This window comes from Loxodonta africana, chromosome X, assembly GCF_030014295.1.
Source record: "Loxodonta africana isolate mLoxAfr1 chromosome X, mLoxAfr1.hap2, whole genome shotgun sequence".
Taxonomy (NCBI): domain Eukaryota; kingdom Metazoa; phylum Chordata; class Mammalia; order Proboscidea; family Elephantidae; genus Loxodonta; species Loxodonta africana.
This window is the reverse complement of record NC_087369.1, coordinates 122928261-122983496: the sequence shown is the minus strand read 5'-3', so window position 1 is coordinate 122983496 and position 55236 is coordinate 122928261. Positions and strand designations below refer to the sequence as shown.

Genomic DNA, 55236 nt, shown 5'->3' with positions numbered 1-55236 from the left:
CTGGGGGTGGGTTGGAACCGGGGTAGCAGCGAGCTGGTGTCTCTCTCACTGGGTGTGAGGGGCAAGGCCCATCAGGAAGGGCCAGAGGTGGTATAGGGGGTGAGGTGGGAGGGAGAAAGACAAAGAGAAAGAAATATAAGATTCTGGCCTGAGGGAGCTGGTCATTGGGGGCGGGGTGGACCTGGGGTGGCAGTGAGCTGGTGTGAGTGACCCTTTGGAAAGCAGCATACAGAGCAGTAGGGCGAGGGGTGGGAAAGCCTGTATCTCTGGTTACCAGGTGCTCTGTCTCCCTTTGGGAGCTTTTGAAATTGCCTTCCCACACTCTCTGTCCAAGTTGGGTGCTGGCTGTGCTCCAAGATGGCAAAGCCATGCAGTGTTAACTGTCAGGGCAACTCCACTCCATAGCTGTCCTCGTTATCTGTTCTCTGTAGGTTTCTCCTTCCATTCAGTGCTTGATGTACTTCTTTATCCCTTCATTTGATGCTCAGTGTTCCAGGGCTGACCTTTTTATCTGTTTTAGTCCTTCAGATCTTTGCTGCAGGGGGATGGCGTGGTGCTTCTGTCTAGACTGTCATGCTGGCCACGCCTCACATATTTTTTACAGATCAGTAAAAAACTATCCCCTGAAGTCTCCTTTGAACCAATCCATAGTTTAACTTAATTAGTAAAGTCTGTCTGCCTTGAGCATTGTGCTCTTTTAAAGAGTTACCTATGTGGTATCATATTGACAACAGCAACTGGAAAGGTTAGATGACAAGCTTAGGGGCCTGTGAATTGATATTAACGGTGGTGGAATAATATGAAAAAGGATAGTGAGAATGGTTACGCAGCGTGAAGAATTTTTTCAGTGTCACTGAACAGTACGTGTAGAAATTCTTGAAATGGTGTATCTCTTTATAAAGTTATTAGCTGAGTGTTAGACTAGGCAGACCTTTAATATATTTTTTTCCATCTCATGCACATGCATAGCTTTTCTTCTCCCACTCAGGTGTTCACTGTCACTTGAGGATACAGGTCAGCTTTACCCAAGGGAACACCCCAAAGTTGACCTAGGATGGCAGCTGGTGCCTCTTAAAGCAAGATCCTCTTGCTGGAGTTAAGGGACTGGATGACATAGTAGGTAAAAACCGGGGTCACAAATGCACGTGAAACAAGAAGAAATGGGGCTGTGATTTTGGTCCTGACCTCTTGCTCCCTTGGGTATAAAAGATAAACGAAAGCCTGATTGTGTCCTTACCTGCTATGGATTGAACTGTGTCCCCCCAAAATATGAGTTGCAAATCCGAACCCCTACACCTGTGGCTATAATCCCATTTGGAAATGGGTTTTCTTTGTTATAATTAGACAGTATTAGTGTAGGGCATGTCTTAAATCAGTCTCTTTTGAGATATAAAAGAGCAAATTAGACACAGAAAAGCAAGCACAACTGGGGGAAGATACATGCCATGTGACATGAGTACAAGTTGAGAAGAAACAAGGACCTTATCTTAGAGCAGACAGAGATAAAGCATTTTCCTGTCTCCCTACTAATTTTCTTATGTATCAAGGACATTAATGCTATGTCAGTCATATGTGTGGACACGTTTTTCTTCCCACCTTTTCATATGCTCTTTAATGCTGTTTTTCCCAAACAGTTGTTTTTGAATTTGAACAGCTTCGTATGGCTAAGAAAACAGTACTGTTCTCTGTACAAAAACAACTGATTAGTACACTAGGAACATAGAAGCCCTGCCCCCAGGTGTATCAGGGTTAGAGAGTGCCCCACCCCTGAAGCCACACAGTGGGCTTTACTGGGGGTCCAGGATTTCAGTCTCTTCTCTGCAGTTCCCCAGAAAGTCCCTTACCCTCTGGTACCTTCCCTTTCTGCTCTGCAGGACAGTGATGACAATGCCTGCCTCCAATGCATACCGCAGGGACTTGAAATAACATGCAACCTTACTCTTTATTTCTAAATGAAACAGAGAAACTCGGTGGGACAATTACACACAACAATGCCCCTTTTGTTGAATGAATGTCAGCCCCACTAGGTCACCCTTGGCTTCCTGGGCCACGCTGGGCCTCTCACAGAAGTCACAGGCCAGAGAAAAGAGGGAGAACAAGAAGGATGACAGAGATAATCAGAACCATGGCTCCTTCGGAGTTTTCGTTCTCAGAACCATGGAACACTTCATGAATGTGTCTTCTGGGATCTTGAGCACAGGCTGGAGGGAGCAAAGGGAGGAGGTCGGACATCATCAGAGGCAGGAGCCCTGAGTGTCATCCCCAGGCCACCTGGCCTCTGTTCACTGTCCTGAGTTCCCAGACCTCACAGTGGACAGAGTGAAAATTTGTGAGGCTCTGGTGTAGTCCCAGTTCTTGCTATGGAGGGTCATGGAGTGGAGAAGGGCTGGGTGACACTGACCACACAAACCCGCGTCCTAATCTATGCATCAGAAACATGGTTTCTGCAGCATAAGCAGCAGAATGAGCACTGTGGCATGGGGTGTAAGGGAGAGAACTCCTGGAAACCCCAGTGCCTGTCAGTAAAGGAACAGGGTCCACGGAATTCAGAAAGTGCTATGCACCTGTTCAAACAACTAGGTGGTGTAGTATGTACTGAGAGGAAAAGATGTTCCTTGTGACAGTGAATGAAGTAAAGAAGCAAAAAGCATTACCTGTGAGTTCCCATCATTCACTCCCCAGCTCCTACCAGCTCACCCCATCCCCACCCACTCCCAGCACTCACTTCTGAGGCCACTCAAGGTTCATCCCAGACTGGGCAGTGAATGCTGGCACCATTTCCTGCTGCTCCTGGGAGAGGGTGGGTAGGGAGCTGGAGGAGGTGTGGGCACTGCCGTGGAGAAGGCACCCTGGGTCTCTATGAGGCTGCTGTCCCTCACACACAGTTGGTCATTCACGATACATAAGCTGGAGGAAGAATGGGCCCTCAGACAGCTGGACAGACAGACAATCCCATATCCCCAACAAGGATTGTGCTCCCACTCAGCAACTACTTTTCTCCCATCCCTGCTCTGCCTGCCTCCTACATTCCTTGGCCTGTACCCTTTCCCCTCCCACAGAACCTGCCTTTGGAGAAGTAACTCCCAGCTGCACTAGATTCATAGGTTACTCCCAACCCAGGGAGTGTTTCACACTGGCCTTTACCCTTTACAACACCCTGAGGAAGTAGATACTCTAATCTCCATATTCAGAGGAGGACACTCAGTTACAGAGAAGTCATGTAACCTGACCAAGGTCACACAGCTGGTGAATGCTGGGGTCAGGGCGAGAACCCTCTATTCCAGCCTCAGAGCCTACGCTCTTAATCACTGGGCCCGACTGCTTCTGGGGTCTACCTTTTGGAATTCTGCAATACTGGGGAAAGCCAGAGGAATGCACAATCACCTTCTGACACCACTGGCCCAAGACTGGGATGGGTGTTCCCACATGGCACGCACAATACAGCAGTTACCTGAAGTTGCTGGAAGGAGTAGCGATGAAAATCCGGGTGAAGGCACGGACGTGAGCCGGAGACATTCCTTCCACTTCAAGGACAACAAACAAAAATTCCCCTCAGAGTTGCCCATACTTTACACGCTCACCAGCAGCTTTCCCCAGACATGGTCTTACCTGATATGCCTGTGGCTCCCTGAAGGGGGCCACACAGGGACAACTGTCTACTGGGAGTCAGGATGGGGTGTCAGCAATGGGGAGGGCAACCAAAGAACCAACCACAACCCAGTGATAGGGCCCTACTCTGTGTCAGGCCCTGTGACACACTCTTCACAAGTTCATTTGACTCGTTTTTCACAGCAGCCCAAGAGATGGGTATTACTAGCCCCATTTTACAAATGAGGAGACTGAGAGGTAAGCAAGTGTCCCAGGGTGTCAGGGTGAGGGACTGGGATGAGAGCCATCAAACTCTACAGCCTGTGTCCTAACACCTGGGATGTGGTGGGGCAGACAGGTATGGGCTTAGGTCAGACCAGGGTGGGTTGGGAGCAGGGTGGGAGCTGGGGAGCTTAGAAGGAATAGGAAGGGAAGGGATCAGGGAAGCCTGGAAGTTCTGAGAGGGAGCCCGTGAAGGGGAGGGAGAAGTAGGGCATGTGTGGAAGGGACTGTACAGACACTCACCCTCCTTGAACACCCCGCTGACAGAAAAGCAGAGCATCTTTTCCTGAAAGAGTAAAACAGCTCAGTCTCCCAGGATCCCCCTAAAACCCCCACCCACCTCCACCCTTTGGGCCAGTCTCAGGGAGAAAGAAAGTGCTCACCGTGTGGACACACATGTCCACCACCAAGGAGCTGACGTCATGGTGGGTTCTGGGCAACACACTGAGAAAGTCAATAACGTCACGTTTTGTGTGTTTCAGCAACTGAACCCGCAGGACTGTGGGGGGAGGATAGAAGGTCAGGCGTTGCCTCACTCACCTGGCCCTATGGCTCACCCTTTAACTCTTCCTGTCCCACCCATCTTCCCCCTCACACACTCACTGGGGTCCTTGAGCTTCCTCATATTCCTGCTCCCCTTGGAATGTTTGTCTAAGCTGTTTCTAGGAGAACAAGAGGAACACGAGGTGGGTGACTGCCAGTACCTCCTGGGGAGTCACAGGGCCCAGGGCTGTCACTGGGTCTGTGAAACTCACGGAAATAGGTCCTCAGAGTCGAAGGGAATGGCCAGCAAGAAGCAGGCCTCATTGTGGTAAGCATCCAGGAGACCCCGCCGGTCCCCATAGTCATAGATGCAGTAATACCTGTGGGGAAGTAAAGGGCACAGGATCTCCGTGGTCTGAGACCCTAAGTAAACTTGAAAGCCTCCCATGAGCAGAACTGAGCCTGGATAATCTGGCTTATCCCAGCCCTCCCTGCCGTGGTGTCCCAGGGATACTTACTGGTGCAGGAATAGTAAGATTAGATTCTTCAGAGTCTCAGATCCGAAGATGCTCTCCTGGAATCAAAAGGGTTCTCAGGACCATGGCTGTTATCCTCTCCTCACCCACCTACCCCCAGCCCTGTTTGAACCCACCTCCTCACCTTGCAGACTGGTAACTTCTTGGAGGCTTCAGTGCCAAAGACAATGGGTGGGTGTACCTCGTGGTTATCCTGGGGAAGGGAAGAGGAAGTCAGCAGTGCAGACCAGGGAGGTGGTACTGAACGGTCAGGGAAAAGGATGGGCCCAGGAGAGAGGGAGGGTCAAAGGTCAGGGTGAAATGGCCTTGGAAATTCCATGGGCCAGACTATTGTGATGTCTTCACCAGGGGCTCCCAGTAGCCGGTAAAGAACTACAAATAAGATCCATAGACTTTATCAGGTTCCCTTATTTGTCTGTCCCCCATGAGGATTAGGGGTCAGATCCAAAAATCTAACCAGGTCAAGAGCTAAGGAACTCACGGCAGGTTGTGAGTGTTGTCTGTACCAGCAGGGTAGTCAAGGATAAAGGAAGACACTTACCAGACGTAATAACTTGGGGAACAATTCCAGAATTGAGCTGTCAAATATAAGACAATACAGAAAAGCAAGTAAACGCACAGCTGGCCTGGTTCATGGAGGCAAGCAAGCCTACACAGGAACACTTCCAGGTGTGTCCGACCTATACTCCATTGCTACCACCCCTCCTGGACCCTGGGCACCTCCCCCACGGACTCACCCAGAAGGAGCTAGTGGGTGCTGTCTCCATATTCCTCTCGCACTCTCCTTCCTCCTGGGAAGCTCCCATAGGAGGGCCCTGACCCCCTTCTCCAGTGACACAGAAGCGCATGCGGAGCCCAGGATCCAGGGATTCCTTCCCCTCCCTGCCTCACTTAGCTCCCTCCAAGTCCCCAGGGAAGACTCTGGAGGGAGGAGGGAATGGGGTGGGGCCCAGGGCTCAGCTCCCTCAGCAGGTGTCCAGTACTCTGCCAGGCCTGGCCCTGGACAACACCAAGACATCCCCAAGGATGCTTCCAGATTCCGGAAAGGGAGATGGATGAGGCAGGCTCAGGAGACAGGGAGGGGGTGAGGACAGAAAGGGAGTGCAGGTAGGGAGGGGAGACACAGGCAACTGGAGACTAAAGAGAAAGCGAAAGCCAAGGAAAGGCAAGGGGGAGATGTCTACTGTGAGTGGTGGGGATTAGGGAGAAAGGTGGGAAGAAAGGGGAAATGGCTCCCCTGCTGCCACCCTGTCCTTCATCTGCTACCTCACCTGGTGTCCAGTGCTCTGTCTGTCCTCGTTTGTCCCTTGTCTGAGGAATCAGACGATATTGGTCTACCCAGTGCTCCCCTGAAGGATCAGGCAGAATCCCATGATGTGGTGAAGGGAGGGGGCAGTGCCCCTGAGAGAAGAGTCCCCCTGTCTCCTCATCTACCTTTGTCCCCTGTCTTCCACACTGAGGACCTTCCTCAGGCTGCCCTCTGCTCACTGGAGATAAGCTGTTTCTGACCCTTGACTCAGGAAACTCAGATTTGTCCGCCAGGAGGGCCCAGTTCCTTCATTGGGCCATAGGAACCGATGTCATTATAAGGCATCCAACTGGGGCAGGTTGGGCGACCCTTTTGGAGTAAGGGAGAGAGGGCCCATCATAGCACAGGGAGGGAAGCCCCATCTGAGCTCAGAGGCAGGAAGGCCTGTCTCAGAGGTGGCCCTGGTCTCCAGGAGCCTTCACAATCCAGGGCACCAGGATCTGGCTCCAGGCATCCCCAGTGAGGGAGTAGGGCACAGTCTGGACACCCCTGATCCTGGACAGGAAGGGTAGCCCTACTTCCTGGAGCACATTCAGGGGAAGCCATGCCAGAGAAGGCTGGGTACAGAGAGGCAGGAAACAGGCCCCAGGCCAGGGGAGCGGTGAGCAGGCAAGAGGAAAGCAGGGAGACCTCTAAGCACAGGTGAGAGAGAGAGAGAGAAGAGGGCAGGGCACGTGGTCCTCCCAGAGGTTTAGGGCCTAGCCTCCTGCAGATGGGCAGTGCCAAGAGCACCTCAGGCTGTCAGGGGCCAACAGAGGGCACAACTGACCTTATGTTGGTGGACTTATCTCGGAACGTGGTGCACAGAGTGTTCCTGTCTGCAAACACCTCTCCTGGCTCCAGCCCTTTCGCCTTGTCCAACTCCTCTTCAGACTTCACCTGTAATTATGACAAGGAAACATGGATCAGGGAGAGAGCCAGAGGGCCCTGCAGCCCAGATCCACACTCTCCCACAAATCGCCGTGCCTGAGTCTTGTCATCACCCTAATGAGCCCTACCACCTTCCCTTTAAACAGTGCTCTGGCTATTGCTTCTCACCTCATTTTTGGAGAGGTTCAGGCTCTTGAGGTTGGGGGCCTTCTGTATGGTGTCAGGCAGGCCAACCACCTGGTAGGGTGTGTTGTTGTTCGAGTTGAAGGACAAAAGCTGTAATGAGGGAAGAGCTAGAGTGAAGGTCCAAGAGGTGATATCTGGGACAAATGTGCCCTCCAGCCCATCTGTCCCACCCTCCCCCTCAGCACTGGGTCTAAGCATTCACCTTGGGCCTGTTCTCTTCGAGGATCTGCAGGGAGGCAGCCATGCAGTTTCTAAGATTGCGCCCCATGTCAATATTATGAGTCATCACATCTTCAGGAAGCCAAGAGGAGGGAATCAGAAGCATAAGAGGGGCACAGCTGGACCAGCCCTCGCACCAAAACCTCCCTAAGTTGCCCTCTAACCCTCCCTCTGCCTGCACCTGACCTAAAATTACTGCAGTCAGTCATACTTGGGTCTGAGCGGACTTTCCGAAGGTCAAGAGCTTGCTGGGGGACTTCATATCCGTTGTTCTTGGTCACCTGCACAGACAGAATCAGGGGTCAGTGACTCTGAGGCTGAGGCGGAAGCCAGGTAATCAGTGAGGGAGCACGCAGTGGATCTGGGTGTGGGTGCACATCATGTCTTGAGTCTGCATTACCTTTGGCAGTTTCACCGTTTCTGACTTCAGCTCCTTCTGCACAGAGGGGGGTACGGCACAGGGGCTGACAAAGATGGATATCTGCAGAGAAGACAAGAGAGGCTGAGTAACTACCAGGAACACTGAAACCCAAGATCAAGCAAGACCCACCACCCAGCCGGCCCTCCTGCCCCTAGCTAGCCCTGGCCATGCTCTGACACGCACAGTTTCGTTTTCTTCATCCCGAATCTTGCCACTGACTTTCTTCAACTCGAAGGCAATGCTGGCATTCTCCACAAAGAACTGGGCCTGCATGTTCTCATAGTGAAACTTCAAGGAGAGAGAGGGGCAAGAGAAATACAGTAGGAGGCCAGACTCCCTGCTCAGCCTGGCCCCTCCACCTGCCCTGTGCCCACCCAGCCGCCTCCTTGTCCTCTCTTACCTCAATCAGGTTGAAGGGGACACCGCATTGGCTCTGGATCAAATCCAGCAGCCGCTTCTCATCATATTTTATGCCAAATGGAATCTAGGATTGAAAGAAAGGATGGGAGCAGAGACTGACATGATGGAAAGAAATAAAGCTTAAATAGAGACTCAACCATGTGTTCCTTTCCCATCTTTTACCAAGCTGTAAAATAATTTCGAAACATAGGCCAGTGACCATTATGGGTAACTTTTGTTCCAGATACGGGTTTGCTAAACACCTTTTTTTTTACATTCAAATGTTTTCCTGCAAATATTCAACTTAGGATCCTTAGCATGATCTTCCTTTTGTAAGGTTCCAGGAGATTTTACCTAATGCAGATCCTGCCTGCCCCTCCGACAAGGACTCCAGAGACTTGACCCCATCCCTGTCCCCTACTCCAACCCCTATGTTTGAGTCAAACTGAGCCATGTGGTGGGATTTTCTCCATCTCCTTGTGAGCAGTTTCCACCTTTGCCTTTAGACAAACTTCCCATTCTCCCTGCCTTCAGCCTGTTCCCTTTTTATTACTTCTCCCAACCTACCTTTGGACCAATCGAGGATGTTAACACCTAGTAAGAAAAAGGAGAAGTTACCAACTCTCTGTGCCCCAGCAAAGTACCTTATGTCTCCAGGAGCTCAGCACAGCTCCACCCAACCTGTGTCTCCTGCACATTATGTGCATTTTGCCAGGACACTCACTGTGACCTTGAACCAGCTCTTAGAGGTTCCATCCTGCCTGTTCCCCTGCATTCCTTCCTGTGGAGGTTTTCTGTCTCTCTCCATATTCCCATGGGCTTGGACTCCTCTGTGACAACTCCCTCTCCGATAGTAGGTTGGAATGGCATAGGGTGTGCTGTGGGGATGTGGAGAGAAAGAAGGTGCCCATGAATGCCAGGAAAGTCTTCTCACACCTCGCCCTACTGATGTCAAGGCTGTAATAATGTTCGCTCAATCATTAATATGGTCCTACCATTGCCCACTCTACCAGGTTGGAGAAGAGGAATGACAGAGTTACATACACGATTATGTATTCCACTGGCTGGTACATGCCACCATGCTTAGTGGACACTTACTATCTTACTCCAGGGCCCACGTGGGCATCACTCATTGCCACGTCTCTATCTTGCTCCTGGTGTAATGACGGATGAATGCTGGGCCTGACTTGTTGAGACCAACTATCATATCTCCTTTGTAAATTACCCCAGTGTCTTGCTCTTCTTTGGAAATAATCAACTTGATGATTATCCCCTGAAATTGAGAACAAGATATCAATGGTCCAAATGCCAGAAAAAGTCCTGTGGAAAAATTGTGGCTAGGGAAGAAATTTCACTGACTTTTATAATGTAGAAAGATCTACAGCACAGTGCTACAAAGGTTGAAGACTTTCTCCTCTTCCTGGGATATGAGAGGTCGGGGGCATTCACGGCCCAGGAGAAAGCCAGCACAGCAGAAGGCCTTGGGCAAAAGGTCCATTCTGTGATGGTAGTCCCTGCTCTGCTCTTTTCAGTCTGAGTGACCCGGGACATGTTGCTAAACATCTCTAAACCTTATCTCCCTCTTCTGCTCTAGGGAAATAATAAAATCTACCCTGAATGTTTGGTGTTATAGTTCAAGGGTCAAAGGTAAATTCCCCACTTTCACTTAGAGAAATGAAAGCTAGGTCTAAAGAGAATACCCAAAATGAAGCCTGGTAAGATAAAATGATGGAGAATACCAAAGGAGGGGGCAGGGAGTTAAAGGGGATATAGTGATTAAATCTAACGCGAGTTTAATTGGAGCCTTGGAAAGAAAGAACAGGCATAGTGAAGAAGTAGCAATTGAAGAGATCATCACTGAGAAATTTCCAGAAGTAACAAAACATATCATGTTGGTAAAACCAGATTAATAAGACAAAAAGTATCCTTTAAGAGAAAAACATTTCTAAAAAAAGAAGGACCTTTCATACTGATAAAACATTCAGTTCCATAAGAAAATCATAATAAAACAACTCTGAATCTGTGTGCACCTCTTATCATAGAAGCCAAAATGTACACAGCAAAAACTGACAGAAGTAAGTAAAGAAACAGGCATGTCCGCAGTGACAGCGGGACATTTTAATTAAGTGACAGACAAAACAGGTAAACCCAAAATCGTTTAGATATAGAAGATTTAAGCAATGTGTGTAAAAACATTTACTTATTCGGATAGAACCATGCATATAGCAACTACACATGGAACATTCCAGAGTAGATCATATTCTGGGCCATAAAACAAGCCTCTAGAAACTTCTATGGGGGTGATGCAATCTACCCTGTATGGTTGGTGTGAGGATTCAAGGGTAAGAGTGGGTTTCCAGCCCCTCCCCCACCTCCAGTTTGAATCCCAAGAATGTTAATTTTCAACACACCCAGCCCAGGTGACCTTCTCCACTCCCCAAACTCTGAACCACTTGACTTAGTCCTTTCATCTCAACCAGGGGGAAGATTTCAACTCAGCTATGACCAAACCACAGGAAGAGAGGTTTTCCATGCAGAAACATGATAGGGGTCTCAGGGCCCACTCAACCGCATCCTCAGGAGAGTGGAAAAGTCACCCGGGTCCTTACAACCTCCCTTCTGAAGAGGTCTCCTGGTATTTGGGGGGGTGGGGGAGCGCCCAGAATCCCTCCTGCCTCCTTCCCTGACCAACTCACCCATGGTGTGGCCTTCAGCAAGTGTCCTGTCACCACTGTCCTCACAGGAATTTCCTGAGGAGAATCTGTTGAGTCTGGAGCTTGGGCTGTGGGGCAGATCGAGGAAGGTTGTTGAGGAAAGTGAGAGCACTCCCTAAACCACCTTGTCAGGACCACAAGAGCAAGATGGAGTCCTCACAGGAAGTCTCTTCCCCAAGGGCATAGAGAGGAGAGCCCTGTGGGCCAAAGGAGACTTAACTTCCTGTTCTTACTGCTCCCTGAATTTGCTACCAACCTCACACCAAGGGAGCCATTCCCAACTGAGCTATCCTCCTACCCTCTGCTGAGGTTGTTAACTGGGGTCAGGGGGCCTGAGAGCCAGATATCATTGCTACAAACTCAGGGAACTGAGGGTAGGCTGTGCACCAAGATCTGTGTCTGTTACATCATATCGTGTTCCTTCATTCTGCAAACTCAAGGAACTCTGAGAGCCTGCTGCGTGCCAAGCTCTGTACTTGCTTTGTTACATCTATTTTACTCATGTATTCCTCACAAGGGCACCGTGAATGCAGAATCACCAGTACTCTGAGGTTGCTGAGGCTTAGTGAAGTGCAGGAGCTTCTTTGCAGTTGTTCAGATGCTACCTGGGAAAATAGAGAGTGGAACTGAGCTCCATGGAATGGGGATGACCCCCTCCTACACAGCTTTAATAAAGTCTTGCTGCGCTATATAGGGTTTCTTCACATTAAGGCAAAGTAACAGAAAGACCTGAAAATAGCAGAAAATAACTGCAGCCATCCCAGAGACAACATATGAAAAAATGGACCTGGAATTTATAAAGGAAATAACAGACTTTGGTTTGTCTTTAGAATGAGATGGGTGGGGGGTGGATGGGCAGAAGGGATGCCTAAAAAAGTACTCAGTGTAGATAGAGTCCCCCTAGTGGTTGGAGTCAGAATTGTAGCTCTGCAATTCTGAGGCCCTGAGGCTTTGCAACAAGGAGGCACTGCCTAGGCACCTCCAACTCAGCCACTGCTGGTGGGAATGCAAAATGGTACAATCATTTTGGAAAATGGTATTCTGTGCTTCCTTAGAAAGCTAGAAATAGAAATACCATGACCCAGCAATCCCACTCTTAGGAATATATCCTAGAGAAATAAGAGACATCACAAGAATAGACATATGCACACCCATGTTCACTGCAGCATTGTTCACAATAGCAAAAAGATGGAAACAACCTAGACACCCATCAACAGATGAATGGATAAACAAATTATGGTACATACACACAATGGAACATTATGCAAGGATAAAGAACAATGATGAATCTGCGAAGCATCTCACAACATGGATGAATGTGAAGGGCATTATGCTGAGTGAAATAAGTCAATCACAAAAGGACAAATATTGTATGAGACCACTACTCTAAAAACTCATGAAAAGGTTTCCACACAAAAAGAAACAACCTTTGATGGCTATGAGGGAGGGGAGTGGTAGGTGCAGAAAAACACTAAATAGACAATAGATACTTGGTAACTCTGGTGAAGGGTAAGACAGTACACAATGCTGGGGAAGCCAGCACAACTTGTTCAGGGTAGGGCCATGGAAGCTCCATGGACAAATCCAAACTCCCTTAGAGACCCAATGACTGGGCTGAGGGCTGTGGGGACCATGGTCTCAGGGAACATCTAGCTCAACTGGTATAAAATAGTTTAAAGAAAATGTTCTACATTCAACTTTGGTGAGGAGCGTCTGGGTTCTTAAAAGCCTGTGAGCGGCCATCTAAGATACTCCACTGGTCCCACTCTTTCGGGAGCAAGAGACAATGAAGAAAACTAAAGACACAAAGGAAAGATTAGTCTAAAGGACTAACAGACTACAACTACCACAGGCTCCACCAGACTGAGTCCAGTACAACTAGATGGTGCCCGGCTACTACCACTGACTGCTCTGACAGGGATCACGAGAAAAATGCAGAACAAAATTCTAACTCAAAAAAAAGGCCAGACTTACTGGCCTGACAGAGACTGGAGAAACCCTGAAAGTGTGGCCCCTGGTCACCCTTCTAGCTCAGTAATGAAGTCAATCTGGAGGTTCACATTTTAGCCAAAGATTAGACAAACTCATAGCACAAAATGAGACTAAAGGGGCACACCAGCCCGGGGCAAGGACTACAAGGTAGAAGGGGAAAGGAAAGCTGGTAATAGAGAACCCAAGTTGGAGAAGGGAGACTGTTGACATGTCATGGGGTTGTCAACCAATGTCATAAAAGTGTTTAATGAGAAGCTGGTTTGCTCTGCAAACCTTCATCTAAAGTACAATTGTAAAAGTTTAAGTTAGATAAAAAAAAAAAAAGAATAACCCAGTTTTTAAAAATGGGCTAATGATACGAAGAGACATCTCTCCAAAGAAGAGGTACAAGTGGGCAATAAGCACGCAAACAGAGTCTCAACACCATTAGCCACCAGGGAAAAGAAATGATACTATTGCAGAAAAATGCCATGATAACAGTAATAAAAATCACAATGAGATACCACTTCACACTCATTGTTGTTGTTGTTAGGTGCTGACAATTCAATTTTCGACTCACAGCGACCCCGTGTAACAGGGTAGAATTGCCCATGGCTTTAATCAAAATGACAGATAACAGCAAATGTTGACAAGCACGTACAGAAATCAGAACCTGAATGCATGTAACATGCTGTAGCCTCTGTGGGCAACTGTCTGGCAGCTCCTCAAATGCTTAGATATAGAGCTGTTATATCATCCAGCAACTCTACTCTTAGATATTTATCTAGGAAAAATAAAAACACGTACACTATTATTTTTACAAGTATTATTCATGATAACAAAAATGTGGAAACAACCCAAATGTCCATCAACTGATGAATGGATAAACAAAATGTGGTACATACATACAATGGAATATTATCAGCCATAAAAAGGAATGAAGTACTACTGATCCATGCTACAGAAGAGGTGGACCTCAAAAACATTATGCTAAGTAAAAAAAAGCCAACATAGGCAAATTCATAAAGACAGAGTCCAGACCTGTGGTTGTCTGGGGCCAGGGGTAGGTGCAGGGAATTAACTAGCAAACCACATGTTTTTGGACTCTCTAATGGAAATGTCTAAAACTCAATTATGCTGACGGAAAAGCATCACATTGTAACCTTAAAATACATGCATTTTATAGTCTGTAAATTACATTTTCAATAAAGCTGTTAAAAATATAATGTTGGCCTGGTCTTCTGTTGTACCACAGTGACAACCAACCTTTTTAATACAAAGACCTTGATGCCTAAGTTTTATACAAGCATGAATTTACATAACACTGTAGCTGTATCCCAGGTCTTATGTTTTTTCAAGAAGTCACCCATCCTCCCTGACATGAGACTGTGCTTGTGTACAAAATTCAATTTACTTCTGATCATGCTGGTGTCTTCCAACTGTGTCAGTGGCTTGAGTGTGGGTCCAGGTCAGAGTCTAGGGCCTGTCCTTTGTGACAGGGTATCAGCATCATGACTTTCTTCTCTGCTCTGGGGCCTTTCTCACATGACTCCCCTTTGGGGACTCTAACTTGGAACTGCCTTTCTGGGTGTCTGTACGGCAATACTTATCCAAAGGCTACATAAGTGCCCACCCTTTGCTGCAACAACTCCCCTTTGAGAAATTCATCTTCTGGACACAGTGGAGGATGTTTGTGATGATTTGGTCATAAGGACTACCTCGACTTCTGGGCCTGACGAGAGACCTAATGGGAAGCAAAGCCACGAAGGGGCAGAAGGAAGCAGAGGGAAATGTCTTCAGCACACTCAAAAACTCACACTCATACATCCACACTCACACACTTACAAACTTACACATACACACACACACACTCCCACATTCCCACACACACTCACACACCCACATGCTTACACACACTCATACACACACATACACTCGCGCTTATGTACACACATAAACACACTCACATTCACACATACACACACTCACACACACTCATACACACACACTCCTCATATTCTGTTACCACAACACTAGCATTCTCCAGAGACAGTTCACTGGGGCCAAGAGGACACATGCAGCTCACAGGCGCTGAGAGACGGCCATGTGAAGTGCGCCCAGGACCGCACGCTTTAGCAGTCTACAGAGGGAAAGGATGCCATCCACACACTGTGTACAATAGGGAGTATCTGAAACACTGAATCCCAAACAACCTGGAGTTGAAAAATTGATGAGGCCACATCCATGGGATGGCATTGTGGTCAGGCATTAAAGGCACGTTGTCATGAAAACGATGATGAGAGAGGATTTGTTGCCTGCCAGATTAGCAACACTTCACATTCTTTCCCATGAGTGGAGAAAAGGCACTTTCATACGGCGTCGTGAGGAATGGGAATTAGTTATAGCATTTTTGAATGTAATGTATTAACTTAAAATTTTATAGGCTTTACAGTTGGGGAAAAACACTTTTAAGAACTTATAAAGAAAGGCTTACAAAGATATTTGCTTACATATGAGCAAGGGTGTTAAGTATACTATTGTTTGTAATAGAAAAAATGGTAAAGAAAGGGAATTTTCATCATGAGAGTACTGATGAAATAAATTTTGGGACACCTGTACAGTGTAACACAAGGTCTGTATAAAAAAAAAAAGCCTGAAATTTTGTTGTAAATTAAAATATTATCATAGAAATGTATTTACATGCAAAGACAGCAAATTCAAAAGCTGTCACTGGCATAAATTCCTGTTTGCTTATATAGGTTATCTATTTTCAAAGCACGATAATAAAAATGATCTTTATTTTACACTCACATAGAGCTTTCTCTTCAGCATAAAAAGAGAACGTACTTTCCATCTGAAGGCCATCAGTTTCCTTGAACCCTGGGTATGCCTCCTTTGCCATCCAGCCTTCCAGAAAGTTCTCTCTTGACTGGATATGCCAAAAAAGGGAACTAGGGTTTGCCCAAAAGAAACAGGCTGATGGTTTGAATGCAATTTAGTCATGTGTATAGAATATTGTGGACTTAGGTGGAAAACATGAGCCCCCCATCACAGAATCTTTCCAGTCAGGAAATGCGCATTTGAAAAGCCATGCAGACCCACCCAGAACTGCTGACTGAGCAAGAAATCTGCAGTTGAAGAAAGGACTTACAGAAAGAAAAAAAAATGATGGCTTTGCTTTCTGAATTTCAAGCAAGTAGTTTGCCATTGAATGATTTGAGACAGGGTAAGTCAGTTCCCATCAGAAGAACCCCTTCCAGGATTGGAAGTTAAAGGGAGCTGGTGAGTAGACAGCCTGGTATGCTCACTTGAAGTGACCACCTGGGGCCACGAGATGAGTAGATTGGGAGTCTGGGAGTCGCAGCAATGAAGAGATGGACATGTTCCACTGGCACCCGTTGACCTTGCCCACAGAGGCTAGGCATGAGAGGGGGAGAGAGAAGGGGTTGGCTGGTCTGAAGTGCAGGGAGGTGTGTGGACTCCCAAACCTATGGCTGGTACCCACTGACCTAGCTTAGATGGCTAGGGATGAACTGACCAGAGCCCCACTGAATGTAGAGAAAGATGTTTGACACCAAGAGCTGGTGTACATTGCTGCAATTTGATGGCTTGCTCTGGACTGGATTTTGCTTATGGATGCAGATGCTCAAACTCCCAACCGGAACAGGAGATTCTTCAAGACCAAGGAACATGCTTGTCTCCTCAGAGTACTGGTTTGATAAGGATGGGTAATTTTAAAATTGGCTAGTAAAATGGGGGGAGATAAAGGCATGAAGTGACTGGCTTACATGCTTTCATGGGTGTGCTTACACTCAAAATGGGGGGGCGACAAGGATGATCCCTACTGAATAGATTCCTCTTTTCCTGATGCATCTGGGTGAGAGAGGGTGGGGGAAGATGCTGATACCTCCAGAGAGGCTCAGGACAAGGCAATAATCTTCTCTCAGTTAAATTTTATCAGAGGCCAGAAAGGGTGAAGAAAAGATGACTTTTGGAGAACCTGACCAGATCAGATGGATACCTGCCTAAATGGCTAGTACCTAGGTAACCTCACCCTGAGGACTCTTTGTTCAAGGACTAACCATTAATGGCTGTTTTGGACTGGTAAAATGACTTGGAGGGGCAAGTTATCCTTCAAGAATGAAAGAACCATGGCTAGAAAAAGCCAGTGGATAGCCGGCAGTGCAATGTATCGTTTTATATAGCCTTTCTTGCCATGGTCTTTCAACTCCCACCAAATGACTGGATGGAACTATGCAAATGAGGTACTTGTGGTCCACCAGATTCAGAAGAGGACGTGGAATGAGGGACATTATTGCTGATGTCAGATGGATCCTGATTGAAAACAGAGAATACCAGAAAGATGTTTACCTGTGTTTTATTGACTGTGCTAAGACATTCGACTGTGTGGATCATAACAAATTATGGGTAACATTGTGAAGAATGAGAATTCCAGAACACTTAATTGTGCTCACAGGGAACCTGTACATAGACCAGGTGGCAGTTGGTCAAACAGAATGAAGGATACTGCGTGACTTAAAATCAAGAAAGGTTTGTGTCAGGGTTGTATCCTTACACCATACTTATTCAATTTGTATGCTGAGCAAACAATCCAAGAAGCTGGACTCTATGAAGAAGAACATGGCATCAGGACTGGAGGAAGACTCATTAACAACCTGCAATATGCAGATGACACAACCTTGCTTGCTGAAAGTGAAGAGGACTTGAAGCACTTACTGATGAAGATCAAAGACTACAGCCTTCAGTATGGATTACACCTTAAGATAAAGAACACAAAAATCTTCACAACTGGACTAATAAGCAACATCATAACAAATGGAGAAAAGATCGAAGTTGTCAAGGATTTCATTTTACTTGGATACACAATCAACACCCATGGAAACAGCAGCAAAGCAATCAAACCACTTATTTATTGCATTGGACAAATCTCCAAAAGACCTCTTTAAAGTGTTGAAAAGCAAAGATGTCACTTTGAGGACTAAAGTGCACCTGGCCCAAGCCATGATATTTTCAATTGCCCCATATGAATGCAAAAGTTGGACAATGAATAAGGAAGCCTGAAGAAGAACTGATGCCTTTGAATTATTGTGTTGGCGAAGAATATTGAATACACCATGGACTGCCAGAAGAACAAACAAATCTGTCTTGGAAGAAGTACAACCAAAATGCTCCTTAGAAGTGAGGATGGTGAAACTTTGTCTCACATACTTTGGATATGTTATCAGGAGGGATCAGTCCCTGGAGAGGACATCATGCTTGGTAGGGTACAGGGTCAGTGAAAAAGAGGAAGACCCTCAACAAGATGGACTGACAAAGTGGCTGCAACAATGGTTGTGAGGATGGCACAGGACCAGGTAGTGTTTCACTCTGTCGTGCATAGAGTCGCTATCAGTCAGAATCGACTCGATGGCATCTAACAACAACGAAAACAATCTTCACTATAACCACTGTTTGATGACCAAATTACCTTGAGATGGTTTCCAACACATTTGAAACGACTTGTCTCAGAAAACAGCACCACCGTCTATCCACATGTCCAAACAAAAAGCCTAGGGGTCATTCTTGATTTTGCCTTATCCTCACACCCTCCACGTCCCCAGCCACCACAGATCCTGCCTGCTCTACCTACAAAACATGCCCTGTCTAGGCCCACCTCCATCTCCATAATGCTGCAGTGCTGGTCCAATCCACCATCGTCCCTCCCCTGGACTTCCACAATAGCCTCCTAATGGTCAGTCCCCACACTCTATCTTGTCCCTCTCCACTCCATTTCCACACGCAGCCAGAGTAACCTTCTGAGAACACGAATCAGATCATGTCACTCCCATACTCTAAGCCTGCCACACCCACAATAAAACCCAGACTCCTTACATGGCCCAAAAGACCCGGCTCCTGTCTGCCCTTTCCACCTTATGTCCTACCAGTCTACACCTGGTTTGCCAGGCTCCAGCCACACACACTTTCTGTCTATTCCTGGACAACTGGGGCTCTCACATCTCAAGGCTACTGACAAGGCCTTCTCATGGCTGGCTTCTTCTTGTTGCTCAGGACTCAGCTCAAGTGTCCCTTCCTGAGCCATCTTCACTGACAAGCTCATTGATGATAATCCCAGCCCTTGTCATTTTCTACTGTTTACTTGTTCATTTTTTTTTTCAGAGCGCTCATTCCCTGCTTAAGGATTGGTTTACCTGCTTATAGTTTCCCTGACTAGAATGGAAGCTCCAGGGACCCTGCCTGGCTTGTTCACTGTGCTTTGTCCCCAGAGACTATGCCAGGGCCTCACCTATAAAGTATTGAATAAGTATTACTTAAATGAGGGAAGTGTTACCTATCTGACACACGGGGGTAGACAGATATATTTAAAGCTGAGTGGCAGGAGCAATTGATGATATTAGACATCAATGAATTCAGACATTTAAGTGCTTTTCAAACTTGGAAGAGTACCAGAGCCAACTAGAGATATTACTCAATATGTAGAACCTCCTGCCCCCCTCCCTATTTTTGGTTCAGCAGAGCTAGGGTGGGCCAACAAAGCTGTAATTTTAACAAGCACCTCTGATTATTGTGATGAAGTGGCCCATGGACCACATTTGGAAAAATCCTGACCTAACCAACTAACATTTGTGTACCATTAATTCAATTCCTACCATGCAGAGTTCTACAATATCTAGAGGGTCTCTGTTAATATAATTACTCGAAAGTACACTGGTCCTTCATTCCCACCTAAGACCACGGATGGCTTGTCCACATGGGATCATGCTTAAACTCCACAATATTCCTGGGTGGTTGGGAGGAGAGGGCATTGTTGTCACTTGGTACAGAAGAGGCTGGTGGAAGGGTCGTGACTTACCTAAAGTGTCCCAGAGATGGGACCCTGATCTCTTCACTCCTGTTCCAGTAACTTGTCTAGCAGACTCAACATCACACTTGGTTCTTCTCTATCAGCTCCTGTTTCTGAGCTCAGGGTCCACCCCCCTTACACTAGGAGGGAGAGTAAAAGGATAAGAAAGCCCATGAAATAAGAGAGAAAAGTAAGAGGCAGGAAAGCACATGAAATGGAAGGGGCAGGGGTGATGACTCTCTTGGCCTATCCCCACTCAGTGAACTGGAAGCCATGCAGGAGGCTTTTCCTCTTCCCCAGCTCCATCGGACAGCCCCCTCCGGCACACAGCAGTGACACTGAAGCTCACACACAGTGCAATGTGGGTTTATCCCTGCTTGCTAGTACATTTCCATCTACGCTCTCTGCTAGCTCTGCTATTATGCTAACGTCAGAAGCATGGCATTCACACAACAAAGGAGGCAAAGGTGGAATGGGGAGCCAACATGTGCTGAGGCCCACGGATGCCACACGCTGTGGGGTTTTGTTTTCAGACTTTTTCTCTTCAAATCCTCAAAGCAATGCTCTCAGGCAGGCATCACTACTTCCCTTACAGATGGGGGAATGGGCTCAGAGAGCAAAGCATGCCCTCAAAGAATGCTAGGGAGGTGTCAAATGGTCACAGAAACCAACTTGAAGGGGCTTCCACTGGCCACTTTAGGGGCAAAACGAGTATCAAAATTGAAAATAATAGCAACAGATGGTAAACCACTGAGTAAAACAGGAATCTATGAGTCTTACTGATATCAATAAAAACATAAATGAACAGGAAAGTAGATGGATAGATAAGGGAGAACAGTCAATGCTAATTAATAAATCTAGAAGGAATTAGGAAAGCAACACCTGACAACTGTCATAGTTATAAGCGGTTCAAGCAAGAATCATAAATGGTGGCTCCGTCCGCACCAAATCCCACAGCAGTCACCCAGCCCCCACGGTACCCACGCTGGCCACGTAAACCCAGGAAAAACAAGAAGCCTGACACAGTTCCTAATATGGGCTGGGAACTCAATGAGACTGACATGATGCAGTAACTAAGCTCAGTGGAGTACTGATAGCGCAGTGGTTAAGCGTTGGGCTGCTAACCAAAAGGTAAGCTCAAGTATTCCTCACAGTGAACACTCCCCGCAGCTGCAGCGACATACACACTCTCTTTCTCTCGCACACACACACGCACACCCTCTTGCTCTCTCTCCAGCTGCACAGGTACACACATGCTCTTTCCCCCTCTCTCATCGCCCCTGCCTGTGGATGTAGAGCACCTCCAGGGCACCCCTGGAGCAGGACACCACGCTCCCTCGGGCCGGCAGGGACCACAACAGCCCGTCTCTCTCTCTGACGAGACAGCAGGACACCGAATCCCAACGCAGGAAATCACCCCTCGACTCTGGGACCCTTTGTCTCCCCACACTCAGCGCGGCAGCACTCATCTCCTCCGCTGAGTCCCAAACACCTGATGGCGGGAACCTGCTCCTCCCACCGGATCGCATCAGTCTCTGTTGAAAAGTCGTCATGGTCGCCATCTTGACGTAGGTTCCTATGGCAACCGCGGAGTTCAGACTTCTCTGGACACCGGAAACGCCTCCTCACAGCCACCCCATCTCGCTTTTCACTGAAAGGAGTACCTCCGTGCCCTTCAGAGCCCCACCTGACCAAAACCAAAAACCAAACCCAGTGCCATCAAGGCGATTCCGACTCATAAGGATAAAAAACCAAAAAGCCCAGTGCCGTCGAGTTGCTTCCGGCTCATAGCAACCCTATAGGACAGAGTAGAACTGCCCCATAGAGTTTCCAAGGAGTGCCTGGCGGATTCGAACTGCCGACCCTTTGGTAAGCAGCAGTAGCAATTAACCACTAGGCCACGAGGGTTTCCCCCCATCTGCCAGAGTGTTCTAATTAGAGCAACTAGACTGGGACCCAGAGGGTCGGTGAAGTCTGCCCAGTTTAGTGGAAGAAAGCACGTTCCTGTTGTCAGGAACTTTCTTTGCTTCATAAAGAGACCAAAGAAACCCAAACCAAACCCGTTGCCATCAAGTATATCCTGACTCATAGGGACCTTATAGGACAGAGTAGAACTGCCCCATAAGGTTTCCAAGGAGCGCCTGCTGGATTCGAACAGCTGACCTTGGTTAGCAACCTTAGCTCTTAACCATTATGCCACCACGGTTTCCCATAAAGAGACAGCAGGGGAATATTATTCCATTCGCAGGGAGGTATTCCAGGGTTCCTGGAGATAAGCTAGCCCTCTGATGGTGAGCATGTAAAAATCACACATGCAAAGCGACCCGTCTGTGGCAGAAACCTAAAAGACCAACTACAATTATGTGACTGAATGACCTAGGAACACCTACAAACACCATTTAAGGAAATCTCAGTTATTTCAGGGAGGCAGGCCTAGAATATCAGAGCTATTTAGGAGGCAAAAGCTTGCTCAACTGAAACATACAAAGGTTTGTCTAATTGCTCAGCTAATTGTCCCACTTTATGCCTCAGACAAAATATTACAGTGTGAGAAGGAAGCCTGGTGAGTGAGCATGTATGTATGCTACATCCCATTTAAATGGAAAATGTGGGGTGGGGAGAACTCCATACATTGTTGGGGAAGTATAAGTTGGTACAACCTCTTTGCAGAGCCATTTGGCCACATCTATTAGAGAAGAAAGTGAGGCCCCATAAGCTATTGCACTCTTAGGTATGGAGTCTCAGGCAGCCCCAAAGTCACCTAATTCAGTAAGTTCTCACAAGCACTATTTATAGCTAGAGCTAAAATATACAAAGCAAGTATGTGTTTTGTTCAGGGATGTATTCATGGGTAGTAAAATATGGAGCAAAGCATAGGAGTGGTAAACAACAAATTCTGGAAAGTGGTTCCATCTGAGGGTGAGGCAATCAGAGAAGTTACACAGGGGGATCCACTCTATCTTTAATGTTTTACTTTATAACCTTGGTTGTGTGTACATGTTTGCCTATTATAGTACTTACTATACCTTTTTAAAAGTCTGAAATAAAACATCTTTGACATGAATAGAGCTCAAATGGGCTTTATCGCTGACGAACAAGTAATCCATCATCCATTTAGAAAATGTAGAAAATGCATTCAAATGTCCGTATGAATGTATTCATAACCTTTAATCTCACTGAATGGAAGAAATGATGAAGTCAAAGAATGAACAGTGGCTGGAGAAGAAAAAGTAAAGTATCATAATGAAGTGTGCAAAGACTTGGAGTTAGAAAACCACAAGGGATGAACACGCTCAGAATTTTTGAAGCGGAAAGGATGGAGGAAAAAATTCAAGCCTTGAATTGCAATATTGAAGGATTCTATGGGCAAGATACTGAACGACGCAGGAAGCATCAAAAGAAGATGGAAGGAATACACAGAGTCATTATACCAAAAAGAACTAGTCGACATTCAACCATTTCAGGAGGTAGCATGTGATCAGAAACCAATGGTACTGAAGGAAGAAGTCCAAGCTGAACTTAAGGCATTGGCGAAAAACAGCGCTGCAGGAATTGGCTGAATATCAATTGAGATGTTTCAACAAATGGATGCAATGCTGGAAGTGATCACTCATCAATGACAAGAAATTTAGAAAACAGCTACCTGGCCAACCGACAGGAAAAGATCCATATTTGTGCCCATTCCAAAGAAAGGTGATCCGAAAGAATGTGAAAATTATTAAAAATACATTAATATCACACGCAAGTAAAATTTTGCTGAAGATCATTCAAACACGGTTGCATCGATATGTCGACAGGGAACTGCCAGAAGTTCAAGCTGGATTCAGAAGAGGATGTGGAATGAGGGACATTATTGCTGATATGAGATGGATCCTGGCTGAAAACAGAGAATACCAGAAAAATGTTTACCTGTGTTTTATTGACTATGCTAAGGCATTCAACTGTGTGGATCATAACAAATTACGGATAACATTGTGAAGAATGGAAATTCCAGAACATTTAATTACGCTCATGAGGAACCTGTACATTGAACAAGTGGTAGTCAGTTGAACAGCACGAGGGGATACTGTGTGGTTTAAAATCAGGAAAGGTGTGTGTCAGGGTTATATTCTTTCACCATACTTATTCAGTTTGTATGCTGAGCAAATAATCCAAGAAGCTGGACTACATGAAGAAAAACATGGCATCAGAATTGGAGGAAGAATCATTAACAACCTGCAATATGCAGATGACACAACCTTGCTTTCTGAAAGTGAAGAGGACTTGAAGCACCTACTGATAAAGATCAAACACTAGAGCTTTCAGTATGGATTACACCTCAACATAAAGAAAACAAAAATTCTCACAACTTGGCCAATAAGCAACATCATGATAAACAGAAAAAAAGATTGAAGTTGTCAAGGATTTCATTTTACTTGGATACACAATCAACACTCATGGAAGCAGCAGTCACGAAATCCAATGACGCATTGCATTGGGCAAATCTGCTGCAAAAGACCTCTTTAAAGTGTTGAAAAGCAAAGATGTCACTTTGAGGTCTAAGGTGTGCCTGACCCAAGCCATGGTATTTTCGATCGCATCATATGCATGCGAAAGCTGGACAATGAATATGGAAGACCGAAGAGGAACTGACGCCTTTGAATGATGGTGTTGGTGAAGAATATTGAATATACCGTGGACTGGCAAAAGTACAAACAAACTTGTCTTGGAAGAAGTAGAGCCAGAATGCTCCTTAGGAGTGAAGATGGTGACACTTTGTCTCACATTCTTTGGACACGTTACCAGGAGGGACCAGTAACTGGAGAAGGACATCATGCTTGGTAAGGCAGAGGGTCAGTGAAAAAGATGAAGACCCTCAATGAGATGGGCTGACACAGTGGCTGCAACAATAGGCTCAAACATACAATGACTGTGAGGATGGCACAGGACTGGGCAATGTTTCGTTCTGTTGTACATAAGGTCGCTTTGAGTTAGAACTGACTCGAAGGCACCTAACAAGAGCAATCCCACCATAAGGTGGTAAAAACTGCTACCAGGGTAGTGTGTTTCCTCCCATTTCTATCTATACATGGGTATGCGTGCTTGCACACACACATACACACATTGTATATATATATATATATTGAATATGGATTTTACCTAAAGTGTATTAATTTTCTCTTGGTGTGTAACCACAAACTTAATAACTGAAAGCCACACCCATTTTTAACTCACAGTTCTTAGGTCAGAACACTGGCAAGGCATGGCTGTATTCTCTGCTCAAGGTTTCACAAGGTTGCAATCAAGGTGTTGGTGTGGGTTGGACTGCATTCCCATCCGGAGGCTCCCAGGGAAAAATCCGCTTCCAAGATCTGAGTCCAAAGGGCGCACTCCGCTCCCAGCTTTTCTTTCTTGGTGGTAGTGAGGTCCCTCTCCTCTCTGCTCCCTTCTCTCTCCTTTTATTTCTTGTAAGATAAAAAGTGTGACTCCATCAAGGGTGTGACTTGAATAAGGGTGTGACTTCAGTCACACCCTCTTGTAAGGCTGTGACTCAAGATACAACCCACACTGATCCTGCCTCAGTAACATATACAGATTAGGATTTACAATACATCACAAAGTAGAGAATAATTACAGCAGATCACAAAATGGAGGACAACCACACAATACTGGGAATCATGGCCTGGCCAATTTGACACATATTTTGGGAGGACACAATTCAATCCATGACATCATTTCAGTTTTCCTATCTACATACAAACCATTATTTTTCAAAAAGGAGATCATGCTTTAGTACATACGGGTCTCTATTTCTAACTAATGCATAATATCCCATGTTATGGAAATTATTCATGCACATTTGGGATATTTAAAATTTTTTATATTTACAAACACTATTGCACTTAACATACATACATATATATATATATGCCCACTTTTATGGATTTTCTAAGCATAAATAACTAAAAATACATTTCTAATTCAAAGGTATTGACATTTATATTTTAATAGACATTGGAAAATAACCATTAAAAGGGTTTATATGAAGTTATTCTCCTACCTCCAATAGTATATGAGATTTCCTGATTCTCTAGAACAGTAGTTTTCAAATTTGACTGCTCATTAGGATTACCTAGGGAGTTTCGAAAAATATATCAAGGTCCAAGTTGCTCTCTAGACCAATTAAATCAGCTGTCTGGGAGTAGAGGACTGGGTATTAGTATTTTCTAAAAGATTTCCAGGTGATTTTAATGCAACCAGGTTGAGAATCACTTTTCTACACCTTCACCAACTTGAGACCTTGAAATTCTACTTCTAGAAATAAGAAACATTTGCAAAAATATGTGTGTGTATGTGTGCAGGGTTCTGGTTTTGGAAGAAAGAAAATAAAAGCAAGGGAGTCAGAACCCTGGCATTAAAATCACAGCAAATAATAAAGTTGAGCCTTGTATTCAAAACTACTGTTTACTTTAGCCTGCCCTGTGGGTGACCTACTTCTTCCAAAGTAGAATTTATGTCAATTCTCAGGCTATATACTGGGAAGTTCTATCTAGAGCCTTCAATAAATTATGTGAAGGCTGAATCTTTTGGGTGACATGAATGAATCTCCTTCAACTGAAAAAAGTCAGTAGACACTGATATTGTCAGTGTTAGCAATATGCAGAAAGGCAGTTTAGCCATTAGACATCAGGTTCCTTTGAAAAACGGATAGATGGTTATCTAGAGAAGTGGTCACACAATTTTTAACTAGGAAAATCTTTTTCCAAACACACCCTTGCACAAAACCCCCAAACTACACTGCTTTCATTGAAGGTGGATGGAGCACACAGATCCAATACATTGAGCCTCCTCCTGAACTTCTGCAGTGCCATAAACAGCATTTCCAAGGAATCCTAGGGAACACAAATGGGAAACCACTGGCCTGGAGTAGAGCCTCCAACTGGTATGCTAGGAATGGGTTACAGGTGTGCCAGAGATGCTGCTTCCAGCAGTGATCAGAGTGGTTGCCGTGGGGACTGAGGCAGCTACAGGCCCTGAGCAGCTGCCTTCAATGGGCAGCAGACTTGTCTGTTTACCCCAGTACAGGCATTATCATTTTCTATGCGTGCCATGACATGGTAAAGGCTGAGAAGCAGTGATCTAGAGAGCAGAAATATCTAGTATATAAGCTATGGCTATAAAGTAATGACCCTGGTGTCCTTCTGTGACTCAGAAACTGGTTTTGGGTGAAGGGTAAGACATTACACAATACTGGGGAAGCCAGCACAACTTGACCAAGGCAAGGTCATGGAAGCTCCATAGACACATCCAAACTCTCTGAGGGACCAAATTACTGGACCAAGAGCTGGAGACCATGGTGTCGGGGAACATCTAGCTCAATTGGCATAACATAATTTATAAATAAAATGTTCTAAATCCTACACTGGTGAGTAGCGTCTGGGGTCTTAAAAGCCTGTGATACTCCACTGGTCTCACCCCATCTGGAGCAAAGGAGAATGAAGAAAACAAAAGACACAAGGGAAAGATTAGTCCAAAAGACTAATGGACCACAACTACCACAGCCTCCACCTGAGTAAGTCCAGCACAACTAGATGATGTCTGGCTACCACCACCAACTGCTCTGACAGGGATCACAACAGAGGGTCCCAGACAGAGCTGGACAAAAATGTAGAACAAAATTCTAACTTACAAAAAACAGACTTATTGGTCTGACAGAGACTGGAGAAACACCAAGAGTATGGCCCCCTGACACCCTTTTAAAACAGTACTGAAGTCACTCATGAGGCTTACCCTTGAGCCAAAGATTAGACAGGCCCATAAAACAAAATGAGACTTAATGGGCACACCAGCCCAGGGGCAAGGAAGAGAAGGCAGGAGGGAACAGGACAGCTGGTAATGAGGAAACCAAGGTCAAGAAGGGGAGAGTGTTGACATGTTGTGGGGTTGGCAATCAATGTCACAAAATAATATGTGTATTAATTGTTTAATGAGAAATTAATTTGCTCTATAAACCTTCAGCAAAAGCACAATAAAAAGAACTGTTTTGATTGATTACAGTTTAAGGGTATGGCTTCCTACGGGGACTATTGTATAGTGTTCATGTGCACTTACGTTTTGATGTTTGTTGACGAGTACAATCAATCTCATGTCACACTGTCACATTTTGTAGAATACAGATGGTTCTGATAAAAGATTAATGCCTCCTATTCATAATAAGAATGGATGCCTTTGAATTATGCTTTTGGCAAAGAACGCTGAATATACCCTGGGCAGCCAGAAGAACAAACCAAATTGTCTTGGAAAATGAACAGCCAGAGTGCTCCTCAGAAGTGAGGATGGAGAGACTTTGTCTCCTGTACTTTGGACGTGTTATTAGGAGGGACCAGTCCCTGGAGAAGGACATCATGCTTGGTAAGGGAGAGGGTCAGTGAAAAAGAGGAAGACCCTCAAGGAGATGGATTGACACAGTGGCTGCAACAATGGGCTCAAGCATAACAACGACTGTGAGGATGGCGCAGGACCAGGCAATGTTTCGTTCTGTTGTATACAGGGTTTCTATGAGTTGGAAGCCACTCGACAGCAGTAAGTTTGGATTTGGTGTGGTTATTTTGGGTGCTCCAACCCAAGAATCGCTAAGTTTAGTTTGCTAAATGAGGCATTCAACATACACAAGTGGCTGTCCCATTTTGCAGGTTTCTGGAATTGTCCTCTCCTTCAGGACCTTAGCAGTGACTATTACGAAACGCATGGAACCTCTAGGAGAGAGGTGGCCAGAGCACTTTCAGAAAACCTATTGACAGAGGACAGAACAACATCCAGCTGAGAGTAGGTCTCTAGAGATAAGCTAAGAGGGCCTTAAGACTTCTCAAAGCAAAATTTGCATGTTGCTTGACTGAAGACTTTTATCGACTCGTGATTATGATGCTGCTCTGGAGCCTATTTTTTGGAACAGTGACCAATCTCTTTAATCTGAAGAACTTGAAATATTTTGTATAATCTTCAAAAAACTGTATCTGAAAAGCAGGTCAACTCAATGCAAAGCATGCACTTGTCTCACTAATAAGCCCCTATTTGTTCGATTGCTAGTCTACTCACTGTGGTTGTTGTTCGAGTGTTGGTCCCTAGCAGCATTCACATCCTGAACTCTGTAATACACTGTCAGCAAAGATAAACTTCTCATTCTTCTTTTTTCAAATCTAGTTCACAAAATATAAAGTGGTACAACTTTTCTGGTTGTTAGTTTGGTAATACTTGCAAGGGCCTTAAGTTGGAGATCACATAGGAAGGGCAGCAATAAGGGAGTGTGGGCATAGAATTTAACCTTACCCAAAGGATCTAGTCTTTGCCCTCAGTTCCTGGAAAAAAACAAACACGCTGATGTCTAGTTGATTGACTCATAGCAACTCCACAGGGTTTCCAAGGCTGTAAATCTTTGCAAAAGCAGACTGCCATCTTTCTCCTGCAGACTGGTGGCTTCAAATCACTGACTTTTCGGTTAGCAGTACAGCGCTTTAGCCACTGGGCCACCAGGGATCTTTGGTTCCTGATAACCCCTAAAATCTTGAAATTCTCCTAATGGTTAAAGTGTCCTCAATAAGGACTCAAGACCTGGAAGGTTATGCCAGAGAGGAGATTCAGGGCTGGGGCTGGCTAGGCTAGAAAAGCCCCACCTCGTGATCATCACTTCATGATAACATGATCCAAGAAACTCACCTCATGATCACCTCCTGATATCAACCAACCTCAGGGGAGAGGGGATGGTGTTTGCATTACATAAGGAAACTACCAATAGAAGCTCTGGACAGTAAATCTCCACCAAATTCCTGTTGGTGAAAAACATCTGCTCTCGGTGACATGCCCTCTTTGGGATACGGAAACCCTATGTTGGAAACCTTCCCAGGCCTTGCCCTATGTGTCACTTCTTTGTGCTGATCCTGCTTTGTATCCTTTATTATAAAGCTGAGATCATAAGTATAGTGCTTTCCATGAGTTCTGTGAGTCGTTCTAGTGGACTATCAAACTCTGGGCATTATGGGAGCCGGCAGGTTAGAAATCAAGGGGGGGCCTAGGGACTACCGAGCTTGTGTTTGGTATGCTGAGGGGGTAGAAGGAACCCCCAAATTTGTAGCAAACAGGTCAGAAGTGTGGATATCATGGGGACTCCCAAGTTTGCAACTGGCATCTGAAGCCTTGGGCCCACTCAGCAGTTTGGAGGACTGTGTCCTTAACTTGTTAGCTCTAACCTAGCTCGGGGTAGTTAGGGACAAAGAGAGAAGTGCTGCATAGGCAGCTGGTGTTTGAACATAAGTGGCAGAGAAGTGAACTGAAAAGTGGCGATTTTGATTTATGTTGATTATTATCCTCATTGTTGGTGTCTGAAAAAGTGGATTTGATTCACAAAGGGGGCATAAGAAAAATAGGCAAAGTCATACACACACATGCATATACACTACTCCTCTCTCCTCTCCCCACCAGGTGATGCGGTCCATCCTCACATTCTTAGAATTAACCTAAAGGAATATAGAGGTGTGATTCAGTTCTCACATCCATAATATGGAATACCACATACCCTTTAAAATATTACAATCAACCAGAGATGATGTTTCTGCCAATCACAGTAGCAAAGATAAAAATTATTGATACCCGGTGTTGGCACATATGAGGAAATAAACATTCATGCTCATGGGTTAAGAATGGTGGGAGTAGGCGGGCCCAAGATGGCGGAGTAGTCAGACTTCCGGTGACCCCTCTTACAACAAAGACCAAAAAACAAGTGAAACGATTATATATACGATAAGCTAGGAGCCCTGAACATCAGAGGCAAAGTTAGAAAATGGACTAAGTGGCAGGGGAGGGAGAGACGGTTCAGAAGCAGCAAGGAGTTGCTGGACATAAATCGCTAGGAACCCTCAGGCACCATAACCTGGAGCTACCGGCAGCACTGTTAGTAGGGTTCTGAATATGGTTTCCTCAGGGAGAGACAGCGAGCCACACAGCCTACTCGCACCTCCGGAACGAGAGAAGAATGCCACTCTCAGCAAAAGCTAAATACTTAGGTTTATATTACTGTGACCCCAGCCCCCCCAAGCCGGCTTCAGTGGCTGTCGATTTCCCTGGGCCTGAGGTAGCTCCTGCTGCATGCCCTGAGCCATTCTCCCAGCCTGAGAGAAGGAATACATTTGAAATTGTGAGAAAAGATAATCTCCAGCTCCACTAAGCTGGGGAGCTCAAGACGAAAGCGGAACCTGTCCAAACACAAACGGTCCACAGACTTTGAATACCTTTCACCCCTGCATGGACATGTGTGGGCTCATTTCAGGAGAATAGGCCCTTGTTGGCAGATTGCAACTCTTTCAGCTGTGCAGTGGAGAGGTGGATGTTTGATGTTTGACACCACTTTGCCTATTAAACAGGGTCTTCACCTACCCACATCAGCAGCCTAAGGACTGGTGGCTCCACCCACTTCACATAGCCACCCATGACAGGGGTCCAAGGATAAATGGTACCTCCCAGTCCTTACAACCAAAAGCACTGGAGGCCCAAAGTCCAGCTGCAGAAACCACCCACCTGTGCGCTCTAGGGAACAGGGATGTGCTTTCCTCACAGACACTCGAGGGATGGTTGTAAGCCCCCTAACTTGTTCAAAGCATGACCGCCTGCTGCAACCAGATACTGGTACCTACACCAATCACCCCTGCCCCTCTAAGACTGTAGGACAGAGCCTGTATCATACACTTGATTACCAACTACCTGGACACCTGAGCTGAATCCATACAAGTGAATGGACTCCTAGGCTCATACACATGATAACAGTTCTAGTCACCTGGTGATAGGACGTTAGAGCGTCAAACGTGAAAATAATCAAGCTGGCTCATCCAAGCAGCCTATTTGGGCATATCAAAACAAAAAGCAAGAAGCTAGGATACAGTAAGCAAACATAAAATAAACTAATATGATAACTTATAGATGGCTCAGGGACAACAGTCAATATCAAATCACGTAAGGAAGCAGACCATGATCGTTTCAACAAGCTCTCAAAACAAAGAATCAAGGGTTCTTCTGTATGAAGGTGCCTTCCTGAAATTACTGGATGCATAATACAAAAACTTAATACACAGAACTCTTCAAGACATCATGAACAAGATTAGGAAGGAGATCAGGCAAAATGTAGAACAATTCAAGGAACACACAGACAAAGCAGTTGAAGAATTAAAAAGGTCATTCAAGAACACAATGAAGAATTTAAAAAGCTGCAAGAATCCGTAGAGAGACAGCAATCAGAAAGCCAAAAGATTAACAATAAAAGTACAGAATTAGACAACTCATTGGAAAGACACAGGAGTAGATTTGAAGAAGTGGAAGGCAGAACTGGTGAAATTGAAGATAAAGCACTTGGCACCAACACATTTGAAGAAAAATCAGATAAAAGAATTAAAAAAAAAATGAAGAAACCCTAAGAATCATGTGGGACTCTATCAAGAGAAATAACCTACAAGTGATTGGAGTACCAGAACAGGGAGGGATAACAGAAAATACAGAGAGAATTGTTGAAGATTTGTTGGCAGAAAACTTCCCTGATATCATGAAAGATGAGAAGATATCTATCCAAGATGCTCATCGAACTCCACATAAGCTAGATCTCAAAAGAAAGTCACTGAGACATATAATAATCAAACTTGCCAAAACCAAAGATAGAGAATTTTAAGAGCAGCTAGGGATAAATGAAAAGTCACCTACAAAGGAGAGTCAATAAGAATAAGCTTGGACTACTCGGCAGAAACCCTGCAGGCAAGAAGGCAATGGGATGACTTATATAAAGCACTGAAGGAAAAAAATTGCCGGGGAAGAATCATATATCCAGCAAAACTGTCTCTCAAATATGAAGGCAAAATTAGGACATTTCCAAATAAAAAGGAGTTTAGAGAATTTGTAAAAACCAAACTAAAACTACAATAAATACTAAAGGGAGTTCTCTGGTTAGAAAATCAATGCTATCAGATATCAACCCATGACTAGAATGCAAGACGGAGGAACCAAATGTAAATCCAGATAGGGATATCACAAAAATAAATCAAGATAAAATGCTCAAATCAGGGAAACAGTGATGTAATTACATAAAAGATGACCACATTAAAACAATAAAGAGGGACTAAAAAATGTGGTCATAGATCTTTCATATGGAGAGGAAGTCAAGGTGATATAAAGAAATAAAAGTCAGGTTTAAACTAAGAAAAATAAGGGTAAATATTAAGGTAACCACAAAGGAGACTAACAATCCTATTCCTCAATATAAAATACAAGAAAAAAAAAAAGATTCGGCAGGAACAAAATCAACAACAATGAATAAGAGAAAAAGACAATATGTAAAGATAACTCCTCAGCGCATAAAATTAAGTGGGAAAAAGAAACTGTCAACAACACACAAAAAAGGACATCAAAATGACAGGATTAAACTCATACCTATCCATAATTACGCTAAATATAAATTGACTAAATGCACCAATACAGAGACAGACAGTGGCAGAATGGATAAAAAACACAATTCATCTATATACTGCCTACAAGACACACATCTCAGACTGAAGACACAAACAAACTAAAACTGAAAGGATGGAAAAAATACATCAAGTAAACAACAATCAAAAAAGAGTGAGAGTGGCTATGCTAATTTCTGACAAAATAGAATTAAAGTTAAATCCACCATAAAGGATAAGGAAGGACACTATATAATGATTAAAGAGACAATATATCAGGAGCATATTACCTTATTAAATATTTATGCACCCAACGACAGGGCTGCAAGATACATAAAACAAAATCTAACAGCATTGAAAAGTGAGACAGACAGGTCCAAAATAATAGTAGGAGACTTCAACACACCACTTTCAGTGAAGGACAGAACATCCAGAAAGAAGCTCAATAAAGACACGGAAGATCTAAATGCCACAATCAACCAACATGACGTCACAGGCATATACAGAACACTCCACCCAACGGCAGCCAAGTATATGTTCTTTTCCAGTGCACATGGACCACTCTCAACATACTAGGTCATAAAGCAAGCCTTAACAGAATCAAAAACATTGAAATATTACAAAGCATCTTTTCTGACCATAAGGTTATAAAAGTAAAACCCAATAACAGAAAAAGTACAAAAAAGAAATCAAACACTTGGAAACTGAACAATACCCTACTCAAAAACGACTGGCTTACAGAATACATTAAGGAAGGAACAAACAAATTGATAGAATCCAATGAGAATGAAAACACTTCCTATCACAACCTTTGGGACACAGCGAAAGCAGTGCTCAGAGGTCAATTTATATCAATAAATGCACACGTACAAAAAGAAGAAAGGGCCAAAATCAAAGAGTTATCCCTACAACTTGAACAAATAGAAAGAGGGCAAGAAAAGAAACCCTCAGGCATGAGAAAAAAGCAAATAATAAAAATTAGAGCAGAATTAAATGAAACAGAGAACAGAAAAACAACTCAAAGAGTTAACAAGACCAAAAGCTGGTTCTTTGAAAAAATTAACAAAACTGATAAACCAATGGCCAAGCTGACAAAAGAAAAACTGGAGAGGAAGCAAATAACCCAAATAAGAAATGAGATGGGCAATATCACAAAAGACCCAACTGAAATTAAAAGGATCATATCAGATTACTATGAAAAAATGTTCTCTAATAAATTTGAAAACCTAGAAGAAATGGATGAATTTCTAGAAACACACTACCTACCTAAACTAACACAAACAGAGTTAGAACAACTAAATAAACCCATGACAAAGGAAGAGATTGAAAACACTTCCTAACAGAACCTTTGGGACAGAGATAAAGCTGTGCTCAGAGGTCAATTTATATCAGTAAATGCACACATACAAAAAGAATAAACAATAAAGAATAATTACCTTTTGATAAAGATAATTTAAAAACTCCCAACGAAACAAAAAAGCCGTGCCCCGGATGACTTCACTGCAGAGTTCTACCAAACTTTCAGAGAACAGTTAACACCACTACTGCTAAAGGTATTTCAGAGTACAGAAAAGGATGGAATACTCCCAAACTCATTCTGTGAAGCCAGCATAACCCTGATACCAAAACTAGGTAAAGACACCACACAAAAAAAGAAAATTACAGACCTATATCCCTCATGAACAAAAATCTACAACAAATTCTAACCAAGAGAATTCAACAACATATCAAAAAAATAATTCACCATGGCCTAGTGGGATTCATATCAGGTATGCAGGGATGGTTCAACATTAGAAAAACAATTAATGTAATCCATCACATAAATAAAACAAAGGACAAGAATCACATGATTTTACCAATTGATGCAGAAAAGGCATTTGACAAAGTCCAACACATATTCATGATAAAAACTCTCAGCAAAATAGGAATAGAAGGAAAATTCCCCAGCATAATAAAGGGCATTTATACAAAGCCAACAGCCAACATCATCCTAAATGGACAGAGTCTGAAAGCATTCCCCTTGAGAACAGGAACCAGACAACGATGCCCTTTATTACCACTCTTATTTGACATTTCGCTGGAGGTCCTAGCCAGAGCAATTAGGCTAGATAAAGAAATAAATGGCATCCAGATTGATAAGGAAGAAGTAAAGGTACCTCTACTTGCAGATGACATGATCTTATACACAGAAAACCCTAAAGAATCCTCAAGAAAAATACTGAAACTAATAAGAGTTTAGCAGAGTATCAGAATACAAAATAAACATACAATAATCAGTTGGATTCCTCTACACCAACAAAAAGAACATCGAAGAGGAAATCACCAAATCAATACTATTTACAGTAGCCCCCAAGAAGATAAAATACTTAGGAATAAATCTTACCAGAGATGTAAAAGACCTATACAAAGAAAACCTCATGACACTACTGCAAGAAACCGAAAGAGACCTACATAAGTGGAAAAACATACCTTGCTCATGGATAGCAAGACTCAACATTGTGAAAATGTCTATTCTACCCAAAGTGATCTACAGATACAGTGCAATCTCTATCCAAATTCCAGTTACATTTTTTAATGAGATGGACAAACGAATCACCAACTTTACATGGAAGGGAAAGAGGCCCTGGATAAGTAAAGCATTACTGAAGAAGATGAACAAAGTGGGAGGCCTCACTCTACCTGATTTTAGAACCTATTATACCACCACAGTAGTCAAAACAGTCTGGTACTGGTACAACAGCAGATACATACACCAATGGAACAGAATTAAGAATCCAGACATAAATCCATCCACATATGAGCAGCTGATATTTGACAAAGGCCCAAAGTCAGCTAAATGGAGAAAAGACAGTCTCTTTAACAAATGGTGCTGGCATAACTGCATATCCATCTGCAAAAAAAGGAAACAAGACCCATACATCACGCCATGCACAAAAACTAACTCAAAATGGATCAAAGACCTAAATATAAAATCTAAAACGATAAAGACCATGGAAGAAAAAATACGGACAATGCTGGGAACCCTAATATGTGGCATAAACAGTATACAAAACATTATTAAGAATGCAGAACAAAAACTAGATAAGTGTGAGCTCCTAAAAATCAAACACCTATGCTCATCCAAAGACTTCACCAAAAGAGTAAAAAGATTACCTGCAGACTGGGAAGAGGTTTTTAGCTATGACATTTCCTATCAGCATCTGATCTCTAATATCTACATGATACTGCAAAAACTCAACAACAAAAAGACAAATAACCCAATAAAAAAATGGGCAATGGATATGAACAAGCACTCCACTATAGAAGACATTCAGGTAGCTGACAGGTACATGAAGAAATACGATCATCTGCCATTAGAGAAATGCAAATTAAAACTACAATGAGATTCCGTCTCACTCCAACAAGGCTGGCATTAATCCAAAAATCACAAAATAATAAATGTTGGAGAGGTTGTGGAGAGACTTGAACACTTATACACTGCTGGTGGAAATTTAAAATGGTACAACTACTTTGGAAATTGTTCCGGCGCTTCCTTAAAAAACTAGAAATAGAACTACCATACCATCTTGCAATCCCACTTCTTGGAATATTTCCTAGGTAAGTAAGAGCCTTTACATGAACAGATATATGCACACCCATGTTCAATGCAGCAGTGTTCACAATAGCAAAAACCAAGATGCCCATCAATGGGCGAATGGATAAATAAATTATGGTATATTCACACAATGGAATACTATGCATCGATAAAGAACAGTGATGAATCCACAAAACATTTCATAAAATGGAGGAATCTGGAAGGCATTATCCTGAGTGAAATCAGTCATTTGCAAAAGGACAAATATTGTATAAGACCACTGTTATAAGAACTCAAGAAATAGTTTAAACAGAGAAGAAAATATTCTTTGGTGGTTATGAGAGTGGGGAGGGAGGGAGGGAGGGAGAGGGGTGTTCACTATTTAGACAGTAGACAAGAAATAATTTAGGTGAAGGCAAAGATAACACATAATACAGGAGAGGTCAGCACAACTGGACTAAACCAAAAGCAAGGAAGTTTCCTGAATAAATTGAACACTTTGAAGGCCAGCGTAGCAGGGGAGGGGGTTTGGGGACCATGGTTTCAGGAGACATCTAGGTCAACTGGCATAATAAAATCTATTCACAAAACATTCTGCATCCATCTTCGGAGAGTGGTGTCTGGGGTCTTAAACGCTACCAAGTGGCCATCTAAGATGCATCAATTGGTCTCAACCCACCTGGAGCAAAGGAGAATGAAGAATACCAAAGACACAAGGTAATTATGAGCCCAAAAGACAGAAAGGGCCACATAAACCAGAGACTACATCAGCCTGAGACCAGAAAATCTAGATGGTGCCCGGTTACAACTGATGACTGCCCTGACAGGGAACACAACAGAGAACCCCTGAAGGAGCAGGAGAGCAGTGGGGTGCAGACCTCAGATGCTCATAAAAAGACGACTTAATGGTCTGACTGCGACTAGAAGGACCCCAGAGGTCATGGTCGCCAGGCCTTCTGTTAGCCCAAGACTGAAAACATTCCCAAAGCCAACTCTTCAGACAGGGATTAGACTGGACTATGGGATAGAAAATGATACTGGTGAGGAGTGAGCTTCTTGGCTCAAGTAGACACATGAGACACACTGTGCGCAGCTCCTGTCCAGAGGGGAGATGAGAAGGCAGAGAGGGAGAGAAGCTGGCTGAATGGACACGGAAATCAGAGTGGACAGAAGGAGTGTGCAGTCTCATTAGGGGGAGAGCAACTAGGAGTATATAGCAAGATGTATGTAAATTTTTATGAGCCTGACTTGATTTGTAAACTTTCACTTAAAGCACAATAAAAGTTTTTTTTAATTTTTAAGAAATAGTGGAAATACATTTTGAAGGTCGGTTTCGCAGTACATATCAGAATTTGTAAACACCCGTGAGAGAAGAAAAACATTCTTGACATCCAGAGGCTAGCTTAGCCCTCACAGCTAGGTTCTAGGGTGGTCTCTTGTTGAATACAAACAATTCCATAGAACACCATCATCAGACAAGGACACTCTGTGACTGCAATGGATCAAGACAAAAAAATAATCATGTCTGAATACTGAAAAAAAAATAAACTGCCCCATGCAGTCCAGAGCAAGGGCCACGTCCTTAAGCCCTGCTCCACATCACCTAACACAAGCCCAGTCCTATAATTATTTCTAAGATTATTTAGGTATAACAACTTCTTAGTGAGGCACCCATAGTTCCCTTCCTCTCCCTCACTGCAACGAGTAATAAACTTGCACAAATACAGGCATGTTCCTGGTGGTCGTTGGCTACAAGGCATTGCCATTCACGACCTTTGACAAAGCAGTTCCACTTCAAGGAATTTACCGTACAGAAGTATTCAAACAGGTGTGAAGATAGAAACAAGGATGCTCGCTGCAGCATCAAGTCTCACAGGAAAAAAACACCTGTAAACACTCATCACCAAGGGACCGATTCAATGTGGTATAGCCATATAAGACTTTTTTTTTTTTTGCAGCTGTTAGAAAGCATGTTGCATGAAAACTCCAAATTTTCCTGACAGAAATTAAAGAAGGCCTAAAAAATACGAGGAGACGTATTTTGTTCATGGATCAGGAATCTCAATATTGTTAAGATGCCAGTTCTCCCCAAATCAATGTAGTGACTGAAATCTATCCCAATCAAAACCCCCGCAGGTGTCTTTGTAGAAATTGGCAAGCTGATTCTAGACTGCATATGGCAAAGAAGATGTGAAATAGCCAAAATAACTTTGAAAAAGAAGAAAGTTAGAAGACTCACAGTCTGGCTTCAAGACTTATTATGAAGGCACAGCAATGAAGACAGTGGGGCACTGGCATCGAGATAGACAAGCAGGTCAATGGAACATAATAAAGGTCCCAGAAATAGACCCTACATATATGGACAACTGATTTTTGACAAAAGTTCAAAGGCAGCCCAGTGGAGAAAGAAGAGTCTTAAGCAAATGGTGCTTGAACAATTGAATATTGCTATGCCAATAATGAGCTTCGATTCATAACTCACAGCATATACAAAAATTAACTCAAAATGGGTTATACACCTAAATGTCAAACCTAAAACTATAAAACTTTTAGAAGTATAGCTGAAAATCTTTGTGAACTGGGCTTGGCAAAAATGTTTTATATACAACAGCAAAGCACAACCGGTAAAAGATTTTCTTCATCAAAATTAAAAACATCTGCTCTTCTATATGAAGCCCAGAGAACTCCAAAACCATAGCACCACAGTACCCGTCACTTCTGCCCTTTCCTGCCCTTCACCTCTCCTCACTATCTCACTTCCAAGCCTGGAAGGCCAATGAGGTAGGACAGGGAAGGCAACAGAGGACCAAAAACAGACAAACAAACCGGTTGCTGTTGATGCTGTTGAGTCCACTCCAACTCATAGTGACCCCGTGTATGTCAGAGTAGAACTATGCTCCGTAGGGAGTCACTGTGATGTCTCAGGTGTGCCTGACCCAAGCCATGATATTTTATTTTGTTGCTTTTCAACACTTTTATTTCATTCTACTTCAGATGAAGGTTTACAGAACAAACTGCTCATTAAACAGTTAGTACACATATTGTTTTCTGACATTGGTTAACAACCCCATGACATGTCAACTCTCTCCCTCCTCGATCTTGGATTCCCTATTACCAGCTTTCCTATGCCCTCCTGGCCTTCTGGTACTTGCCCCTGGACTGGTGTGCCATTTAGTCTTGTATTGCTTTATGGGCCTGTCTAATCTTTGGCTGAAGGGTGAACCTCAGGAGTGGCTTCATTACTGAGCTAAATGGGTATCCATGGGCCATACTCTTGGGGTTTCTCCAGTCTCTGTCAGGCCAGTAAGTCTAGTCTTTTCTGTGAGTTAGAATTTTGTTCCACATTTTTCTCCAGCTCTGTCTGGGGCCCTCTGTTGTGATTCCTGTCAGAGTAGTCAGTGGTGGTAGCCAGTCACCATCTAGTTGTACTGGACTCAGTCTGGTAGAGGCCGTGGTAGTTGCAGTCCATTAGTCCTTTGGACTAATCTTTCCCTTATGTCTTTGGTTTTCTTCACTCTCCCCTGCTCTCGAAGGGGTGAGACCAGTGGAGTATCTTGGATGGCCGCTCACTGGCTTTTAAGACCCCAGAAGCTACTCACCAAAGCAGAATGTAGAGCATTTTCTTTATAATCTGTGTTACGCCAGTTGAATTGGATGTTCCCTGAGACCGGTCCCCACAGCCCTCAGCCCAGCAATTCACTCCCAAACCACGATATTTTCAATCTCCTCATATGTATGCAAATGCCAGACAATGAAAAAGGAAGATGAAAGAAGAATTGAGGCATTTGAATTGTGATGTTGGTGAAGGATATTGAATATACCATGGACCACCACAAGAACGAACAAATCCATTTTGCAGTAAGTACAGCCAGAATGCTCCCTAAAAGCAAGGATGGTGAGACTTCATCTCACTTACTTTAGACATATTATTGGGAGGGACCAATTGTTGGAGAAGATCATGGTTGATAAAGTAGAGGGTCACCAAAAAAGAGGGAGACCTTCAATGAGATAGATCGACAGTGGCTGCAACAACAGACTCAAGCATAGCAATAATTGTGAGGATGACACAGGACTGGACAGCATTTTGTTCCATTATACACAGGGTCACTATGAGTCAGAGCCAACTTGACAGCACCTAACAACAACATGGGCCTAATGAATACATATGTGTGTGTCATATGACACTTGATCAACTCCATTTATCTGTCCCTGGAATGAAAGGAATGATGTCTCTCAACAGCAGCATGAGAAAGGTGCACACAGACCATAAGCCCTGCATCGGATTTGGGGAGTGACCCCTATCGGCCATGGGGAACTAATGCCCACTATCAAAACCAGCCTTGCCCTGTCTCTTCTCTATATGAATACAGCATTGTTCCAACCAGTGGGGGGTGGGGGGGACTTCTTTTCGAAAGACACTTTAAAAAGAATTAAAAAACAACCCACACACTGGGAAAAAAAATCCACAAAATATATATCTGATAAGGGACTTGTATCCAGAATATATTTTTTAAAAAAACTTAAAAATCAACAATAAGAAAACCCCGAGAGTATGGCCCCTGGACAACCTTTTAGCTCAGTAATGAAGTCACTCCTGAGGTTCACCTTCGGCCAAAGATTAGACAGGCCCATAAGACAAAATGAGGCTAAAGGGGCACAGCAGCCCAGTGGAAAGGACTAGAAGGCAGAAGGGGACAGGAAAGCTGATAAAATGGAACCCAAGGTCAAGAAGGGAGAGTGGTAACATGTCATGGGATTGTAAACCGATGTCATAAAACAACATGTATACTGTTTAATGAGAAAATAGTTTGTTCTGTAAACCTTCATCTAAAGTACAATAAAAGGAAGGTATTTAAAAAACCACTTTTTAAAATATGGGCAAAAAGATTTGCACATATTCTTCACTGGAAATATATGAATAGCAAACATGCATGTGAAAAGATGTTCAACATCATTAGTCACTCAAAAAAATTAGTCACTAGAGCAATGCAAATTACAACCACAACGCCATATGGCTAAAATGAAAAAAGACTGACCACATCAGGTGTTAGCAGGGATGGAGAGGAATGGGAACCCTCACACACAGCTTGTGGTAATGTAACACGGCACAGCCACTTAGGAAATGTAAAAGTGAAATGTATACCTACTGTATGAGCCAGCCATTCCACTCCTTGGCATTCACCCAAGAGGAATAAAAGCATATGTCTACCAATGTTTACAGTACCTCTATTAATAATCTCCAAAAGCTGGAAACAACCCGAATGTCCTTCGACAGGAGAATAAACAAAATGTGGTATAACCACGGAATGGAATACTACTTGGCAATTTGAAGCAATGAACTATTAACACATACAACATGGATGAATGTCTAATAATTATGCTGAGTGCAAGAAGCCAGACACACCCCCTCCCCCCAAAAAAGAAAAAGAGTACACGCTGTATGAATCCATTGGTACGAAATCATAGAAAATGAAAACTATGTGGATACAAAGAAGATCAATGGTGGCGGGGGTGGGGGGAGAAGAAATAAAGGGAGGGTTGGGAGGGAGGGATTACCAAGGGGCAGGAAGTAGCTGTTGGGGGGAGACAGATATGATGACTATCTTGATTGTGGTGATGGTGACATGCATGAATACGTATCTCTAAACTTACCAAATACGTGCAGTTTGGTGTCTGTCAATTATACCTCAATGAAGCTCTTAATAAAAAGCATGTGACAGATCTCTACAATAATGAATTAGGAAAATAATGACGAGGGAAAGGCAAGTTGCAGAATACCACTCTCCCATTTTCGCAAAAGAATAAATGTGTTCATATGTATATTAGAAAATATGGAAAGAAAAAATCGGGAGACTACATACCAAAATATTACACGATTCAAAAATATGCTGTATAACTACATTTATTGCATGGAAAGATTTTCACAACATACTGCTAGGAAAAAAGCATGTTACAAACAGTACTGAGAGCATGATTTCATTTAACTGTGTAAAAGTCTTAAAGCGTATAACCCGATACTTTCACACACAGAAACTTTCTCTTTAGCTCAGACCATGGGTTGTACTTCCTGCCATAAGACTTACAGAACTCAGCCACAGGCCAAACTCCTGGGAATACTTTCTGGACCTTACAGATTTCCAGAAATCACTATCTTGTGGGTTGAGACAGCTGCCGTTCTGGGTCGACTGTCGCAGACACTGCTGGGCCAAACCCATCTATTCATCCTAGACTTTTCTCCTGACCTCCAGCCAGGTGGAGCCAAAAGCCTAACTGACATGGCCAGATTTGGAGAAATTTAAATGTTAAGAATTGCGAGCCCAGCAGGGACATCATCCACAGCAGAATTGAGCCATTAAAACCAAATAATCCCTGAGCCTTGAAGACCACCATGCGAAAAGTGAAGGGGGAGTGTAAGGCAGTGTGGTGAGAGTGGGTTTCAGTATCAGACAAAACAGCTATGCCACTTGCCAGCTGTGGCGATGTAGGAAAAAATTAAACCCCTCGGATTCTCATTGGAGACTACCCAGATTAATGACTTACGATAAAAAGAAATACTAGTAGTCTATCCAACAGGATCATCGTGAGAGAAAAAAAAAACATGTAAAATATGGTGCCAAGAGTTCCCGACATAGAGTAGGCACTAGGGGAATGTTTCTCCTGTAAACCTCCTTCATTTCTTTTTGTAAGAAATGACACTGACACAAACCAAATAGCCTGACAATATGAGAACTCCAAATGTGGTACCGAGATAAAAAATTAAATAAACTAACATGACATTTTGACTGAGACTCAGGTCCATTTATACGTTGTAGAGTAAGTTGTGTCATGCAGGTGGAATAGGGAAAATAGTTATTCCTTTTACATTAAACAGTCTACACTGTAGCAATCCCTGCTTCCTTTAAGGATCAAGATGGCACATTTGGCTACAAGCATATATACGCTGTCGGTACTGGCGCTTATATTTGTGTGTATATGCCTTATTTCGACAACTAGACTATAAACTCAAGGATTTTTTTTCTTTTGCTTTGTTTGGTTTTGCTTTTCGTTTTTTGCCACGTGAAGCCACAAATGGATCTATGTAGATACTAATGAACAAGCTAGCTTACTTCCAATGTTGGTTCACCATCTCCTTACGGAAAAATGCTACACGTCTCCCAAACTAGACAGGATAAAGATCAACAGGTATTTTCCGCTCAAGGGGTAATATTCATTTGATATCCAAATATGATCTAGCTCAAACCCAGAGGCTGTCACAACTAACATCACGTTAAAGATGCAATTTATAATGTGCACATGGTGATAACCACAAGGCTCTTTGGGAACATATGGCCTATTAAAGTTTGGAGATTGTTCCAAGTTTTCTCTTTTATTTCTGGCTCATTTTACAATTTTTCAATAATCATTTTAACTTCACGGAAGATGACCCTGAATTCATTATACATCACGCGATTAACAACTACAACCGATCCCCTTCTGATATGCTCCTTTATATTAACAAATATGGCCACGACAGTAATAAGGTGGGCTTTTGCCTCTCTAGGGTGACAGGTGAATCTTAATGCTGACAATACCTGAACAGTCATCATGTTGGTTGCTCCAAGGGGATTTTCAGACATATTCAAAAGTACTTTCAAAACCAGATTTCTGGTTTTATGATTTCCCAGGCATAGCATACGGGAAAGCTCTGGAAGGTAAGCAGCAACAATGACGTGATGGTCAGGGTCAGCACTCAGCTGCCCTAACTCCTTTAATCCAGATTGCTGACCAGGTGAACTCAAGGGAAAAGACACGGTTTCCTTACACATATGCACAACATGTAATATACTCCTGCGTTGTCTTTCCTCCGCAGAAATGGGATTCAGAGTAATTTCAGCCTTTCTTGTCATGTCTGGGAATTGAAAATGGAGCAAGCTTTCAATAACAGTCAGCACACCCATCTCATTAATGAGCTGTTGGGCAAGGGGATGAACCTTGATGACACCCATTGCAATTTGAGCTATTTTATGAATGACAGGATCAGCATCTGACTTAAGTAAGCTAACAAGTTTTTCAAAGTTCTCAGAATTCAGGCGGCATTCCATTTTGCAAGAGCAAGGAAATGGCCCAATCCCATTCAGCTCCCTGATCCTGATTTGCCCTCTAATCTTCTCTATGGCCCGAGTGCAAGTCTCAGAATCAAATGGGTACGCGTCTATAGACTGTAGGCATACGAAAATGCCCTCACGAAGACCGGCTTCTGCCGCAGGCAGGGAACCCGTGTTTTTCTCAGCCGAGGAGTGGGCAGTATATGAAAAAGGCCTTGTCCTCGAAGGGACCTGGTATCCAGATGCCAACGATGCCGGAATTTCAGCAGGGGCATTGGGCCAGATAGTTACCTCAGACCGGTCCTTGGGCCTATTTCTTTCATCAATTTCACACGTTACCTGGGGCTTAACTATCCTGTACACGGGTCTAGGATTAGGGTCAAAGCTAGTTTTATCTCCATCCCAAAACCACTTCCCAATAATGACTTCCCCCTCCTCCTCCTCCTCGTAGTCCTCCCACTCCTCCCCTTCCTCCTCCTCCCACTCCTCCCCTTCCTCCTCCTCCCAATCCTCCCCTTCCTCCTCCTCCCACTCCTCCCCTTCCTCCTCCTCCCACTCCTCCCCTTCCTCCTCCTCCCACTCCTCCCCTTCCTCCTCCTCCCACTCCTCCCCTTCCTCCTCCTCCTGGTCACCATCCTCCCCCTTCTCCTCTCCCGCCCCCTCCCCCTTCTCCTCTCCCGCCCCCTCCCCCTTCTCCTCTCCCGCCCCCTCCCCCTTCTCCTCTCCCGCCCCCTCCCCCTTCTCCTCTCCCGCCCCCTCCCCCTTCTCCTCTCCCGCCCCCTCCCCCTTCTCCTCTCCCGCCCCTGTCTGTTCCTGCTCCTCCTCTTCATCCTCCTCCCCTATCCTAGGCTTCCAGCTGGCCCCAGTAGCAGCCTCTATTCCCAACTCCTCAGTAAAGATTGAGGCACCAATATCAGTTTCACCTCCGTCCTTAGCCTTGGTCTGATCACCAGCCTCTTCCCCGTTCCAGAACCAGGAACCGATACTGGCCTCTTCCCCAGCCCAGAACCAGGCATCAGTATCAGTCTCATCTTTGTGTCTGGCCGCAGGTGCAGTACTCTCCTCAGCCACACAAGAAAAACCAGATACCACAGCGGCCTCATCCTCAGCCCTGGGACCAAAGTCTGTATTCATCTCCTCCCCTGACCTGGCCCAGGATCTAGGCATGGCCTCAGCCACGCCTTTGACCAGAGCCGTAGGCTCTGACAGGGCTCTTGCCTTCGTCTCAGTAGCCAACTTAGCCTCAGACACTCCCTTCCTCTCTGCTACTGCATCTGTCTCAAACCCTGCCTTGGCCTTGACTATGTCAGTAGCCTCCCTCTCTGCTTCAGCCATTACGCCAGTCCCTTTCCTAGTTTTAGCATGGGTTCCACTCTTATTCTCAGGCATGGCTGAAGTCTCGTTATGTAGCCCTATTCGGTATCGGCCTTAGAACTCAAGGTGTCTCAGGTCAGTGTCTTAACACTCTTTCACCAGGTCAGGCTAGAGCCTTGGAAGCAACAGTCAGAGTCAATTGTCGGCTGAACAGTCACTGAGTCCGTGACACACAGCCTCTGTTAATGATACAGACAGAGAGCAGAAGCACATTCAGGCTGGAGGAAGATGACGGCTCCTGGGTGCAGACCTGCTGAGACGGATGGTCTTCTGCCACTCCAAGGCCACCACAGCTACCACTGCAGATGGACCTGAGTTGGAAGAATGAAACGGGGCTTTGAGTCTCTTCCCACTGTACTGCTCTATGCACAAAGTCACATAGAGAGACATGAAAGAGCAGAGACTGTGTGGTACAAGTCGATCAGTGGAGAACCTCCGTCCTCATTTTATCCCTTCCACACTCTCACTACTCCCAAACAATACCCTGCCCAGGCCCTGCACACTCTTTCCTCTGCATCAAACAGGAGCACGGACCATGGGAAAGCTTGCTGAGATCAGAGCAAGAGAGGCTAAGGAGCACCCACAGCCCTTCTGACCCCAAGCTGGTGTACACCACTCCCCTACAGGTCTACCCAAGTAGGCCTCATTCTCACACCAACCTGCCCTGATCCGGTGCGAGGCTCTCCTCCTTCCTTGCTTCCAAAGTAGACAAGCTCTACAGCAGATCCACAGGCAGATCTATGGGCAAGGACACACGGAGTGGTCTCTCAATCCAACAAACATCTGCCTTTCCAAATCTACAGCACTGGTTATGCAATATAGCCAACGTCCTTGGACCCTCTTGGCATCACTTCCTTCCCCATTTCCCACCCTAGTATCTACCAATTACTCCATAGGCATGATCCTGGCTCACCCACCCCCATTTCCTGTACACAAATGGGCGAGGGCAGAGGTTTCTGGAAAGCTGGAAGTCAATGGTCCAAGATGTGATCTGGTCTCACCCAACTGCCAACAGCCAACCCCCACCCACAGTCAACAGGGTACTGATGTTCATTTCCACTTTGGATCCAAGTTAATAGTCTGTCTTCTTTCTTAAGTTCCAAGAGAACGGCTCCCTACAAACATCTATAGGAAAGGGACAGAGCTATTGATAGACAGAAAAACAGGGCACAAAAAAGAAGAAACAGAGGGATTAGCAGATGGCCCAACACCCATGACAAGGGTTATAACATTAGCTTTTATATATTCAAGGCCATGTTAAATGCCTACCACCTGTCTGGGTCTCCTCCAGTGATTCCCCAGCCAACTCACCCCAGACATACAGCCTGTCTGAATACTCCTCCCGGCAACTCTGAAGTCAGCTATTTCCCAGCAGAGGCCACAGCTCCTTTCCTGAACAAAAACATGAGGTGCAGGAGTCGTAGTAGTACACAGGCAACTATATTTAGAAAGCATGCAGAGAAGATAGTGGGAACTATTATTTCAATAATAGCATTATGTGCCCCCTCACCTTCCCCATGTGCTTCATACCTAGATCCTACCTCACTTACCTATGGGAGCCTGCCCACACAGCGGGGGTCCTCAGGAGATGTCCACCTCCCTACCAAAGGAGAGTCCTCCTCCTGGAGAAGCACCACACCCTACAGAAAGATGAGGGGCATTCAGCAAAACAGGAAGAGAATATGTTGACAGTGGTTGAAAAATACAGTTTAATGCACACATTCCTATAATTCAGCTTCCAACACTTCCTTTTCAGAATCAAGGATGAAGTAGGTAAACGAACTTCTTAGATTCTTATAGCTCCTCAGACCTCCAGTCTCAGGAGCTCTGTGAAATCTTCTATGGCATTACTTCTGCACCAAAATGAAAAGGGCTGGAACCAGAAATTAAAGCAGACTGACTTCAAATATTATCAATTGGCCCCTCAGAAAGCTTTCCCCTCTACTCTGAGCCCCTATTCCCACACCTCAATGCACTCCGAGTGGGCTGGCATGTTGAGAAAATAGACCCCAAGCCAGGAGGGTGGAATGACACCATACCGTTTAGTTACATGGCCCCGTCCTATGAAGGTGAACCCACTCCTCATTCTCCCCATTTGCTTGTGCTAAACTGGCTGCTGTTGTTGTTGTATTCCAGTGACTCCAACTCAGGGCAACCTCATGTATTGCAGAGCAGAGCTGCTCTATAGGGGTTTCAAGGCTGTGATTTCTCCCAAGCAGATCTTTAGAGGTGTCTGCTGGTGCATCATAATGGATAAGACCACCTCAACCTTTGCCTGGTTGTACAGCACTTTAACCCTCTGCACCATCCAGTACTCCTCTAAGATGGGTGCAAAGATGTATATGGAAGGCTATATTAAATGGCAGAGGGAGCCCTGGTACTACAGCAGCGAAGTGCTGGCCAGCTAAGCACAAGGTCGGGCAGCTGGAACCCAAAAACTGACCAACCACCACCCAGGAGGCACATGTGGCAGTCTGCTCCTGCAAAAATCACAGCCTTGGAAAACCTATGGGGCAGTTCTACTCTGTCCTACAGGATCACTATGAGTCAGAATCAACCCCACGTGAACAGATTTTATTAAGTGGCCGATAAATATTTATGCATTAAGGTGTCTTCTTAGTCCACCCACACACAGCTATCCTTCTACAGAGTTCATAAGACCTAACACTCAGACCTACTGGCGCAGTGGATACAAGCTCAGCTGCTGAACTAAAAGGCTACCACGCAGACCTACTGGCACAGTGTTTAAGAGTTAAGCTGCTAACCAAAAGGTCTACAGTTCGAATCCACCAGCCGCTCCTTAGAAACCCTACGGGACAGCTCTAGTCTGTCCTATAGGGTCACTATGAATCAACTCATTTGCACCAAAAGAGCCAGGCAGACAGGAGCCCTGGTGGTGCAATGGTTAAGAAATCGGCTGTTAACCGAAAGGTTGCAGTTCGAATTCACCAGCAGCTCCTTGGAAACCCCACGGGGCAGTTCTACTCTGTCCTAACAGGTCACCATGAGTCGGAATCATCCCAAGGCAACAGGTTTGGCTTTCTTTTTTTTTTTTGGACTGCGCAGACAGGTGGCTTTGGCGTCAATGGGGGCCCAGAAGAAGGGGCAGCACCCAGGACGCAGGGCCCAAAAGGCCCCTTTCCAGAGTCAGCGCCCCGAGTAGCGAACGCGACCCGCCCCCTGCACGTCCGCACCGAGCTGACCACAGCCCCTCCTCTGGCAGCCGCCGGGCGCCCCGTCCCCAGCTCCGCACCCCTCCGCCATTTCTCCCGCACAGCCCTCGCCCAGCAGACACGGGGGAGGCGGGGCAAGGGCGCTGGAAAGCTGGCCGGGAAGCGACTGGCGCGCTTCCTTCCCAGAGGGGCTGAGGTGGCTCTGGGGCCACCCCTCGGCGGCCCGTGGCCCGGCCCGCGCCGGTCTCCGCCTTCTCACCGCCAGGGCTCGCGGGCGCTGCGCACCTCTCTCAGGGACCCGCTCGTCCGGGTCCCCTCCTCCTTGCTAGGCTGCCGAGGCCTGAGGGTCAGGCGGTCAGACGGTCGGCGGCGGCAGGACCCCTCTTCTGAGGCCCACTCCGCCCCCACTTGCCTTCACGGGCCCGGGCCAGGTCGTCGTCTCCCCGTCCTCTCGCGGCTCCTCACCGGGATCCCCACCGTCGTCCGTGCGGTCAGATGGCAAACAGACGCCGCCGCCCCCGCGCTGCTGCACCAAAGCGGGCAGGGGCTGCGCAGGAGTGCGGCACGAAGCGCTGGCGGCGAGGTCGACTGGAGGGGGGCGGAGGGATACGCGGCGCGAATGGGCTCGACGCCCCCCGTCAGGCCCACCGCAGTTCCGAGCCGGAGGTGGGCGGGGCCGGAAGGAGCCCCAGCTTGGAGAGGCCAGTTAGCACCAGCCTGGCCCCCGACTGTGCGGCATTTACATAGGGACCACCACCACATTTTGGCGCTGCATATGAGGGGAGAGGGGGCGGATGGGGGTGGGGGCAAGAGCGGAGGTCGGGGAGAGCCGCGGATGAATACCAAAGCCCCCCTGGGCAACATTGCCAGCTGCCTGCTAAGTAGCTCCTATTTCCCAGCTCCTCTTGCCCACCGGCCTCCCTGGATGCTAATTGCGGGGGGAGGGGGCGGTGTGTCAGGAAAGTAGGCTGGGAGAAGTGAGGCGATTTACTCCGGAAGTTCTGGGGGTGGCCCCTCTTATCTTCTTTCATTGTTTCAGTAGGCCAGGGAGGGGAGGAAGGAAGGTTCAATCTGCTTTTAAATCAACTTGGAGTTCCCAGAAGGATGTCCCTCCCATAAAGGCCACACCACTGTCCTTCTTCTAAAAGAAGGTGGACCTAGACCTCAAACACTGGTCTGGTCTGTACTAAAGATCATTCTTTTTGTCCCGCTGCTCTTTTCTCATCCTCCGAAATGGTAACTCAGTTTGCCTTACTTGGTCTCCAGAGTTGTCCAAGAAAGAGAACCTTTCCCTATGAGTACCCGCATGGGATCATACAACCCTCTTTCTCACACACCGCCAACTCTAAGGCACCAGATAGGGCCTGTCCTGGCTCCTCTTCCACTGTTCTGGAAAGGGGACCACTACGCACACGTTTTCTAAAGGCGGATTCTAGCTTCTCTCCTTGACTCCTCCTTTTCTCTCACCCCTTATATTGTTGTTGTGTGCCAGCTGGGTGGGTTTGGACCGCCAAACTTTCAGTTAGCAGCTGAGACTTTAACCTTAGCACCACCAAGGCTCCTTCTCTCTGACCCCTACGCCCTGCCTAATGAATGGGCATGCTTTTTCCCGTTGAATATATATGTTGTTTCCCATTGAATATATATGTTGTTTTTGTTGTTAGGTGCCCTCAAATCAGTTCTGACTCATAGCAACCCTGTGTACGACAGAACAAAACACTGCCCAGTCATGGGCCATGGTCACAATCGTTTTTATGCCTGAGCCCATTGTCGCAGCCACTGTGTCAGTCCACCTCTTCAGGGTCTTCCTCTCTTTCGATGACCCTGTACTTTACCAAGCATGATGTCCTTCTCCAGGGACTGACGCCTCCTGATAACATGTCCAAAGTACATAAGATGTAGTCTTGCCATTCATGCTTCTAAGGAGCATTCTGGTTCTACTTCTTCCAAGACAGATTTCTTTCTTCTTTTGGCAGTCCCCGTTATATTCAATATTTTTCGCCGGCACCGCAATTCAAAGACATCATTTTTTCTTTGGTCTTCTTATTCATTGTCCAGCTTTCTCATGCATGTGATGCGAATGAAAATACCATGGCTTGAGTCAGGGGCACCTTAGACTTCAAGGTGCCATCTTTGCTTTTTAACACTTTAAAGAGGTCTTTTGCAGCTAATTTGCTCAGTGGAATGCGTCTTTTGATTTCTTGACTGCTGCTTCCATGGGTCTTGATTGTGGATCCAAGTAAAGTGAAATCCTGGACAACATCAATCTTTTCTCCATTTATCATGATGTGGCTTATTGGTCCAGTTGTGAGGATTTTTGTTTTCTTTATGTTGAGTTATAATCCATACCGAAGGCGTGTTCTTTGATCTTCATCAGGAAGTGCTTCAGGTCCTCTTCACTTTTAGCAAGCAAGGTTGTGTTATCTGCATAACGCAGGTTGTTAATGAGTCTTCCTCCAGTCCTGATGCCCAGTTCTTCATACAGTCCAACTTCTCGGATTATTTGCTCAGCATACAGATTGAATAAGTATGGCAAAAGGATACAACCCTGACACACACCTTTTCTGATTTTAAACCACGCTGTATCCCCTTGTTCTGTTCGAACAACTGCTTCTTCGTGTATGTACAGGTTCCTTGTGAGCACAATTACCAAACCAAAAACCAAACCCAGTGCTGTGGAGTCGATTCTGACTCATAGTGACCCTATAGGACAGAGTAGAACTGCCCCATAGAGTTTCCAAGGAGTGCCTGGCGGATTCAAACTGGCGGATTCAAACTGCTGACCTTTTGGTTAGCAGCTGTAGCACTTAACCACTAGCCACCAGGATTTCCAAGCACAATTAAGTGCTCTGGAGTTCCCATTCTTTGCAGTGTTATCCATAATTTGTTGTGATCCACAGAGTTGAATGCCTTTGCATAGTCAATAAAACACAGGTAGACATTTTGCTGGTATTCTCTGCTTTCAGACAGGATCCATCTGACATCAGCAATGATATCCTTTGTTCCACATCCTCTTCTGAATCCAGCCTGAATTTCCCACAGTTCCCTGTTGATATACTGCTGCAACGGCTTTTGAATTATCTTCAGCAAAATTTTACTTGCATGTGATGTTAATGATATTGTTCAATAATTTCCACATTGATTTGGATCACCTTTCTGTGGAATGGGTACAAATATGGATCTCTTCTAGTCAGTTGGCCAAGTAGCTGTCTCCCAAATTTCTTGGCATAGACGAGTGAGCACCTTTCACTAGTAGGTTTTAATACATATGCACAAGGACATTCATTAAATGTGGCATTGATTATAATATAAATGAATGATTTATAAGGTATGGCACAAAGCTGGTTCCTATGAGGCGGAGGTTAAAGACGTCCCAAATGCCCAAATTGCTGTACCACTCCATCATCTCTAACATCAACTACTACTCTTCTCCTCAGTCCTCTCCCTCCCGTCTTTGGGTTCCGTAATTCACTGCAGCATCTCACAGAATTCACTAATTGTATCAAGGAAATGGTTCACGTGTTTATGGAGACTGGCAAGTACCAAATCCATGGGTCAGGCATAGGCTTCTCCGGACCCACATGGCTGCAGGGCCTGACGGACTCAAACCAGCAGGTCATACCACAGGCTGCTGGCTCACAAGGATGCAAAAGATGGCGAATCAGATCAGACGATAGACCGCCGGCCTACAGGGCTGTGGAGGCTGACAAATCCATGAATCGGCAGGTCAGACTGCAGGCCTCTTGCTCAAGTCCTAACAGCCAGAGGTTAGACGATCACGAACCAGATGCGGGACCCAGATGCAGAGAGAGAGAACCCCACCAGGGTACCCGCATATATACCTTGGATGCAGGCCACACCCCAGGGAGGGGCATAACTTGAGTAAGGGTGGAACTTGAGTCACACCTTTCTGCAAGGCTGTGATTCAGGATATACCCCACACCAATCCTGCCTCATTAACATGTAGAGGTTAGGATTTACAACACATAAAATGGAGGACAACTATACAATACTGAGAATCATGACATAGCCAAGTTGACACATAATCCCAACCATCACAGATTCCATACACTTTATTTGATAGTCCTACTTAATCATTATGTCAGTCACAAAGACCATGGTTAGAATATTAAAATATAAGTAATATTTTCCACCAAAAATAGCAATTAATTGTAAGTAATCTAAATGCCCTTCAGTAGGAAAAAGATAAATTATGGTACATTTATAAAATACTAGTCTACCCTACTATGATATCAAAAACAATGAAGTAGATCTATATATACCAATATGGAAAGAACTCCAAGATATAAAATTAAGTGAAAATGCAAATTACAGAATAACACGTATGATTTGAAAGTGAAGAGGACTTGAAGCACTTACTAATGAAGATCAAAGACCACAGCCTTCAGTAGGGATTGCACCTCAACATAAAGAAAACAAAAATCCTCACAACTGGAAAAATGAGCAACAACATAATAAACAGAGAAAAGATTGAAGTTGTCAAGGATTTCATTTTACTTGGATCCACAATCAACAGCCATGGAAGCAGCAGTCAAGAAATCAAAAGATGCATTGCGTTGGGCAAATCTGCTGCAAAGGACCTCTTTAAAGTGTTGAAGAGCAAAGATGTCACCTTGAAGACTAAGGTGTGCCTGACCCAAGCCATGGTATTTTCAATTGCATCATAGGCATGTGACAGCTGGACAATGAATAAGGAAGACCAAAGAAGAATTGACGCCTTTGAACTGTGTTGGCGAAGAATATTGAATATACCATGGACTGCCAAAAGAATGAACAGAATGCTCCTTAGAAGCGAGACTGCGTCTTACATACTTCGGACATGTTGTCAGGAGCCGTCAGTCCCTGGAGAAGAACATCATGCTTGGCAGAGTACAGGGTCAGCGGAAAAGTGGAAGACCCTCAACGAGGTGGATTGACACAGTGGTTGCAACAATGAGCTCAAGCATAACAACGATTTTAAGGATGGCTCAGGACCAGGTTATGTTTCATTCTGTTGTGCATAGGGTCGCTATGAGTCAGAACCAACTCAACGGCACCCAACAACAACAACAACATATGATTACTTTTATGGACAAAATGTCTTTTGTAAATGTATGTACATATAAAAAAAAAACCAAATCCACTGCCGTCGAGTCAGTTCCGACTCATAGTGACCCTATAGGACAGAGTAGAACTGCCCCAGAGAGTTTCCAAGGAGTGCCTGGTGGATTCAAACTGCCAACCTTTTGGTTAGCAGCCGTAGCACTTAATCACTACGCCACCAGGGTTTCCTTCAAGCCTTTCACTTAGGTATTTATATACGTGTATATGTACATGTGTATGTGTGCATGTACATAATATATACGTATATAAATACTTAAGTGAAAGGCTAAAATGTGTACATATCAAACTATTAAGTCACTACCCTCTGAGGAGGAAGATGGGATGTGTATACTTTTGTAAAGAAGGACCTGCTCCTTTTTTTTCTGTTTATATTCAGTACATCAGCTCCAGGAAAAGGCTTTCTCTGTCTGTCGTCATTGGAAGAAGGTCCTTGTCCTCAATCTTCCCCTGGTCAAGGAGCCTCTCAGGCTCAGGGACCCCATGTCCAAAGGACACGCTCTGTTCCTGGTGCTGCTTTCTTTGTGGTATGAGGTCCCATTGTGTCTCTGCTTGCTTCTATCTTTTATATCTCAAGAGATTGCCTCAGGATACAATCTAATCCCATAGGTTGAGT

General features: G+C 44.9%; 2 protein-coding genes across 2 annotated transcripts; both read right to left on the bottom strand.

Annotated features, from left to right (window-relative positions):
• Positions 1–2228: 2228 nt before the first annotated feature.
• On the bottom strand, positions 2229–9426 carry LOC100672962 (nuclear RNA export factor 1-like). The gene is given in 17 exon segments (XM_064278460.1): positions 2229–2819; positions 2822–2907; positions 3452–3524; positions 4114–4156; positions 4254–4369; positions 4474–4532; positions 4626–4733; positions 4872–4927; positions 5014–5082; positions 5431–5467; positions 6968–7077; positions 7237–7344; positions 7611–7754; positions 7874–7954; positions 8078–8182; positions 8295–8378; positions 9400–9426. Coding segments are annotated over 17 exon segments (1404 nt in total). The 3' UTR covers positions 2229–2721.
• A 34206-nt stretch (positions 9427–43632) lies between these two features.
• On the bottom strand, positions 43633–46287 carry LOC100673246 (G protein-coupled receptor associated sorting protein 3-like). Its single transcript, XM_064278459.1, has 2 exons — positions 45876–46287; positions 43633–45503 (listed from the first exon to the last, which is right to left on the bottom strand). Exons 1-2 carry the CDS (start codon positions 46285–46287, stop codon positions 44251–44253), a joined length of 1665 nt encoding a protein of 554 aa, XP_064134529.1. The 3' UTR covers positions 43633–44250.
• Between the last annotated feature and the right edge of the window lie 8949 nt (positions 46288–55236).

Coding starts and splice junctions, on each gene's coding strand:
- LOC100673246 (XM_064278459.1), bottom strand. CDS start 46,287: ATGGCTGAAGCAGAGAGGGAGGCTACTGACATAGTCAAGGCCAAGGCA. Junction 45,504..45,875: donor GACCAAGGCTAAGGACGGAG/GTGAAACTGATA, acceptor GGGAGGAGTGGG/AGGAGGAGGAAGGGGAGGAG.